The sequence below is a fragment of the Megascapheus bottae genome, chromosome 3 (genome assembly GCF_031878675.1).
Source record: "Megascapheus bottae isolate mThoBot1 chromosome 3, mThoBot2.hap1, whole genome shotgun sequence".
Classification (NCBI taxonomy): domain Eukaryota; kingdom Metazoa; phylum Chordata; class Mammalia; order Rodentia; family Geomyidae; genus Megascapheus; species Megascapheus bottae.
Genome location: NC_143511.1, coordinates 89,548,445 through 89,616,796, shown reverse-complemented (window position 1 = coordinate 89,616,796; position 68,352 = coordinate 89,548,445). Strand labels below are relative to the sequence as shown.

General features: G+C 57.5%; 2 protein-coding genes across 3 annotated transcripts in view; both read left to right on the top strand.

Moving 5' to 3' along the window:
- Positions 1-1,835, top strand: part of Tmem250 (transmembrane protein 250) — a 3,813-nt gene extending 1,978 nt beyond the window's left edge. The window contains exon 2 of the mRNA XM_090330919.1: positions 1-1,835. This exon is cut by the window's left edge and continues 282 nt beyond it. Within this exon, the coding sequence (XP_090187045.1) occupies positions 1-234 (234 nt within the window). The 3' untranslated portion in view covers positions 235-1,835.
- A 10,371-nt stretch (positions 1,836-12,206) lies between these two features.
- On the top strand, positions 12,207-67,692 carry Nacc2 (NACC family member 2). 2 transcript variants are annotated; one of them, XM_090330917.1, is made up of 6 exons: positions 12,207-12,309; positions 43,177-44,122; positions 63,093-63,257; positions 65,463-65,568; positions 65,947-66,044; positions 67,019-67,692. In XM_090330917.1, exons 2-6 carry the CDS (start codon positions 43,237-43,239, stop codon positions 67,528-67,530), a joined length of 1,767 nt encoding a protein of 588 aa, XP_090187043.1. In that variant the 5' UTR covers positions 12,207-12,309; positions 43,177-43,236; the 3' UTR covers positions 67,531-67,692. The 2 variants fall into 2 exon arrangements, with proteins under 2 accessions (XP_090187043.1, XP_090187044.1); XM_090330918.1 differs by having other exon boundaries at positions 67,030-67,449.
- Positions 67,693-68,352: the final 660 nt, after the last annotated feature.

Genomic DNA, 68,352 nt, shown 5'->3' with positions numbered 1-68,352 from the left:
AGCCTCTTCACGGCAGCTCTGTGGGGCGCCCTGGCCGCGCTCTTCTGCCTGCAGTACCTGGGCGTCCGCGTGCTGCTGCGCTTCCAGCTCAAGCTGTCGGTCCTGCTGCTGCTGCTGGGCCGCCGGCGCCTGGACTTCCGCCTGCTGAACGAGCTGCTCATCTACGCCATCCACGTGACCATGCTCCTGGTCGGGGGCCTGGGCTGGTGCTTCATGGTCTTCGTGGACATGTGAGCGCGCCCGGCCTCCACGGGCTTTCTTGGTGGTGCCCTGTTCTGGCTCTTCCTGGACAGGTGGGGCTGGCCGGGGCTCTTCCCGTCCCACCCTGCAGGCCAGGCCCACAGCACATGCTCCTACCAGGGCGCCAAAGGGCTGAGACTGCTGACTGCTGGGGCCCCTGTGCCCTTCTGCTGGCTTCTGCGCTGCATCCCCTGGGTTCTAGCCCGGGCACAGCAGTGCTCCGGGCCTCCCGCCTCTGGTTTTCACTGGCTCTCTCCTACATTGTCCTGTTGGATGGCCTATCTGTCCGGTCTGCCCCTGAAGCTTTCTGTGTCACCCAGATCAGCATTAGGCCCCACCGGTGGAAGAGGCCCTGACGCGGGGCCCTCCTAGCTTCAGAGCCCCTTCCCATGCACCACTGTGCCCCCACCCCAGCCTCAGGGACTGGTCAGGGTCCACACTGCCACAAAGCTGTCCCGAGGTTCAGGCCAGGCCTCGGAGTCACCTGTGTCTGTTCATGCAGCCCAGCAGTGTGCCAAAGACTACATGGGCAGGTGCCCGGGGCAGGCCCCCTGGAGCATGGGAGCTGCTACCCACCCCAGCAGCTGGCCCCCCTGCCTTCACTGGACAGATGTGCCCAGATCAGCAGGCCAGTGCTGTAAGTCTAGTGTGGGCCTCTTTGGCTTTGGGGACCCTTGGGTCTCTCTCTCACTCTGAGAAGTTGGGAGCTGCCTATCTACAGCAGAGGGCAGCAGTCCTGCGGGGACCCAATACATTGTCTCCTAGAGTGGCATGTGCAAATCCTCGTGAGCTGTCTGTGGGCTTAGAGCTGCTCCTGGTCCTAGGCTACTAAAGCATGCCAGACACGACCCAGACACGGGCCTAGGAGGATGTCCACCGCAGGGGCTCCCAGACCCCTGCTCGGGCCTTGGTTGGGGTGGTGTATGGCACTCGTGGGTGCTACGGCTCGCCAGCCAGCGTGGGCCTGAGTGGTAGTCAGGTGTGTGAGTGGTCACTGGGCTGGCCTGAGGTTGGTAGCTGGTCAACCCTTGCTTCTCCCCCAATTGTCTCCCCTATCCCCCAGGCATGGGTGTGGCCCCTGTGACCCAGCCCTGCCAGGTAGACCAGTAGCTGGGGTCGGTGAGGACAGTTGTGTACCCTGAAGAGAAACTTGGGAAAATCCAAGCAGGTAGGGAAAGCAAAAAACAGCGGCCGTGAACCGAGCTCTTTAATTTGTAGCCAGCTTCTGTTCGCTGGCCTAACAGAAGGGCTCTGTAGTGGACGTCTGTCTGGCTTCCGGGCGGGCAGGCGAGGAGCCCCCCCCCCCCCAGCGGACCCTGCTTCTTGCTGCAGAGAATCTTTTGCACTAAATCCTGCCCTTTCCTCAAAGAAGTTTTGTTCTGTGTTGATTAGCTTGTGATGCTCAGGGCTGCTGCAGCCTTGCTGGGTGGTGGTGAGTGTCTGGGGGCTGGTGGTGGGGAGAGACGGCTGTGCGGCCTGAGTGTGGGCAGCAGTGGCCAGGGGCGAGACCATGCTGCACACCAGCTGCCTGATGTCCCCAGTGCCTGTCAAACTCTTTATGAGATGAACCACCTGCATTAAACCTATTTTTCTAACGTGTTGATGGAATGATTGCTAAAACCTCAAAACGTACACTTTTTGTGTTCTTGATGCTGGGAATCAAAACAGCCCCCCCCCCCCCCCTACGTTAGGCAAGCTCTCCAGCTTTTAAAGCTCGGTCTTTTTATTTGTTTAAGGACATAATCACCAACCAAAAGATGCCATGGAAACCCTTCTCCTGGGACACTTTCTAAACACGACCGCTGTGATGTCGGTTACAGAATCCTTGAGACCAGCTGCCTCAGGAGGTGGCCAGAGAGGGCCTGGAGTCCAGTGTAGTTGACAGATTAAGATGAGGTACTCTGCTTGGTGAAGTCAAAAGTTCTTGTTTAGGGGCCGGGAGTTTGACCTAATGGTAGAGAGCTTGCCTAACATACATGAAGACCCGGGTTCAGTTCCTTGGTACCACTTACATAGAAAAGCCGGAAGTGGTTGCTGTGTCTCAGGTGGCAGAGTGCTAGTCTTGAAAAAGCCCAAGGCCCTGAGTTTAAGCCCAGGATTGGCAAAATAAAAAGGGGGTAGGTGGGGAGTTTGGTCTAGTGGTAGTGCTTGCCTAACACACATGAAGACCCAGGTTCAATTCCTTGGTACCACATACATAGAAAAAGCCAGAAGTGGTGCTGTGGCTCAAGAGGTAGAGCTCTAGCCTTGAGCAAAAAGCATTCAAGGATAGTGCCCAGGACCTGAGTTCAAGCCCCAGGAATGGCAAAAGCAAAACAAAAACAACGTGAACCTCAATCAAAGGGAAGTTCCTGCTTCCCATCCCAGGCGTCTTCCCACACTGGAAGACAGCTCAGGCAACCTCCTGGGAGCTCTCTGCAGGGCAGGCCTCCATCTGTGTTGTCTGTCCTTTGTGGGAGCCCCCAACCCCTGATGGGCCCTAAGGCCATCATGTGGAGCGACCGTTCCCCAGACCTCTGGCAGTGGAGGTCTGTACTGGGCGCTGCCTGTGTGTAAGAGCCTGCTACAGGCTCCAAACTCCAGCCCTGGACAGGGCTGGGGTCACTTGGGACTGGGGACTGGCCCCTGGCCCTCTGCCCAGTGACAGGCAGGCCAGGCAATGCTGTAGGTTCTGGCTAAGGTGGCCAAGCAGCCGCGTATTGTACCCCGGCCGTGTGGAGAAGACACTTGAAGGCCGCTTTGTGGGGATGGAACATTCTGCAACAGTGCCTCCTTTACAACAGGTTTCCTTTGCTCGTGAAGGGCCCTGCTTCTCTATGAAAACGTGTTTGGAGCCCTTTCTAGAGCAGGGAAAAGCCAAAGATAGACATACCTAAAAGGCCGGGCCCAGGTACAGCCCGCTGGTGTCTTCGCACAGAGGTAACAGGTGGGCAGACCACTCTGCTCCCTCGCCCCGCTCTGGCTCCGTGAAGCAGGAAGACAGCAAGAACGTGTGGGCTTGGGAGGGAGAGTTGCAGGAGGCTGCACGCGGGCCAGCGGCTGGTGGGAAAGGAGGGAGGCGATAGTCCAGAAGGTCTGGAGTTAACAGACCCACTTCGCCCCTTAGAGGTAGCACCCGGGCCGTGATGGCGGGTGGACAAGAGTCAATGTGGGTGATAGGAGCTGGACTCTGGGCTGCTTCCCGGAGAGAGGAAGAAGGAAGGCCCAGCTCTGGCTCAGATCTCCTAAAAGGAATGCCCAAGGCAGAGTGGTCCTACACTAGAGGATGGGGGTGGGGTCCCTAGGAGTAGAGGGGCTCTGGGAAGGACAATCCCTGAGCCAGGCAGAAGGGAATGGACGGAAAGCCATAATGGGCAGAGCTTGGGGGGGGGGGGTAGGAAAGGCCTGCTGTGGCGTCCTCTCCATGTCCCGGTGGGTCCTGACTCCATCACAACACAGAACGCCGCTGAGCTCCAGCTGCGGGGATGCCAGCAGAGGGCAGGTGACGGGAAGAGCTAGAGCTTGGGGAACTTCTATCCATGAAATGCCTACTGGAAAGAGGCTAGCTGCTGACTGGTTTCAAGTCTCAGATGGACGAGGCAGAGCCAGAGGCCTGGACCTGTGCCAGGTACCATCCGGCTGCTTCCGGAGACCCTGATGGAGGGCCCAAACAACCAGCGCTTGTACAGAGCTATGGGCTTCCTGGGGCGGGGCGGGGCGGGGAGGGAAAACAGGGTCCACCGAGGGAAGAGGGGTCGGGAAGCACAGAGCACCCTCTGAGCAAGGGTTGAAGGGGCAGCTGCCGCCCAGAGCACGACCCCCAGCGCCGACTCAGTTGGTCTGCACCACTATTGATGTTCCCTGACCTTGGCGGGAGAGCCGCAGCCTCCCGGCGCTGAGTCAGCGATTTCTGGGGAGGCGAGCGTGCCCAGCAGCTGCGGCCAGAGCACGCTTCTCTTCTCCCTTTTTGGTCTTGTTTAGAAAGAAGGGTCCTGTCTGCCAGTCCAGTCTGTCCCAGGAAGGCCTCCCCTCCTCCCTGCAAGCCTAGGCACTGCTCCACATAGATCCTAGGAAACTGTATTTCCAGGCTGCAGCCCAGCAGGGGTGACTTTCCAGAAATCCTAGCATCTGCCATGCCTCCCCGCAGTTTCCAAAAGAGGGACCTGCCCCCCGGCATCCTAGCACAGGCAGGGCCGTCCGGCACAGCTGATTCAGCGGCTCTCAGCCTGCACCCCCCCCCCACCAAATCTGGGCACACTGCCCAGGCCTGCTGGCAGCTGTGTCACACAGGGCCTCTGGTAGGGCTGTGTGGCCCGCACTGCGTCTGAGGGTGGGGGCAGGGACAGGCTGAAGGGTGCTGGCTGCCAGAGGCCCCTTACCGCATGGCTGCTCTCCCACCAGCCCTGTGCAGTTGCTCTTGCAGCCCCAGCCACAGGAGGATGTGGAGTGGGCCCAGGCCTGCGGAGCCCTGTCTTGTGGTCTCCCGTCCTGCCAGCCTCTTGAGGATCTTCTCCTAAGCCAACAGGCCCTTGGAATCACCACCACACCAGGCCCAGAAGCCCAGGTCAGGGGCAGAGGTCCTCTGTCCACCTCTGGTTGGGCCAACTGTGGCCACTTGCCATGCTTCTGGTAGCTGGAGGCCGGGAAGCAGGGGAGTGGGGGTGCTGTCCTATCCAGTTCCCAATAGGCAGCCCACAGCAATAGCCCTGGGGCCGCAGGGCCCTCAGGGGAGCCAGAACCCCAGGGGCCCAGCCTATGGCATTGCCTGCCCATGGGTTGGGGTTCCTAACTGGGTGGGGGGGGCAGGCCAGGGGAGTAAGGGAGGCCTGGCCAGGCAGGCCTAGGCTGAGGGGTAGGGAGATATCTGCTGTGGGAAAGTAAATGAGGAGTTGATGCAGGGCCCCTGGTGTGCCTGGGACAGCTGGGCCACAGGTATGGTCAGCACCCCAGGGCAGGCTGGAGAGAGGGCCGGGGGTAGCAGCCACAGAGGAGGTGGGCAGGGTGCAGGCAAAGCCAGCCTGGGGCTGGGGGAGGAAGCTGGGGACTAGCAAAGAGGGTGGCTGGCCAGTAAGGGCAGGTCCAGGTAAGGGGGCAAGTGGGAGCCACTGGGTAGCTCTGGTCAGCTCTGCTCCACCCTGCTGGGCTCAGAGGCCGATGAGTAGACAGATTGGCCATCAGCTGCATATCGACTGTCACTTGATAAGTGAGGACCCACATTCTTTCCGCTTTCTCAGAATATTAATGACAGTCTTGTGAACGTCACATGAATATTCATGGAGAGATCAATCAAGTCCAGGCTGGCAGTGATAACACCAAGAGCTACTGGGACTGGCCAGGTGGCCAGGTGGCCTGGGATTGTGTCCCGAAGCTGGGTGTAGCTGTGAACCCCTACCACTGCTATGTCCCCTCACCTCGACAGGCCAATGCTGGGCGGTGACGTCGCCACCCTGTCGTGGCCACAATCTGGGGTGGAGGCTTTCCACAGTGGCCCAGAAGAGGCCCCGCTCAGAGTTCACAGCTCTCAGGGACCAGGTAGTGCCAGGAGAGGGGACAAGGGGTCAACCCCAAGCCTGGCATGGCCTGGTGTGCCGATGGCCCCTACCAATTCCTCAGGGAGCCTCCCAATGCCCTTAGACTGTGTCTTGGCACCTCCACACCCATCTCTGGCCAGCCAGCTGCTCTCCCGACAGATCCACAGAGCAGAGTGTTTCAGGGTCTTTCCAGTGGGCACGTCCAGGGGCTGCACTGCTCCTCCTGTCTCTGTGGGAAACATGGGCAATGCCTTAAACCCCTTGCGTCTGCTCCCTGCTCCAGGTTTCCGACTCCATTTTCTCTCAGGCTGTGAAGGCTTTTCCAGACCACCCTCCTCTGCTGCCAAGCTTTGCTCTGAGCCCTGCCCGCCCTCCAGGGTAGGGCAGTCCTTACATGGTGCAAACCCACGGTATTGGTGTGAATTCATTATTTACAGCAACACCATGACATCACAGTAACATGAATTATTTGTGTGCTTTTCAAATTGTGCTGCGATAGCCTTGTCGATTTTCTTGGCCTCTGTAATGCACAACGCGCCCTAAAGAGCACCACAGCCTGCAAGTGCTCACCCTACCTGTGATGCCAGAGGGCTGCAGCCTCATTTGACCCCTCACCCCTCACACACGGCTGGGCATGTGTGCCTGGCGTGTATGTGTATGTGCACACACGCACATGTGCCAATGTGAGCCTTGTGCAGGTGTGTTCCTGCTGCCCTGCTTCTCATCTTATCCCTGCCACCCTGGGTCCTGTGCTCCCTCTGGGGATCCCTGGAGAGAATCGAGGGGCTCAGGGAAGCCCCCAGGCAGCTCACCAGCCTCATTCCTGTGCTCCTTCAGGGAACAAGGAGGGCAGTAAAATGCTGGCAGGCATCCCCAACCCTTTCAGCCTCTGAGCGGCTAAAAGTGTGGCTCCAGAACTGGCTTGTTATTCAAGATGGGAGACAAAGGCCAGCACCTGTGGGCAGGAAGTGAAGGTGATGAAGCTAGAAGAAGGGTGACCTCCCCCCCCCCCAGTGTGGTGGCAAGAGACTCCAGGTCTTCTAGATCCCTGCTCTGCTGGGATCTGGGCATGGGTACGAGGCCAGCGCTGCTGGCCAGCTCCTCCCGTGCCAGGCCAGCACTGCAAGACCTACAGAGGCAGACCTGTGAGCCCAGTGGTCCAAACGGGGCCATTCCTGCGTCTCTTTCTCAGGGATACTCTGGCAGGCCCAAGTCCTGAGGGTCGACCTGCAGAATGATGCCAGACCCCTTGTGGAGAACAGATCCTGAGACTCAGTGGGCTGTTTTGAATGAATAGATGAGTCGGAGGTCTGAGAATAGCGGTTCAAAGCCAACCCAGGCAGGAAAGTCCATGAGACGTTCCTTTTTTTTTTTTTTTTTTAGGTCCATGAGCTCTTATCTCCAGTTAACCACCAGAAAACCGGAAGTGGAGCTGTGGCTCCAGTGGTAGAGCACTAGCCTTGAGCTGAAGAGCTCAGGGACAGCGCCTGGGCCCTGAATTCAAGCCCTATGACTAAAAAAGGACTGTTGCCCCCTGCGTCCCTGGCATACAAGAGCTTTCTACCCTGACTTTCTCAATGCTACTGGTGTTACTCAGGTTTCTTTAGTTGCTGCCCTAGTCTGGACTCCTCTGGGGACAGTGCATCCTGCAAAGGGCATGGCTGTCCCCCACTGCGCTGTGATGAGGCAGGGAGTAGTTGAGGCCCTGCTGTCCCTCCTGGGAGGGGTGAGTCACTGCCTCACCAGCCCGACCCCCAGCGCAGGAGGCAGCAGCTGCTTAACAGCTGCACTAAGTGGTGAAGGAAATTTAGGACAAAAGAGGGAAAGATTAGAGCATCCAATTTAAACTGAGGGGAGGCGTGGGGACCGAGGCAGCCCTGCCCTAATTCCCCAGCTCTGGAGCCACCGGCTGCAGATACTGACAAGAAACCAAAATACTCACCCAGTTTTCTCGGCAGAAAGGACCCAAACTTGGCTGGCAAGGATCCAGAATGTCCCCCGGCCCCCTGGAGCTAGCCGAACTGCAGGATGGTGGGCAGGAGCCCCAGACATCCCATGCCCTTGAGCTTACTGCCCTTCCCTGGGCCGAGCCGAAGCTCATGGCAGGGAAGTCACCAAACCTCAGTGCCAGGTAAAACCTCAGCGCTGCCCATTCCAGGCCAGGCAGGGCCTCGATGGCAGATGCCACCCCAGTCTCCCAGCCACAGCCCCGTTATATAGCTCTGCACCAGCACCAGAGGGAGGGGGCTGATAGCGTTGGGGCCAGACTGGGCAGGGGCCTGCCCCGCCTTAGCTGATTTCACCTACAGCTGCCATGGAGGTAGAAACTGCCTACGGGCCAGGCTTGTCAGGGGCAATGTGACCAGGCCAAGTCCAAGTTTCATTTCAGCCAAAGTCAGCCACTTCCAGCTCAGATTAACCGCAGGACAGTAGAAACAACAGGGGACAGGCGGGCAGGGGGCAGGGTTGTGGCCATCCACTCTGCTTTTGGGGCACCGAGGTGCAGCAGGCAGGGCTGGTCTGCAAGCAGTGAGGTGGGTAATGTCGTTCTGCTCTGCACCAGCAGGCCCTGGGCTGTGTGGGTGCTGGGCCCTGGCCAGTGGATCCGTCACGCTGGTCCTGGCTCTGTGGGGTCCAGAGCTGCACTGGCTGACACCAAGTCAGTGCTACAAACACATGAGGCAGGAGAGCCTTCCCAGTGAGGCAGGGCCACAGGCACCCAGGTGCCGAACCAGGCCACTGGTGCTAATTCAGTGCAGGACAGTGGACCTGGCTCAGTGTCCACCAGAAGCCCAGAGGTGATGGCTGCCTGCCCTTCACTGCCCATTTGGGATTGGAGGATTCCAGGAAATCCCACCCTCCCCCCCTAACCCCCTTGAGGGTCCCAGACCCTGTGCAGGAGGTGGGTCTGGCTAGACTAGCTATGGGAGGTTGGGGGTTCAGCACTCCAGTCCGGGAAAATGCTTTTGCCTAGCACAAACCCAGTCCAGAGGGGCTAGACAGGTGGCCTTGACCTGTCCACATCCACAAGTTTTCTCTGCATAACCCCACAAGACCAGAATTGGGCAGGGGCAGGGGGAGGCTGCACTTTGTGGGAGGCCCTGTCACGGGCTACAGTGCTTTCTGCTGGCCTTCAGGTGGCTGGAATCCACTTGTCATGTGCTGGGCAGGTGGGGCTGGCTGGACACGCAGGCCCAGAAGAGTGGCAGAGGTGGGACCGATGCTCATAGTAGGCCACAGGCCTAGGCTTTGGCTGGAGGGTTGCTGGGACTCTGCCTAGGTGCTGTCTGGTATTTAGGGCTGTCCTTGCCTTTGTACCCCTTGGCTCCATGGGCCATGTCTGCTCTGGGACCCTGGATGATGCTGTAGCTGCAGGGCCAAGGCAGCTTTTGGTGTTAAAGAGGTGGTGGACCAAAGCTGGAAGTGGAGTCTGCTAAAATGGAGAGATGGCTGCTGCTGCTGCTGCTGCAGGCCCGGGCCCAGGGAGGGGTAACACTGGCTACTGCCCCGTCCTGCAGAAGCAGAGCCCCAACCAGACAGGACTCCGCCGACTTCCTGGCGGCACAGAACAGGGTCCTAAAGAAGAGGTACAGTGGGTGTGAGGATGCTAAGGGGGCAGTCGGGGTCTTTCCTGGAGCCAGGGTGAACTCTGGAGCTTGGCAGGGGCTGGAGGGACAGAAGCTGCTGAGGGCCAGCTTTTCTCTTGAGACAGTACAACTCCCCAAAGGCCCAGCAGAGACACCTCCTGTCTCCCTCTACGCCTGCCCAGGGCCGCCAAGCTGGATCTCCGGAGAGTGGAGACTGCTAGGAAGTAGGAGCCAGGTCCCAGGTAGTCAGAGGACAGGCTTGGGAGGGATGGGGTGGGGGAGGAGAGTCGGTCCCCTGCTGCCAGGACTGTCCTGTGGGGCAGGCTGGGACAGGGGCAGGGGAGGAGCTGGGAGGTGAGGTAGGGGTGTCACACTCCTCTGGAGGACAGCTGGGTGCAGCAGGCCTGGAGCTAGATTCATGAGAAGGTCTTAAGACACATCCCTCAGCACACAGGTGTGAGGAAGGTGACAAGATGTCAGAGGAGTGGAGGCTGAGCTGCCAGGGGGTGCAGCTGCCATTACCTGAATTGGGGAGGGAGGGTGTGGGAAGAGTGGCTCTGGGGATGGAGCCTTGGCTTGAGGAAGCAAGTGGCTTCTCAGGGCTGGGGCAGCGTGGCCTGCAGGCCTACACACCTTTAGGACAACTCCTACACACCCGCTCTGATGTCCAAACAGAGGCCCCAGGGGCCGCTGTCCTCACAGCAGGAGCCCCAGGAAAATGTGCAATTAGCATTTGGGTGTGAGGCTGTTTGGGGCCAGTAGATTGGATTGCAGAGGTCTCTGTGACCTTCTCTCCCAGCCTGCAGCTCTCAAGAGGGAAGGGAGAAAATGTGCTGCAGAGGACTCCACCCCGGGGTGGGGGGGGGGAAACCTGAGTCTGAGGTGTGTGAAGGCCCGCCCAGAGCCTCACACCACCTAGGACTCCTCACCAGCCACACCCCCAGTCTTCCCCCCCCCAGCCTGCCATGCCCAGTGAGCCACCCAACCACGGCTGCTTGTTCTTTCTAAACCTGATACTTCTCATCTATAAAACAGGAATTGAGAGTTAACCTCTGCTGTATAAATTAAGTTAGGCAATGTGAGCAAGCTCAGAATGTGCAGCACAAGCCTGAAATTTGGTATCCCTGTTTGCATTCAGTGTGCAAGCCGTCCCGCATGTGCACGTGTGTGTGCACACTGGAAAGGCACAGAGGGTAGCGGTCCATGCAAACAGTTCCCTGGATAGCTGTCGTCTTCTAAAACTTCCCAGTGGGCTCCCAGTGTTTTCATTCAAGAATTTCTTGGGCTGGGGGTAGCTCAGTGGTCGAGCCTCTGCCTAGCATGTGAAAGAACCAAATGTCCAAAACTACACACACACACGCACACAAGAATTAAAGAAAAAAAAGAACAAATCTTTAGTGTTTTGAAAACACTAATGATGCCATATGTTGGTGGCGCATGTCTATAATCCTAGCCACACAGGAGGCTGAGATCTGAGGATCAAGATTTAAAGCCAGACCTGGAAGGAAAGTCTGTTAAGACTCATTTCCAATTAACCAGTCAATAAGCCAAGTGAGAGCAGGAGGCCTGGAGTTCAAACAGCTTTTTGTGGCTCACCTAGGTTTCCCAGTTCAGCTGAGATCTTACCTAATGCTCAGGTGCCATCAGAAATCCCTGCGCCTGCCTGGCTGGGCCCTGGGCTTTGTCTTGCTCAGAGCCCACCTCCCCCACCTGGAGCCCCCAAGCCTTCCGCTCACACCTGTGTGGAGCAGGTGGCACTAATGTCTCTTAGGCCAAGACCACATGTCCTTGAGACTACAAGCCAAGCCACATGTGTCCAGTATAGTTGTCCTTCCTCAACACCAGACTAGTGGCCTAGACCAGGACTGAGTTGAGGGTTAAGAGGGGGCTGGGCAAGCCTGCGGGCCTGGCCCCTAAGAAGGAAGGCAGGGGAGTGAGCTGGTATGTGAGAGGCGTTTTCCAAAGCAGAGCTGGGGTTGTGCGGAATCAAAAGTTCAGGCCGAGGGCCAGTCTACAAGGGTGGACGCGCCGGGGCTTAGCCGCGGTGGGGGTCAGGCACACGGCCTGGTGTCAAGCGTGCGCTCCCCGGCCGGATGACCTTGGCTAACTGCCTGGAGGGCTTTAGCCCCAGGTCTCAGCCGAGAATGCTTGGGGAAGTAGGCGGGGCCGCGTTTCTTCTCTTAATCCCCTTCCTCCCGGCGACCTTGATCCTGACCTCTGATCTGGAGCCACCCCGGGGTGGGTCCCGGGTCTAAGTGGGCTCGGGCACCTGAGGACGCGGCCGCCGGAGCCCGTCGGGACCGCGGACGCAGGTTTGGGAGCCGCGACGGCGGGGCTGCGCGCGTGCTTCCGGGCGGGCGGTCCGCTTGTGTCCGGGCACTTGATTCGGGAGGGGTCTCGGCCGCAGGAGCCGGGCTGGGCCGGGGCGCGGCGGGCCTGGCCGGGGCGCGGGGCACGCCTGGTCCGCGCCGGCCCGCGGGCAGTCCGCTGGGCCTCGTGCGGGCGGCCGGCAGTTCTGGGCACTGGTGCCCCACGTGTCTTGGCCACCGCTGCCCGGCGCCCCCGGGGGTCCGCGCGGCCGCAGCCGGGTCCGGAGCGCGGGGATCCCGGCCGCGCGGAGAGGGGCGCGCGAGGCGTCCGGCCCCGCCGGGGGTCGGGGGGGATCGGGGCCCGGCCGGGGGTGGGGATCGGGACGCCGCCCTCCCCAGTGCCCGCCCCTCCCGCCCCGGACCCCCGCCCGGGCGCCCACCTGGCCGCCGTGCGCGCGCCCGGCCCCGGCGCGCGGTCCCTTTAAACGGCCCGCGGCGCCGCCCCCGCGCCGCCCGCCCCGCCCCGCCGCGGTGCGGCCGCCGGTGCTGGGCGAGGTCGGAGAAAGTCCGCGGGCGCCGGAGCGGAGCGCGGGGACGCCGGAGCACTTCCTGCCGCGGGCGGCGCCGCAGCGGCCCAGGCCGGACCGGGCCGGGCGCCCGCAGGTACGGCCGACTCGGCGCCCGCCGCGGGCGGGTCGTCCCGCCGCCGCCCGCACTTCCCGCAAACTCGGGGCGCGGGCCGTCAACTTGCGCGCGCCGCCCTGCCGCAGTGCCCGCCCGGCCGCCCGCGCGCCCGGCCTCCGCGGCGGGGCGCGGCCGAGGGCGGCGGCGGGCGCGGGGCGGCGCGGGGCCGGACGTCCCGGCGGCGAGGACCCCCGGCCCGGCCCGGCCGCCGCCGGAACTCGGGACTGCGCGTCCGGGCGACCCCGCGCGGGCGCCCGGGTCCGCCCTCGGCCGCGGTGCCCGGGCAGGGGCGGGGGGCGCGGCGCGCGGGCGGGGGTCCCTTCGCGGGCCGGCGCCATGGGGGGGGCTTTCCCCGCCCCGGAGCTGAGTCTGCAGAGCCCAGGTCCCGGAAACTCAGCCGTGCGCCCCACAGCCCCTCGCCTCGGCGGGGAGCCGGTCCCGCGTCTGCGCGCGTGGCGGGGCCCGGCCGCGGGCGCCGGGTCTCCACCGCACGTTTCCAGCTCGCCTCAAACTCCTGGGTTCGGGGTCCGCCAGGTCCCACTTCCCAGGCCGGCCTTCCCGGCCTGGGCGCGCGCGGGGCCCGAGGGCACGTCCGGGCTCCCCTGGCCGGTGCGGGGCTCCGGCGGGCGGCGGCCCGAGCCCGGGTTGAGCGCCCTGTGGACGGCTTCTGGCACCTGTGCACACTCGGGCACTTCAGCCCCCGAGCAGCGCTTCTGGGGAGGGGGTCCCCTCTGTCCTTCCGTGGCAATCTCCCCACTGCGCGTCCCTCCTGTTCCGGGGTGAACCGGGAGGGTCAGAGCCGGGCTCGCGTTCTCTCTCTGCGTGGCTGCCTTTGGTCTCATGATGTCTCCTGGGCTGGGGTAGGGGACGGGTTTGGCTGGCCCTGCTTATTCAGAGACAGAAGGGTACATGGTCTGTCTGGGGCCAGGCAGCCACCAGTCCCATCCCACCTTCCAAGAAAGACCTCTTCCTGAGGCCCACGGAGCCACCTGTTCTGGCCCTTCTGCGGAGTCTGTCTGGTGCCCACTTCTGGGAGGCCCTGTGGCATTTCCCCCGTGGTCCTCTCACCACTGGGTGGTACTTCGCCAGAGCCAGAGGGGAGGAGCTGGCCCTGAGCCCTCTTTTTCGGCCAGCTGGTTGGCATTAGCACAAGTAGAGCAAGATATCACTTGTCACCTCTCGGTGGCCAGGGATCTCTTCGCAGTGGTCACACCCAGGGCATGACTGTGTTGAAGGCTGGCCCCGTGAAGCCTGCCCACCCTTCTGAGCTTGTAGCCGTGCAGAGAGCTCTGGGAAGCATGCCTGGAGCGACACTGGGGCTGCCCTCTGTGGGACCCCACGCTGCACCGACCCTGGGTCTGTGGGGTGTCTTTAGCAGGCCTGCGGGCAGGGTGGCCTTTCCGGGAGGGGGCTCCTGGGTGACTCTGACAAGTTAGCCACGCATCTTGTTTTTGGACTAGAGCTTGCAGTACCCTGCTTCTATTCCATACAAGTAGGAGCTGAGCTGCCTTGTTGAGGGCGTGCCTCTGGAGCCCCTTGTGGGCTAGGGGTGGGCAGTTTGGTTTCTAAGTGCTTCTTTGGCCTCAGCACAGTGGTCCTCTGTTCTAGGGACCAGGCATAAGAACGATGGTTTTGTCCTTAACAGGATGTGTGCTCAAGGTTCTAGTAGCACCTGCCTCTGAGCCTGACCGGGATGCACAGGGCTCCCTGTTCCTGCCAGCCCCAGGCCACCCTCCAGGCCACAGAGGGCTTGTTTCCCCCTGGCCAGCCCTCCACTCCTCCTCTATGCCTCCTCCACACTGTCCCAAACCTGACCCCTGACAGTCACAACGCTGGAAGTCCCTGGGTACCCTCTCTCCTGGGTTCTGCAACTTCTGTCTGCTGGCTTCTGGGGCCTCCACACGGATCTGGTGTCAGTCTGGACAGCGGTGGGTGGTTTGAGCACCGGGCTGTGAAGCCATCAGAATGGTTGCCAGATCCTTGGACCCCAAGCCCCGGTGCAGACCCCGCCCTGGGGCCTCCGTAAACCGTGGGTAAGAAACTCAGTTGGGTTGGGCACTTGACCAGAGCTGCCCTCCTTACCCTAGCTGGCTGCTCTTACTGCAGGGTACTTGTTCTGGTCCATGCTGCTGCCAGGCTGGGTTCTAAACACTGAATGATTTGCCTCCAAGGAGTGCCCAAGGCTGACCAAGCCTGGGTTGCCTGTTCTAGAGAACAAAGGCCTGTGGTGATGCCTGGGGAGGGGGGGACTGACCTTCTCTAGGCTGGGGACAAGTGCCTCTAGCTCCTGGGACACTGGGCCTGACCCTCCCCTGGCAAGTGGCCCGCACTTTGTGAGGTCCAGCTGGCCTGAACATGTTGAGGCTCACGAAGCGTGTGTGTGTGTGTGTGTGTGTGTGTGTGTGTGTGTGTGTGTGTGTGTGAAGCCTGCTCACTGGGGCCTGGACACTGTCCTGCATCCTGGGCTCTGGAGTGCCTGCTCTTTACCCTCCATCCTGTTATCCCAAGCTGCTCTGGGCAGCCCCTGGCCCTGCTGGACCTGAGCTGCGGCACTCTGGACCTTGGACACCAGCAGGTGGAGAGGTAACTGGCAGCCTAGGTCTCCTCTGGCGCCGCCCCTGCCCCTGCCCCGCTTCTCTACAGGGGCTGCTCCCAGCCTGCTCTGTGAGCCCAGGTCCTGGACACCTCTTGTTTCTTTTTAGCGAATTTTCACCCCAGGCCAGGCTCTCACCCTGGATGAGGTCATTTGCAAAATACGCTCCCTGAGGCCAAGGGCTCCCTGGGTGTCCCCTGCGGCCACACCCTGGGGAGTAGGAGGATATAGCCTGGGGCCAGGACCCGTGTGCAGTCCTTCCTGGGTGCAGGGTCCCTGGGGGCTGCAGGCTGTGTAGCGTGAGGGGTGAAGTCTAAGATGGTGCTGCCGCTGCTGGGTGCTGTCCTGTGGGGACACTACGGAGGACCTGGGACCTGGGTCCCATCACTGGAAGTCACACCCATCCACCTAGACTCTCCGGCAAGTAACCTGCCCTCTCTGGGCCCCACTCTCGGCCCACGGTCCCTGGGGGGTGAGCCGGCCTCCCCACTGGCCAGGCCTGGCCTGCCTTGGGATGGCAGGACCCTTCCTGGGGAATCCCTGTCCCTTTAAGGGAAGCTCCCCCACCCCCACTCCCTCGGGAGGCACTTTCTGGTCCCGGGAGAAAGAAGCTGGCTTCCTCTCTGGAGGAATGTCACCCCTCCCCCCCACTGGTCCAGGCTTTGGAGGGCTGGTGGCTACTGTGGAGCTGCTGTCAGTTCCAGGCCTACCCAGGGCCCCCGCCTGTGCCTGGGGCGCCGGCGGAGCCTGGGACCTGCAAGTGCCCATATATAGTCACTGGGGTGAGCTGAGCGGCCCTCCTGGACCGTGTGGTCCCGAGGGAGGGTGGGGTCCCCTGGGCGTCTTGGGGGCGGGGTAGCAGTCAGAGGGGCTGCTGGGGCTGGCTCAGAGAGCATGATTGGTCCTGTGAAGTCAGACCTCAGAGGCAGTTCGTTGATTGAAAATGCAAAAAATCTCTCAAGCCGCCTGATCAGGGCCAAGTACATCTTGGGAAACACCATTTTTGTTTTTGAAAGTTGCAGTCAGTAATGGCCAGTGGCCAGAGCTGCCTGGCCTTCCTGACTGGGCATTGGGGCTGGATGCCCCAGGCCGAGGGCCGGCTCCTGCCCCAGATCGGCCCAGCTTCTCCTCCCTGCAGATCAGTCCTGGGCCCTGGTGGGCGCCGGCTGGCTTTGGGGGAGACCTCTGGGAAGGAGCGAGTTCCCCGGGGCATCTGCTCCCAGGCATCTGCCCCCGGGCCTTGTCCTTGGCCTTTAGTGTCTTCTCGAGTCTCTGTGCCCGGAAGGAAAGAAATAGCTCTTTGCTGAGGCTCCTCCAGATCCCGGCCAGGCGCTCACACAGTTTTGCTCAGTTAATCTACTTCCCAGTGCACTGCGAGGGGCCTTTGTTAAATTTTGTATATTGATACTTTTTGTTGTTGTCAGCAGTTTTTTCCTTCCTTTCTGTTTTTTTGGATGTAGAGCCATTAGGGTGAGAGAAGATTAAAAAGATACATTACAATTAAAATGTTAATGAAATCTGCATCATACAACTTTTGAAACCCTTTAGGCATTAATCTGGCCTGTGTCACGTCCATTAACTTCGGCTATTTTTATTCCATACTGACCCCTGCTGAGAGATTTGTGCTATAATTGGATTTTTTTTTTAAATAAAAAAGAGGGAAAGAAGCTTTTAAGGAAATAGAGGTTGAGTGGTCCAGAATGAAGAAACACAGGAATGGGAATCTGAGGATCTGTGGCCCCTCTGGGGGGCAGACCTATCACCTGTAGGATGCAGGGTACCTGGTCTTGTCTGTCCTGGGCCCAGGACTGGGGGATCCGGAAGGGGGAGCCCCATCTTCCCCAGGGCTGCCGCGTCTTCAGGGTGTGGTACGCGGGTGTGGGAGGGTGGGGCAGTATCTGCAGTCCTCTGGGGTCCCGGAACGGCTCTTGCCACCCCAGACACAGCCGTGGTGTTAGAGCTGGTCAGGTGGTTGGCAGTGGGCTGCAGCAGACAGATTTCATGTCTCTGTGTTTTCGCAACACCTTTCTATAAAGGGAAACATAATTTAAAATATGATTACTTAGTGTTGTAACAGCGCCTCAGTCGCTGCGAGGCGACCGAGATCATTATCAAGAGTCTGATATTAACTTGCAAGGAATATTATGCAAATCACCCACAACCCAGGCCTGGAGGAGGATTCCTCCTGGGGCGGGGCAGGCTGGCTCCCCAGGCTTGAGGGACTTGGGGACCTCGGAGTGTGACATGTCAGACCTTAGTCCTCGTGGCTGAGTCTCCTCCTTTGCCCCTGTGGACAAAGGAGAGGTCCAGGACCAGGTGAGCCGCAGCTGCGTGTGCCAGGCCCAGCCCGGAGTCTGGTGGTGGGACGCGGGCCCCCTAGCAGGTCCTGGGGCTCCCAGGGCCTCCCGCACCCAGCTGTGCAGTGCATATCTTGGACTGGGCCCTTTATGCTTGGTTGTCGGTGAGGCCCTGGGGACCTGGCTGCTTCTGGGGGCTCCGGAAGCTACCAGGGATGAGTGGTATAGACCAGTTTAGCAGGAGTGCTCTGACCTGGCTCCCCGCCCCCGGCGTGGATGGCATGGCGCCCACATCTGCCCTTCCTGAGGCAGAGCAAGCTTAGGGCTTATTTGTGGGTCTCAAAAATGTGCTCCCCCCTGCCATTATCATGAAAGTCTAGAATTTCAAGAGTACCAGGCTTGCCTCCAACATGGTGTAGCCGCACACTCACCAGCATGCGTGATGTCTGGGATCCAGGCCCGCCCTTCCCTGGCGCAGAGCAGCTCTAGGGCCTCTCACTCTGCATGCCGCCAGAACTGCCCCAGGAGGGCAGCCCAGCAGGTGGACAGGCTCCTGTGATAGCATTGGATGGAGGGGACCTCGATGTGGGTCTGTGAGTGCCTGCGTGGCTACTGCCCCAAGAAAGAGCCAGAGTTTAGAGCCAGTGTCCTTTTGGGATTTGCGTCTCGTCCTCACTGAGCTCAGACCTTGACCCAGGCCTCGGTTTTTCTGTGTGTGAAGTAGAAGCAGCAGGCCTGACTGTACCGGGAGCCCCTGGAGGGCAGTGCCCGCATGTACATGTGTGTACATGTATGCATGCACGTGCATGTATGTGCACGTATGCATGCATGTGCACATGGTATCCTGGGGAGGGCGGGTTGTGCTCTGGTGGCCTTGGAACAATTGTCAGGCTCCTGGGACTGCCTAAAAGTGCCCCGCAGATGGAGCGTGGGAATCCATCCTCCCCAAACCCTGGAGACCCGCCACGGGTCATACTCAGGTGTCGGTGGCCAGGGGTCTGGGGCCCTGGGGTCCCCTCGGCCTCCTGCCGCGCCCATGGCCCTGGTGTTGCCTGGCCTTGGCCCAGTCACTCTAGGCTGTGCCTCCAGAATGGGTGCTGGACTTGAGGCCACCCTGAATCCGAGGTGGATTCACCTTGGGACCTCTGCTGACAGCATCTGCTTGGAGGGCCCGGGTGGAGGTGAGGTTTTGGTGGATACTGTGTGTGTGTCGTCCCCCCCCCCCCTCGTGTGCAGAGTTACAGAGATAGTCTGTTGGACACAGCTCAGGCGTGGCACAGGGGCTGTCTTGGAGGAGCAGAGCCCAGGAGAGGGGTCGAAAGAGAGAAATGGGGCCGTGGCTTACATAAGCTTTGGGACAGGACAGAAAGGGATGGTGTTAATTATTGTAACCCAGTTTAGCAGGGAGCCATGTCACATGAAGTGGCCTGGAAGCCACCAGCACCTGGGTCACAGTGGAGCCCCAGGGGCCGTGGTGGCGCAGGGCAGCCAGAGTGGCGTGGGCTCTGACCGCAGCCTTCAGGCTGTGCAGGAGGCAGCGCTGGTGTGAGCCTGGACCCAGTCAGAGTGGGAGCCATTTCCACTAGCAGCAGTCTCATCTGCTCCCAGAGCAAGGGGTGTGTGTGTGTGTGTGTGTGTGTGTGTGTGTGTGTTTGTAGGGGAGGGAGAATGGGGGAGAGGGTCTCTCTCTCCCCTTGGTGGCAGATGACAGGACTTGGCCTCTTTTGGGAGCAGCAGAGCCTCGGATTTCTTCTGTCCCTTCTGTCCAGTGTAGGTGACCAGTTGCATGGAGGACAAGCCAGTAGCCACAAGGTCATGAGTGACTTCCCTGGGGTCTAGCTCTGGGCTGCTCCCAGATTCCTCAAGAGGAGGAGGAGGAACTCGCCCCCCCCCAACACCCTCGAGTCGCCCCTGTGCTGGGAAGCCTCAGAGTGTGTGGAGAAATCCTGTCCAGCTCCTGCCGTTGGTGCAGGGCTCCTGGGGTGTTTGGCAGCTGCCCTGGAGGGTCTTTGCATGTGCTGAGGGCTTCTGAGAGCCATCTTAGTCACCAGGGCCCCCTCCGCCACGCCAGGAGAGGTGAGCTGGATGTTTTGAGCCTGAGGCTGGAGGTTCTGGAAGGGCCTGGTGAAACCACGGCCAGTTTAGCAGCAAGGCCAGCCAGCACCCACTCTGAGGATCTTGCTTCACATGTGACACCCACAGAGAACCACGGGCTAGGGAGGTCCACGCCAGCTCCTGGCCACCCAGTGTTGGTGAGTGGGGCGTTCGGAACCATGGAACGTGAGCTGCCCCCGTCTACCTCAGTGGCCCCTTCACCCACCCCTTCAGTGCCTGCTTCACCCTCTGGTCCCCACTGGGTGCTGGGCAGTAACCAGATAGGAGCTGCAGGTCAACACCAGGTCCCCAGGTCCCCCCAGGCATGTCCTTTACAGCAGGGCTTCTGGAGCAGTGGCCATGTACTGGCCACTTGGTAAATCATGTTCTCCTGAGGCGTTGAAGGTTAGTGTGTCTGTTTTTAGTTCACCTGAAGGGTTGAGAGAGAGAGAGAGAGAGAGAGAGAGAGAGAGTGTGTGTATGGCCTGGGGTGCTTAGCCTTTGCAGGTCCTCTGGTGCCTGTGTGACTGCTAGGCACGGACCCGTGCCGCAGCAGGTGTCGGACTTCTCTTCCCTCTCTTGAGACCAGGTCACATCCTGTCTGTGGATGGTGCGTGGTGCCGGCCCTGCATCGGTTGAGGGGCTCTCTGGTGGTGGCCCCGTGTGGCTGTGAGCGAGGTGCCCGTGGGAAGCGGTGAATAGCCATCAGACAAGCTGTGTCTGCAGGGTTCCTGAGCCTGGAACGTTCTGTGGTCTCCTCTGAGCTTTCCTGGTCTTGGCTCTGAGGTCCGGCTCTGTTTGGCAGAATGTCTTGCGTTGGGGTCTACCTGTGGCTTCCGCCGGGTTTGCACCTGCCGGTCTTGGGCAGGGGGCTTTGCCCGTGTGAGTGACCCTCGGCTCCCACCTGGAGATGGGGACTGAAGGTTTCACTTCCGGTCCCCCGGCTGGGGAGATGAGGAGGCTGGCACATGCTGTGTGGAGGCGCAGGACGGACCTGGGTCCCGGCCCCCAGCCCTGAGTCCCTGGGAAGGTGGTTAGAAACTGCCCTTCTGTGCCTGCCTGGCTCAGATGGCACGGTTCTGGGGACATGGTAGGGCAGTTTACAGGCAGTGCCATCTGAGCCAGGCAGGTGCTGTGGCGCTGTGCTGCCCCTGCTTCTTCCCTTCCCTCAGAGCACTGGATGGTGGGTGGACTCTGCCTCACTCTGCCCCCACTCCTGACAGTGATGAGTGGGGAGTCCTGTCTTGTCACGGCTCCTCCATCTCCTGTCATCGGAGCTACCAGGGCCACCTTGGTTCTTGACTGACAGTATCGCCGGTAACCTGGTGGGTCCAGGCAGTGGTCCCGGGCGGTGTGGTCAGGGCAGGGGTTAATGGCATCCGGGGGCCACCGTGGTAGGACTGGAAACTTCACTGTTCTTACATAGTGCTGGAGGCCAGAAGTTAGAGGTCCAGGGGCGGCAGGGCCCCCTCCCCCAGGCTCGTAGGGAGGGTCCTGCTCTGGCTGTGCTGCTACCCTGGTGGTGTTTGGCCCCTGTCCCCATCAGATGACATCGCTCCGGACTCTGCTGCCACATGGCCTTTGTCTCCCCGCTTTCTGTTGCCATCACAGGATGCCCAAGGCTGGGTGACAGTCAAGAACAGAGCTTCATTTGGCACATGGGTCTGGAGGCTGGATGTCTCTAAGTGTGTGACGTCTGCATCTGTTTCTCCTTCTGAGAAGGAAGGAAGCAAACCCCGGTGGGGAGGGGTGGCCATGCAGCTTTGAGGGTCTCCGTTGCATCCAGCGAGGCTCCAGGCTGGCTGGGCTGCAGCGGGGCTGGGGGTTGGGTGTGTCCAGGAGAGGTGCTTTGGCACTGCACAGTGGGGGCAGCCGTGGGTCTCCAGCAGCTCAGAAGCACCTGCTAAGGGCCTGGCTCCTTTGAGTTGTGGGGCCTCTAAGATGGAGTTCTCCAGGATGTTGCCCCCTGGCCTGGGACGGGCAGGGACAGGCAAGCCAGCCTGACCATCTGCAGCCATGCCACTGACCAAGGCCATTGACAGACAGGGCAGATCTGGCACTTGAACTTGGCATCTGAGCCTTCCCTGTCCTTGTGAGTTGGAACCCAGGGTACTGGCCACGCCCAGTGTCCCCCCAGGGGAAGGCGCTAGGAGAGGCAGAATAGGAGGCTCCTCCTTGAGCCCTGAGCTCCAGCATTGCAGGGAGTCGTGATGATGGTCCCCAGGCCCGAAGGTCAGCTACTCCCCCCTCCCCGCTGTCGCAAAAGGGGAAACGAAGCCCTGGGGAGTTGGGGTGACCATGTTGTCACACTGCAGGGCAGCGTGTTAGGGAGTTGGGGCTAGCGATGGCTTGGTTCTGGAGATTTTCTTGCTGTTCCACAGGTGCCTGGCATGCAGGCTGCTGCTGTGGGGGCTGGGGAGGGTCAGGCAGTGTGAAGACAGCAGGACTCCAGCAGGCAGTGGGCTGGCTCCCCGCCACCCTCCCAGTCCCTCCCGTGACCTGATATTGCCTGTTTGTTCCCTGGTCCTGGAGGGCAGCCATCACTGTGTCTGAGTAGCCCCGGGAAGGACAAGCCCGGCGGGGCCGTGGGTCCTCAGCCCCGGGGTGGACTGGGCCGTAGCCAGAACTCCTCCCTTGCATCCCAGGTTTTCTTGCATGGCTTTGGTTCCTCCTCAGATGGACCGTGCCTCCATACTAATCCTTAGTGGAGCAGCCCAGGGGGTGGGCGTCCAGGACCCCCTCAGAAGGAGCAGAGACAGGGCCATGAGGGAGGCCAGGGCCTGCCCTAGGCCTGGCTGACCTTCCCAGGGTGGGGGGTGCGCTGTACCTGGCACGGTGTGGTGACACAGAGGTCCTGGAATGTGGTGGTGTGTCCTCAGGGTGCGGCTCTGTGCTGGCCCAGGGTAGCTCATGGTGTGGAGTTGTTTGGCTCTGGCCCCCAACCCTGGCTGGCATCTGGGTTCTCTTGTTGCCACCCAGGTTTTTCCTGGACAATGGCAGCACTCGTGTGACTGGCCCTCCTGGCATTCATCGCATTTCGGGTCCTGGATTCCAGGTACTCTTGTCTGCCTGCTGGCTCCAGAGGTTTCTGCACGGGAGAGGCTGCAGACCCCTGCCCACCTGCATCCACATTCTGAGTTTGGGTCATGTCACTGGCTGTGCGGGTCAGGTCTGGGATGGCAGCTCCTCAGGGTGGGGGAGGGGAGCGAGTCCACCTCCCGGTGGCCTTTGGGCCACTCTGAGGGCCAGGTGGCCTCTCTACATTGTGTGGACGTAGCTTCGCATGTCATCGTCACAGGCCTGGACGGGGGCCACAGCTGGAGTTGTGGGGTAGGTGATGGCCTGGGCCCCACCTCAGGCTGCTCCCCGGCCATGTCCCCTTGGCCTCTCTGAGTGGTGGGGGCTCAGTCTCTACAGTGCACCGCTGGCTTCCCTTCTCTGATTCCACCCAGTGGCTCCAGCTGGCACATGGGTCCTGAGATTGGAGCTCTGTGCATGGGGACATGGTGGCTGTCCCAGGGGGATGGCAGGGCCTACTGCCCTGGGCCACAGGGATGGGTGCTGGCGGGCTTGGTGGGGCTGGGCCCCTCCCTGCTTGTCTGCGGCTTGTCTGGCTGGGGGAGGTCCTGCTCTGTGGCCCTGTCTCCGGGGCAGGAGCTGGGTTGGGGTGTATATGCATGTGAGTGGTTTCTAGCATCTGCGCTCCAACTGATAGAGCGTGTGTGCTTTTTTTTTCTAAAGCTGTGATTGAAGTCAAATTAACATATTTACCTTCTGGGCTCCCCTGGGAACCGTGTGGGAATGGGAGAGGTGCGGCCGCGGTGGCAGTGTGCGGTGACAGTGGTGGGAACGCCTGCTCCCCTGGGACAGGTGCTGTGTTAGAGCCTCCGGTGGCTTCCACAGCAGTGACTTCCAGGGCCGCTGGCCCAGGGCCCGAACAAGGCCAGAGCCAGACCTTGTGATCGCGTGATCCTGAGCAGGGCAGTGCAGGGCCGAGGGCGTCCCAGCCACCCCAGCCACCCTGCAGCAGCCTCTGCGCCTTCTGCCCAGCCCTGGGCTGACCTGGCTTCTCTGTGCCTGCATCTCACCGCCCCTCTGCATCTCTGCATCCAGATGTGGTTTGGTGGCAGCAAGCCTCAGTTTCTCCCTCCTGGGCTGACCTGGCTCCTCTGTGCCTGCATCTCACCGCCCCTCTGCATCTCTGCATCCAGATGTGGTTTGGTGGCAGCAAGCCTCAGTTTCTCCCTCTGTGGGCCTTTCACTGAGCCCGAGACTCAGCCTTCACATGGCTGGGGTGGGGCCTCGTCACCGTGTTTGGCTGCTTCACTCATGCTGCCTCCTCGACTAAAGCTGCACGTTGAGTTTGGTAGGACTGGCGTACGCAAGTCTGGCTTGCAGGCAGGTGGGCCAGGCATGGGGTACACTGTAAAATGGGGTGCACCTGGCCCTGGATAAGGGTACCTTGGCCCCCCATCCTCTCCACCACAGTTGTTGAGTGCTTGGGATAGGATCTGGGCTTGCCGGGTGCTGGTCATGTACTGTGCCACTGACTCCACCCACAGCCCACTGCTTTGGAAGAAACGGGTACGTGGCTTGGTCAAAGACAAGCTGAACATCATGATCATAAAACAAGCTGGATGTGTGCTCACGCCTGTAATCCTCACCCTCAGAAGGCCGAGATCTGCAGGTCACTCTTTAACATCAGTCTGTGTAGGGAAAGCCCTTGAAAATCATCTCCAGTTAGCCACACCCAGCTGACAATGGAGCTGTGGCTTCACCGGTAGAATACTAGCCATGAGCAAGAGAGCGCAGGGACAGTGTGCTAGGCATTGAGTTCAAGCTTTAGTATCAGGGTGTGTGCACATGCACACACGTGCGCACACACACACACATTAAAGCTCTGTGTGCATTAAATACTCCCCCGCCTCCCCAAGCCCTGCCCAGCCCCTGGCAGTCCTGTTTCTGAGGAGCTGGCCACTCCTGGGTCCTGTGGAACGTTCTCTTCTAAGTCTGTCTTCTGTCACGGCATCATGTCTTCAAGGTTCATCCAGGCTGTCGACAAACCAGGACTTCGTGATTGTGCCCAACAGTATTCCGTGATTTGGTTTTTTATCATGGTTTAAGGAAGTGTGGTTCAAGCAGTGGAAGGCCTGCCTAGCAAGTCAAAACTCAAACCCCAGAACTACGGGAGACCGAGAGGGGAGATGGGGGAGAGATGGAGAGGCTGTCAGGCCGTAATGGGAAGTTAGTCCCAGACTCCCCTGGTTCTGTGAGTAGAAAGATCAGGGCCCATCCCACGGTGGGCACAGTCCTGTTAAACAGCATCCCCAGAGGCTGCTCTTCATTCCCGGGGAAGGAGGCCCCCGCTGCCTCCAGCCGCGCACCTCCAGTTTTGATAACTTCACGGCATGTCTCCTGGTGGTCGTAGACACGACAGGCTGAAGAGCAGGCTGGGTGGCCCACTGTTTGTTCGTGGGCTCCGTGGGTGGCCGCAGCCAGCACCTCCCTCTCTGGCTGTTCTCCTGGAAGCTCGGAGATGGATTGGACGTTGGGTCCCAGGTACGGGCTTCTCAATGCAGGGAAGTGTGCAGTGGGGTTCACACACGGGCTGTGGAGGGGAGTGTTGTCCCCCCCTTGCTCCTCAGGTGTGAAGGACGTGGCTCTCCTGCTCTCCAGTGCTGGGACTCAAGGGTGCCAAAGTGTGTGATCTCTGGGATTCCGCGTGCTTCACGTGCCACGGGGACCCTCACAGTGGCCTCAGCATGAGGGGGTGAGAGGGAAGGGCCGTGGGGTGAGGAGGGGCCTGAGTGGTCTCTGCATCCCCAGGCCTTGCGTGTAGCAGCTGCTGTGGCACAGAGCCCCCCTTTAGTGTGCGGGGTCCGCTGGCTTTGTGGAGAGGTGAGATCTCCCATCGGCTCTGCTTCTGCTCAGCCCCTGAAAGCGTTCTGGCTGGACTAGCAGGCATCCCGTGGCCTTGTCCCCTCCGTTGAGCTGTGACAGTCTTCTTAACACCAACAGCAGCACTGGACATGGGTGTTCTCCATTGCCCAGCCCAGGGCCCCCCACTTCAGGCCGGCAGGCTCAGGCGTGCAGCAGCCACCGTGGACCACAGACAGACGGTTTCTTTCATGTGGCTTGCAGTTTGGAGTGGCCTGTGGCCCGACTGGTGCTCATGGCCGCTCTGCCTCTGCGTGGTCTCCTCTGGGGGTCTTGCTGCGGCCCAGGCTCCTGCAGCCTAGAGTGAGCCGGCCCCAGTCGTCGCTGCTTGGCCCTTGGAGCATGGAGGTCCTGGAGGCGTGGAGGAGGATGGGATTGTCAAGCGTGTGCTGGGTGTTTCCTGCCGCTGCGTTTGAGGCTGCCTGGGGAGGGTGACATGGGTAGCCACAGCGGAGGGCTGTGAGTTCCTCATGGGAGCAAATGGCTGTTATTCTAGATGACCTTGGAAATCGCCAGCTCTGCTGGAACAACCTACTTGCCTTGTGAGGGAAGAACCTTGACTTTCTAACTGGCCAGGTCTGGAACGCGACGCGGTGGGTGGCCGTGGCTCTGGATGGGGATCACCCTGTTGCCACCTCGTGTTCCACACACGCGCTGTCTCCTAGGACCAGCTGGCCTCGTTCGTCGTGGGGCCTCGCTGTGTTGCGGAGCCTGTCCTTGTACTTGTTTTTGTTTTCATAGTTGTGGGGCTTGAACCCAGGGCCTGGGCACGGTCCCTGAGCCCTTTTGCTTAAGGCTAGCGCTCTACCACCTTGAGCTACGACGCCACTTCTAGTTTTGGGTGGTTAATTGGAAATAAGTCTCACGGGGACTTTTCTGCTGGGGCTGGCTTCGAACTGAGAACCTCAGATCTCCACCTCCTGAGTAGCTAAGAGATGCCAGCTACCATATCCCATTCTGTCCTTGTCCTGTGGTTCTCCTCTTCCCAGGAACTGGGGTTGCAGGTGTGGACACCACTCCCAGCTTCACCAGTCACAGTCTAACAGCTTGCACGTGGATGTGATGACCCAGTCCACGCGCGGTGGGGCACAGACACACCCCTCCAAGCAGGGCTCCCGGGAACATGCGCACTTTCACAGAGGCTCTCTGGACTTGTGTGTATTATGACCACGACTAGTAAAGCTCTCTGCACACCGCCTACAATTTTCCATTCATCCGGGTGAGTCTTTTATCTCCTGTGCACTCGCTTACTCTGGTGCCGTCCCAGGGCGCCGGGGACAAAGCTGCCTCCCTTGACACAAAGCTGTGCTCTGATGTGCTTCCTCCCGGGGTCACCTTCCCGTCCCCACAGCTCCCGCTGGGTCTCCCTTTCATCCTGCATCTCTCTTTAACTACTGAGCGGACTTCTCTCTCCCAGAAGGGGTAAGGAAACCACAAAGGTGAGGGGACCCACTGTCCTGCACAACTGGTGACCAGGAGCACGCTGTCCTGTTGCACGTGTGTGTACACTCAAGTATCCACACGCACGTGCATAGACACGTGCACAACAGAACATACGACACGAGACACGTGCATGTCCACATGTTTTACCCATGCGCACAAATACACTGTACATCATATGTGTAAGACATGCACAGCTGTGCATGTGACACACGTATATATTTACCAACAACACATGTACAGTATGCTTCACACATGGGATACAGGAGCATGTGTACCACACAGGTACCTCAAACACATGGATAAAGTGGATGCATGCATGTCTATGTCTTGCCTGTACATGCACGGCACAGGTGCCCTATGTTTTACACATGCACACATAGTAAGTGTGTACTCTATGCATGCACAGGCATGCGTGGCCCAGCCATTCCGGTATACCTCATACACCTCAGTGTACATGCATTAAGACTTGTACACACGTGCCCTAAGTCATGTATATGCGTTGACAAGTGTATACATGTCTGTCATAGAACATGCCTCATAGATGCATTAGTGTACAGTGCATGCATTTGCGCATTTTACATGGCACATGCACACAGTGTGTGCCACATACTCACGGGGATGTGTACACCTGCACACCATACTCACGTGTACATGATATATCACAGTATCTTCAGCAAACATGCACACACCGTACCACATGTCATGTGCATATCTGCACATGTGTGTGCATACGTTACCCCACCGCTGTATCATCAGTCACATAAGCCACACACAGGGCCACACACCACACACATGGTCACGCACACCGCAGGCTCACACGTGTGTCTGTCTACATGCTCACAGACACGGCTGAACCTGCTTAGACCAGGCCGTCTGTGCTTGGGTTGTCTTGTGGTAAAGCCTGACCTGTGAAATCAGAGCCCTCTACCACAGGGCTTGTCACCAGCCTAGATCACAAGTTTTAGAATCATCTTATCTCTCCCAAAAGTCTTGGTGGATTTTGACAGGAGCCCTGTTAGACCTGCGTCAGAACTGGTGTCTTTCGAACACTATGTGTCTCTCCATATATTTCAGTCTTGATTTCTTCCACCTGAATGCTGCTGTTTTCCACATCGACATGCTTCCTTTGCTTCACATGAGGTCCTTTCTTTCTTTCGGGGGTGATGGTCGTGGTGGTCATGGGGCTTGAACTCTGGGCCTGGGCGCTGTCCCTGAGCTCTTCAGCTGAAGGCTACCACCCTACCCTTGAGCCAAGCCTCACTTCCCGTTGTCTAGAGGTTAATTGGAGATAAGCGTCCTTTTTTTTTTTTGCCAGTCCTGGGCTTGAGCTCAGGGTCTGAGCACTGTCCTTGGACTTTCTCAAGGCTAGAGCTCTACCACTTGAGCCTCAGCACCACTTCTGGCTTTTTTCTATGTATGTGGTACCGAGGAATCGAACCCGGGTCTTCATGCATGCTAGGTAGGCACTCTACCACTAGGCCAAACTCCCAGCCCTCAGGTCCTTTTGTGCATGGGCTGGCTTTGAACCTTGGTCCTCAGATCTCAGCCTTGTGAGTAGCTAGGATGACAGGCGAGAGCCACCTCACCTGGCCCCTTGCTTTCTTTTTGAATGATTGTCAGTGGCATTATGTCATTAGTTTTTTTTTGGTATTGTTTTTTGCCAGTCGTGGGGCTTGGACTCAGAGCCTGAGCACTGCCCTTGGCCCTTTTCAAGGCTAGCTGTCTACCACTTGAGCCACAGCACCACTTCTGGCTTTTTCTTTTTCTTTTTCCTTTTTTTTTTTTTGTGGGTCATGGGGCTTGAACTCTCGGCTTGGGTGTTGTCCCTGAGCTCCTCTGCTCAAGTCTACCACCCTACCCCTGGGCCTGGGCGTTGTCCCTGAGCCCTTTAGCTCAAGGCTACCACCTTATCTTCCAGCCAAGCCCCACTTCCCATTTCCTGGAGGTTAATTGGAGATAAGAATCTCAGGTCCTTTTGTGCCTGGGCTGGCTTTGAACCTTGATCCTTGGATCTCAGTGGCCTGAGTATGGAAACTGGGTCTTCCTGCATGCTAGGCAAGCATTCTACCACTAGGCCAAACTCCCAGCCCCTATGTCATTAGTTTTTTTGTCATGTTGGAATGTAATAATGAAATTGTGTGGCCTGTGACCTTGACATGACCTTGTTGGTTGTGGGAGTTTTACATTGAGTCTGGTGATTCCCTGAGTAGGTCTGTGACTGCTTTGGTTGCCCCTTTGCCCCGGGCTGGTGCACCGTCTTTCTGTCTTTTGTGGGGAGGGAGTCTTGCCTTGTGTGGCCCTGGCCGGCCCTGGCGGTTTGCAAACTTCTGAACTTACGCAGCCTCTTGAGTAGCTGGGACCCCCAGAAGTACCACAATCCCTGGCTCTCTCCTCTTTCCCACTTGTTGAGTTTTTATTCTGGTGGATGTCGTACTTAGTCAGATACTGTTTTGCATTACATAATTTTTTATGTTTTTTTTTTTTAAGTTCTCTCGCTTGAAACTGGAGAGTTTCATTAGTAGCGTCTTACTTGATCTTGGTATGTAATTCTTTTTAAATACTTCTCTATTAACATTTTGTGTAATACTCGTGTGTGTGTGTGTGTGTGTGTGTGTGTGTGTGTTCCTGCATAATGTTAGTTTGTGATTTTCATTTTGCTGTAAGTGGTCTTTGTCAATCACTTTAAATATTTCATAGAATTCTCCAGAGAAGCCATTTGAATTTAGAAGTATGGTGTGGGTATTCGAGCCAGTCCTAGGGCTTCAACTCTGGGCCTAGGCTCTGTCCCTGGGTGTGTTTTGGTCAAGGCCAGCTCTCTACCACTTGAGCCACAGCGCCACTTCTGGTTTTCTGGTGGTTGGTTGGAGATAAGAGTCTCATGGACTTTTGTGCCCAGGCAGGCTTTGAATCTCAACCCTCAGATCTCAGCTACCTCCTGAGTAGCTAGGATTACAGGGATGAGCCACTGGCATCCAGCCTCCTGTTTTCTTATTTTTTTTTTTTTTTTGTCTTGCTAGTGAATTTTCATTTCTACTTTTCTGAGCAACACACGGACAAAAACATCTCTTGGGTCACTGATTCCCCCCCCCCTTACTATTTTTCTTATTTCAGTTTTGTAGATTTTTTGTTTTCAATTTTGATTTTGCTCCTTTCTTTCCTTCTTTCTGTTTGCTTTCCCCGTAGTGTCTTGAGATGGGAGCTCACGGGACTGATTTCAGGCACGTTTTCCTCATGCAGCTCCACTTCTGTGTGGACTTTTTTTTCTTCTTACTGCTCTGTGTGACTTCTAGGTTTACCCCATGATTTCTGTATCATTAATTTGGGGGCTTTTTGGGGGGGGGTATGGAGTGGTTATGGGGCTTGAACTCAGGGCTCGGGCACTGTCCCAGAACTTTTGTGCTCTAGGCTAGCAGTCTTAGCACCGTAGCTACAGTTTTGCTTTGGTTTTCTGGTAGTTATTGGAGGTAAGAGTCCCACAGACTTTCTTTCTCTGGCTGTCTTTGAACCGCGATCTCGAATCTTGACTGCTGAGTAGCTAGATCACAGGTGTGAGCTGCCTGCCTGGCAAATCTGCCATTTTATTTTATTTTTTGCTCTTACTTGTTCTGTCTTTAGTTTTTCAATTTTTTTCTTGCATTTTCTATGAGCCACTTGAATTTTCAAGATTTTACTTGTGTTTACCTGCAGTTATTTTTTTAACTGTAGTGTTTTTTTTTTCTTTTTGAGACATGCACATACCATAAAATCGATCCATCCAGGCATCATTCACGTACCATATGTTTTTAGTGGTTTTAGTATATTCAGAGTTGTGCAATCAAGTAAAAAGCAAGGCCATATTCTCTCTCAGTCCTTCCCATTTCCTGAGCCTTCTTGCCCAGTGCTACTGGCTCTAGGCCAACCACTTACCTTTTTTTTTTTCTTTTTGCCAGTCCTGGGCTTGAACTCAGGGCCTGAGCGCTGTCCTTGGATTTTCTCAAGGCTAGAGCTCTACCACTTGAGCCACAGCACTACCCTTTGGCTTTTTCTATGTATGTGGTACCAAGAATTGAACCCAGGGCCTTATGCAAGCACTCTACCACTAGGCCACACTGCCGGCCCCTGATTGGCTTTTTTCTTGATATTTGTGACATTCTTCCACGATGCAGGGTGTGCTGGGGTTTCTTTCATCTTCACTGCAAGCAATATGGTATTGTCTGGCTTCTCCACATATTATTTAATCATTGGCTACTTGATGGACATTTGGGTTATTTCCACCTTTTGACTACTGTAAATAATGTTTCTAGGAATGCACCATTAGTTTTTGTGCGGCTCTGTTTCCATTTGTCTTGGCTGCTTGCCTAGGGGTGGGATTGCTGGGTCCTATGTTAATGCTGTTTGCCGAAATGCTGGATGAATGTTCCAGCTCTTTGGTATCTGTTTTTCTGTCCCTCTCCCGACGGCACCCTTCCCCCTCCATGGCACCCTGGGCCTGGTTCTGTGCACTGTATTCAGTCTGCCGCTGGACTATGTTCCTGCCCCTCATTTTTTTTTCCAGCCCTGGGACTTGAACTCATGGCCTGGGCACTGTCCTTGGACACTTTTTGCTCAAGGCTAACACCCTGTCACTCGAGCCACAGCTCCACTTCTGGCTTTTTCTGAGTATGTGATACCAAGAAATGGAACCCAAGCTTCACACGTGTTAGGCTATGCTCCCGGCCCCCTGTGGTTTTGATGTTTAGTTTTTTCCTTCTCTGGCACTGTCTCTCTTTCCCTCCCTCTCCCCCTTCCTTCCCTTTTTCCTTCCTTTTCTTAGGGCCTGGGCGCTGTCCCTGAGCTCTTGCTCAAGGCCAGCTCTCTACCCCTTTGAGCTCAGTGCCACCTCCAGTTTTCTGGCGGTTAACTGGAGATGAGTCTCATGGGCCTTCCTGCCTGGGCTGGCTTTGAACTGTGATCCTCAGATCTCAGCCTCCCGAGTAGCTAGGAGGCCCAGCATGAGCCACCAGCACTGGGCTAGGCTTGGTATTTTTGAGATAGGGTCTCATAGTATGTCCTGAGTGGGCTTTGGCTGTGGCCCTCCTCTGTGTGTGTCCCTCTGTTGTTTGGATGATAGGCAGATAACATACCCACCGCTGTCAGCTGAGGCTGAGAAAGAGTCCCAAGAACTCTTCCATATCCAGGCTGGCCTCAAGTTTTGTTTTTTTTTGCCAGTCCTGGGCTTGAGCTCAGGGCCTGAGCACTGTCCTTGGACTTTCTCAAGGCTAGAGCTCTACCACTTGAGCCTCATCAGCACCACTTCTGGCTTTTTTCTATGTATGTGGTACCGAGGAATCGAACCTGGGTCTTCATGCATGCTAGGCAGGCACTTTAACCAGTAGGCCAAACTCCCAGCCCTGGCCTCAAGTTTTTATCCCCTGATCTCTACCCCCCAAGTTAGCTGGGATTATAGACTTGAACTGCCATGCCTAGCCCTGAGTCTGTTTTTGTGTCAGGGATGCACGGGATAACTGGAGCCAGTCACCCATCCAGCTAGCCTGCATGTTCCTCAGGGGCTGTGCTGAGCGTGTGGCTGCCTCAGAGGATCCCATCCTCACCGGGCCTCCCACCTCAACACCTGCTTCCCTTTATGCCTATCTCTCCAGTTATTCAGAATTTATTATTATTACTATTAATTTTTTTTTGCCAGTCCTGGGCTTTGGACTCAGGACCTTGCGTTCTTTTTCTCAAGGCTAGAGCTCTACCACTAGAGCCACAGCACCATTTCTGGCTTTTTTTTATGCATGTGGTACCAAGGAATCAACCCTGGGTCTTCGTGCATGCTAGGCAAGCACTCTATCCCTAGGCCAAACTCCCGGCCCGCTCTCTAGTTATTCAGCAGTTTTACCATCTTCAGAGTTTAAGTCCCCCCGGCCCCCTGCCTGGGCACTCACTGTCCTTGGACACTTTTTTGCTCAAAGCTGGTGCTCTGCCACTTGAGCCACAGCACCACTTCTGGCTTTTTTTCTTCTGTGTATGTGGTACTAAGGAATCGAACCCCGGGTTTCCTGCATGCTAGATGAGCACTCTCCCGTTAGGCCATGCTCCTGCCGCAGGGTTTGAGTTTTATGCTTCCATTGTGTTCCATGGACTCCTAAGAACATTGTCCTTGTTGTTGTCAGTGTGATTGGGATGGAGTTGTTCAGTGAAAGGCTCTGTAGTTGTGTTTGGTTGTTCCGTGGTGTTGGTCTTACGTGTTTGCGGTCATGTTGCACTTGGTGATTATTCTTAGGATTTTCTGAGTGCCAGGTCTTTGTCTGTGTGCAGTGTTGCCGTCCCTCCATCTGCTTGCTTTTTGTCTGTGTTCCGTATGGACCACGGTCCAGCCTCCACGAGAACACTGAAGTAGAATGGGGGTAAGCTGGCCTTCCCGCAGGCAATGGGGCTGGGGCTGGGACTTGGGGAGCACTTCCAGCCCACGTCCTGAGAAAAGCAAACGATGGACAATTTTCCCTCCCAGGTTAAGGGGTGAGGAGACGCCTGCTATTCTGAGGAGGGGCATCTTTGTGTGCGGCGTGGTTTTTTATTGTTTTGAATGAAGTCTCTGCTGCTCAGCTCAAGTCAGCCTTGGGCCGGATGGGGATGAAGCTGTGCCCTGCTAGCAGGGTGTGAACGCAGTGCCTTGCACTTGCCAGGCGGGCACTCCTCACCTCTCAGCCACACTCCCAACCCTTGACAGTAGTCTTAAAACCTCTTTAAGCCCATAAGCTTAGCTACTCAGGAGGCTGAGATTTGAGAACGGAGGTTCAGACCAGCCTGGGCAGACACAATCACCACATCCTTCTCTCCAGTAAGCCAGCGAAAGGCCAGAACTGGAGGCACAGTTTAAGTGGTAGAGTGCCAGCTATTAACGTCGTAAAAGCCACGGGAGGGTGTAGAGCCTGAGTTTAAGACCAGCACCGGTGGCATAAAACAGAACCCAACTCTTAATCTACTTGCCAGCCAGATCCTGGCTCTTTAAGAGATGTTTCTGGGCTGGGAGTGTGACCTAGTGGTAGAGTGCTTGCCTAGCATGCATGAAGCCCTGGGTTCGATTCCTCAGTACCACATACATAGAAAAAGAGGAAAGTGGGGTGCTGTGGCTCAAGGGGTAGAAAAATAGCCTCGAGGAAAGCCCAAGGACAGTGCTCAGGCCCTGAGTTCAAGCCTAGGGCTGGCAAAAAGAAAAAAGAGATGTTGTTTCTAGTCAAAATACCTTCCTGAGGAAGGGAAGGAGGGGCCGGGGGAGCCACGTCTCTCTACTAGGTCTCTGCTCCGGGTGTGTGGGGCCAGGAGCTGCATGGCAGGTAGTGGGAAGCAGCCCAGCTCCCCTTGGGGGCTCGTCCCCTGCGGTGGAAGGTGGATATTGGGGGCCATACTGGACCCCTCTTCCAGGACACTGGTCCTGAGAGTGGCAGGGAGGAGCCACAGCTTCACAGCTGGCCATCGACCAGAAACGAAAACATCCTCAGGAAGAAAATAGACCGTAAGGGAGACAAAGAAGGCTGCAGATGGCGCTGTCTGCGGTCACAGGGAGGCGTGAGAGGGCAGCCTGGCCTCCCTGCTGCCTGCTGCCCTGCTGCTCTGCAGACAAGCCCAAGTGGGCATTCAGGAAGTCACCCTGCAGGCTGGGCAGGGCGCACACACCTACAGCTTGGCTCCTCAGGAGGCCCAGGCAGGAGGATTGCGTTGAGACCCGTGCCCTGAGTACAGCACACAGTCAGGTTGCTGATGGGGGGGGGACACGCGTGGACCACCTCCCAGGCCGGGTGTCTAACAAGCCCGGGACATCCCTGGAGACAGTGACTCATCACTGGATGACCCTTGGTGTAAGGGGAGGGGCCCCACCCTCCCTGCACCCCCTGGTGCTTTTGTTGTTGTTTTCTTTGGATCCCAAGCTGGCCTTGCTCTCCCAGTCCTCCCTCTTTAACCTCCTCCGTCCATCATGCCTGGCTGGTTGGCATCTGGAAGAGTGTGAGCTTTTGGGTCCCTGACCCTGGGGGACCTAGGGTACTGAGGAGAGGAGCAGGGTGGGGCCAGGTCTGTGCAGCTTCTGAGTGGGACCAGAGGGCCTCGCCCCACTCTGTGACATGTGACAGGTGGCCTTAGGCCAGGGGGCGCCCATTCTGCAGCGTTCTGTGTGTGTGTGCAGACTGTTGGTCTCCCTTAGTCTGGGACTGGGCAGGGCCTGTGGGGGGCTGGCAGGGTGCCAGGAGGATAGTGAGGGCCAGTGAGCTCAAGAGTGACCCGTGTCCTTCTGTCCTCTGCCCTGACGTTGACCTTCAGACTGGTGACTGTGAGTGTCGTGGAGAGGCCCCTGGAAGGGCCCTGGATTTGGGACCCAGCAGACCTGGTTCTGATTCTTGGACCCCTACTTATCCCATGGCTGATCTTTTAAGTCCTGGTCACCCGCTGGGTGGTCCACTTCCGGCCCCGGGGTCACCACGAATGGCTAAGGCATTGTCCACACCCGCTGGAGGCCAGGGAAGCTCCTGAGGGGCTTCTCCCCTGGGGACGGAGCCCCGAGGGCTGACATGGGTGAGGGCTGTGAGAGGGCCTGCCAGAAAGAGCCTTTGGTCACCACGGTTTGCTAAGGGAATTCCCCAAGCCATAAAGTTGTGAAAGCCCTAGTTTGATTTATGGGTCTTTATTTTTCATATCAGTAATTACCTTTTATAGGCTCAGCTTATAGCAGGTCCAGGCCGGGTCCAGCTGCTCCCCAGTCTCCACGGCCAGGCCCCCAGGAGCGGCAGGAGAGCTCTGGAGATCGGGGTTTTGCGGTTAATACGCTTACACTAGAGCATGAGAACCGTTATGTGCAGCTTTTATTCGGCCCCCAGGATTCGTGCTGCGTTATCCGTATTTCCTTTAATTTGTGGGATTTCTAGTAAATGGGCTTAAAAATAGTTCTGGGCGAGCTGCCAGGGCAGATGCGGGCAGCGGGCCTCTCCCTGCCTCCCTCTCCAGCAGCGAGGCGGGTAACCCCTGTGTCACTTGGGCCTGTGCCTCCTGCAGGTCCCTTGAGGTGGCAGCAGGGTGCAACACCCCGCTCCCAGACCTGAGATCAGGTTAGATCCCTAGCTGAGGAACCGGAGCAGGATCAGCCAGGACGTGTGCCTGGTTTCTAGGGTGGTGTGCAGGGGGCTGGGGGCCGGGAAGCAGGGGCACTGCAGGGGCACTGCTGGCACAGAGGCCCAGGGAGGGCAGGAGGGGTCACACACGGAGGACCTGGACCTGTGATGGTCAGGTTTGCCGCTGGCCCTCCGCACTTGGTTGGAGGAGGGACTCTCTTGTCCTTTATCATCTACGCGGTCTCAACAAGCGCTGGCCTCTAAGTATCTGGGCCATACCCCGAATGGGATCCTGCAGCCCTGGAGTAGAGTCCCTCCGGCCGGCTCCCTCACCAAGGTCTGCTCCCCCAGCCCAGCTTCCTGGCCAGTCCCCTCTGCTCCTCCTGCATGCGCTGCTCCTCTTCCTCCGGAGCTCCACCTCACCTGAGGCTTCTTCCACACAAGTTGTGCCTTTGTTGACTGACCTGGAGTGTCCTCTGGCACTTGCTCCAGACAGGCCTGGATAGGAATCCAAGACCCATTGTGGTCTCTTGTCCAGCCCCAGGCCTCCCGCTCAGCCCTGCAGGCCCCGTGCTGCTCCAGCAAGGGATGGAGATGGAGGTGGGGGCAGGTGCCCCTGAGGGTGGCGGCGGGGAGCTGCCCTTCGCTGGGGCCCTGGCCTGGGGCTTGCTCGGTGCCAGCTTTGTGCAGGAGTCTGGGGAGCAGCCATACCAGTGTCCTGTGTTACGAATGTTGGCGCCACACTAGTGTACGGTCACATTGGCTAGTCTCTGCCCTGTCCCAGTCCAGCGCCTTCCATCCTGAGCTGTGTCCCCTGCAGAGCTGCTTTCTTAGGGGAGTTAGGGGAGCAGGCCACCCCTGGCCTCTCATCCTGGGCTTGGAAGGCTGCCCAGGTTTCTCTTGCTTCTCCCTGGTTTTCTGTCACCGAGCTTAGCGTCAGGCATTGCCCCAGAAAGGGAAGGGCATAGAATTCTGGAATCTTCCCTGCCACGGAAATCAAATCCGATGGTTGAAGAAGTCTGAGTCCAGGTGTGCATATCCCCAGAGTTAGGCTCTCCTTGTGTAGGTGGAGAGCCCAGCCCCCCTCGGATACAGTGCCCACTCCCCCCCCAACCCCGGCCTCCAGGACCTGGCATCCAGGCAGGGTGGGAGCTTTGGCTTGGTGCTGTGCCCATCCGGCCAGGAGCAGCAGGACGGGAGAGCTTGGCAGGTGGCCCTTGAGTTCCTATGGTGGTGCCCAGAAGGCGTCCTCCTGGAGGCACATGTCCGTGAGGTTTGTGTCCCCAAGATCTGGCTTGGGTCCTCCTGGCCTCAGTGGGCAGCAGCCACGCTGCGGGGGCCACGGAGAGGTGTGCGAGGGGTGTGGGTACCATCCCCCCTTTCCCTCGCCACCAGCTGATTTGGTGCTTCTGTGTCGGCCTGATTTACATGCGATTTTTAAGCATAATTAGAAATGCAGGGGATCTTTGTGTCTTACCTCGCCTCCAACTATTTATGGCATGATATGCAGATGAGGAGAGCTATGAATATTAACGATTGTGTGCGGGGAAGTGTCTGTCTGTAATGAGTTGGTGACCCACTGCCCAGCACGTGCCTGCTGGACGCCTCCCTGCTCCCCCGTCCTTGCAGCAGGGGACCCCCTCCCCCACCAGCGCTGAGGGTCAAGGTCACAGGCTGCTTTAGGACTTCCACTCTGCCCACCACGGACAGGACTGGGTGAGGGCCCGCTGCCCCTGCGCTCCGACTGAGAGCAGGGAGCCCCAACTTTAGTGGGGGAGGGCAGAGTGCATGGGAGCTGGTGCTAGCTTTTTAAGTGAGTAAATGATGCCCAGGGGAGGCACTCTTCAAGTTGTCATTATTTAAATTACAAATACGGGTGAGGGAGGTTGTCGCACTTCTCAAAACACTGCCTACATTCTTGGGCAACCTTCTGGGGCTGTGGGGCTGCATCTGGGAGCATCCCACGGCTCCGGGGTGCGGCGGGCCTGCAGGGATGGAGACCCCGGGCATCTCGGCCTCCGCACGATCAGTTGCTTCTGTAAATGACTCTGGGCGGGTTCTCATGCTGCCGCAGAGCGGTGTCCCCAGTTCAGCTGGCTTTGCCGAGGCTACACAGACCTTAAACACGGGACAAAGCAGCACTGACCTGCAGGTGCAGAGCTGCTAGAGGGGTGGCCTGTGGTGGTGACAGGTGGGCGAGGAGCTGCTGGCCTGCCCCGCCCCACCCCTGCCATCTCAAGGCTGGTGGGACTTGGCTGTTGGTGTCCTCCTTGGCAGTGGGGATAGGGTTGGAGGGCCGATTTTGTCCCCTCTCTCTGAGGACGAGTGTAAGCCAGCAAGGGGATAGGTGATGGCAAGTCTTAAATTTGCAGATTTCTGGCACATTGCTCTTCTCCTAGAAGAAGAGGGGGGCGGGGGGAGAGAGGCTTCCAGGCAAACATTTGTTAGTGCAGTTAAAATCAGCTTTTATGGTTGGTGTGATCCACGCCTGTGGTCCGGGGAGGAGACCGCCCGGGGCCCGTACAGGGAGCCATCCTTGCTGGAGACCTCAGATCAGCAGTCCAGCGCCTTCTGCTCTTCTGGTGGAGCACAGGTCCTTACAAGGTCACACCGTGGTCCTGTCCTGATGTTGGGCCCTCGGTGCCCCCCAGAGGCCCAGCAGATTGTCCTCTGCAGCTGACCCCAGGACGGGGGCCCGGGTCTCTCACCCTAGGAAGGCCTGTGGAGCGGACCCTCTGCTTACTCACCTCAGCCCTCCATGGCCAGCAACCTGTGGCAAGAATTCGGGAAGCATGTAGTCCCGTGTCCAAGGCGCAAGTTCTAATCCAATGGCTTCCAGTTCCGAGAAGAGGTTTCAGCTGGGGGGAGGGGAGGTGCACCTCTATGCCTCCGTTTATCAGTTCTGCCACCTAGAGGAGAGTGGGCTTCCTGGCCGCAAGACCTCGCCCTGCAGCTTTTATTTCTGCTTGCCCCCTCCTTGTGTGAGTCCATTAGCAGCAAGGCTTGGGGCTGCCTGATGGTGTCTTAAAAGTTTAATGCAAACCTCAGGGCCAAGCCTGATGCCTGACCCAGCCCTGTGGGAACTTGAGACTCCCACGCCAGCAGCCCGGACCCCTGGACGTTAACCTGGGGACCCTGCTCGCTTCCGTCGTTCAGAACGGAACTTTGTGTGTTGAGAGGAGGAGGGGGCCGGAGCTGACCCGGGCCCGTGCCATGGTTGAAAGCAGTTGTTCCGCCGTTGTGGTCCTTGGCAAACCCCGCTGTGCTCTGTTCCTAGAGCCCTGCACTCTCACGGTATCTTCTGGCCCAGGTGTATTGTGCCCTGGGCTCCACCCCTCATGAGCCCATCATAGCCCTTGAGGAGGCTGTGTTCTCAGGGCTACCCCTGGGGTGGGGCTGTCTCCCCCAGAGTGTCTCTGGAGCAGTGCCCCCCCCTCCTGCAGCTGTGGGTGATGGCTAGGCGTTTACCAAGGCTCAGAGCCTCTTATTAGATTGGTAAAATTAAATCCTGCAAAATAATTTTACTTAATTTAATTTATCTCTCCTCTCTTTCTCTCGCTGCTAACAGCAATCCTGGAGATGCTAAATGCTGTCCCTCCAGTGCCCTGTCCTTGCCCAGCTAGAGCTGGGGAAGCTTAGGATTGGCATTGGGGGAGGTTCTTCCAGACTCTGGGCCCAGGTGGACTGGAGGTCTAGGCTGTGCTGCTCCTTCTGTGGCCAGCCCACCCCTGTCCCAGCCCTTGGGGACGGCCTTGGGAGGGCCTTCTCCCTGCTCTGAGCAGCTACCTGCTTCTTCCTGCAGAAGTAGACTGTTAGGACCAGGTGCTGTCCAGATTCCCATGCAGCTGGCAGGGGATCTGTGCTTGAGTCCTGCCTGGGGACTGACTGGACTCGAACAGGGGTGGCTCTGCCTATCAGGTCCTGCTCTGCCTCTCTGTGCAAGCATGCCACACACAGTGTGTCCCTCCACTGTGCGCCCCCCCACAGTGTATGCCCCCTCATTCACCTGGGAATAATGCTGCTCCCCAGGGCTGACTGGCCCTCAGCCCCCCTGAGCTGAGGGACTCCAAAGAAGACCCCACAAATTCCCATATCCACCTTTCCTTGTTCTGGGATGGTCTGTGAAAACATTTTGGAGGGTCTGCCCGGGGCAGGGATGCCCCAAGACTGCCATAGCAGCAGGGTCTGAGGTGGGTGTGTTCTATTCTGAAGGGCCTTATGAGGGGAGGTTCCTCATTGCAGTGCTTTGTGGATGGCTCGGGGTAAGCAAAGGCAGGAGGGCTTCCACTTGCCAGCAGATGCGTGAGGTGAATAAAGAATGCTCAACCAGAGAGGGAAACAGAGTAGGTAGCTTTGCTTGGAGAACAAAGAGATGGGGAAACCAAGTCACAGAAGAGCAAAGAGCTCACTAAGCATGGTGAGACACCAGTATACGTTGGGGGGGGGGTATCCTGGAGCCCTGGGAGCCCGGCCCCCTGGGCAGTCCCTGGGCCCCAGCTCCCGGCCCATTTAGGCCCAGGGCCCGCTGCAGCCTGAGTGTTAACCTTGGCTCACCCTGCTTTCACAGCCCTGGGAGCGAAAGCCAAACCTTTATTTTATTCTTTTCTCCTAAAGTTCAGCTTTGTTCTCGCCCCAGCTGAGGCTTCTAAGAAAGCAACCTAAAACCAGCTCTCGTCCGGTTCTCCCAGGCCTGGTGCAGGCCCAGCTGCACCAGCACAGGTGGCCTGAGGACAAGGTAGTAAAGACACCAGTTGTCCTGGGTCCCCGGGGACGCACCCGGCCCCATCACCTTCGGGAGGAATAATGGCCCTTTCTCTGGCTGCGCCGCTCTGGCCCCCAGTGCTGGGCACCTGGGCAGCTCATAGCAAGTCGTGGACATCCCCCACCTACCTGAGGTGGGCTGGAGCCAGGAGCATCCCAGACACCTCTGTCTTCTGGCCTCCCAGGGAGAGGCCAGAATGTCAGTGTGGCCAGGAGGCTGCTGTGCGGAAGGGACAGGCTGCATGGTCCCCACTCTGTCCTCTCTCTGGCTGCCGGCCAGCCTAGTCCTGGGTCACTGAGGCCCCCTGGGGCCAGGGTCCTTGTGCTGTCCAGACCCAGTCCCCTCTCCCACCCTTGGGAGGGCCACCTCACCTTCTGTGGGCTAAGGCCATTGCAGAGGCCAAGGAGTGCCCCTGTGGTAGAGCTGCTTACCCACCGAGGGGACTCTGAGGTCCTTCTCCCCCCATGCTGTGTGTCACTGAACAACCCTGTCCCCTCCCCCAGCCTAGCCTGGCCCTGTCCTTGCTGGGCTTCTGAGGGTCACTTGGTGGAGGATGCCTGCACAAGCAAGGTCACCAGGGTGCAGGCCTGAAGGTGATGCACTGTACCCTGGGTCTCCTGGCCGTGCCTCTGCCCCTCCCAGAAGACCCCATAAGAGCGTGACGCCGGAACCTTGGGTTGGCCTCAAGCTTCTTTACCAAGAAGTTGGTCCGCCAGGAGAAACTGCCGGGCAGAGATGGGAGGGGAGGGTGGTGTGGGGAAACTTTCGGTACTGGCCCTGCTACCCTGGAACCTGTGGCCTGCAGGAAACCTGACCCCAGGCCCCATGGGAAGAGAGGAGGGGACATCAGCGTGCTGGCCCTTCCCGTTCGCTCCTCTCACCAGCCTTCTCACCTGCCCCCCTCGTCCTCCCCAGCAGGACTTGCTTGTGCTGCCCCCTGTCCATCCTGCTGGCCCCGGGCCCCCTTGCCCAGTCCCCAGTCCCCTGGAAGAGTTAAGCTGGTGGCAGCTCTGCTGCCCTGCAGACTGTTTGGAATAGTTTAAATGCTTTGACACTGGGTCTGTGTGGGATGGCAGGCAGGCAGTTTACTGGGTAATTCATATGCAAAACTGCACTATAAATTTCCAGGCTGTCTCAGTTGCTGTGGCACCGCGAAGCATTTCTCCACGTACAGTACAGTATTTCTGCCATCTTTGTTTGCATTGCAGTGAGTCATCAAAAGTCTGTCTTGCACCAACACCCGAGCCGTGCATTCCTCTGGCACCAACGCGCCACTGTTTTTAAAGCCGGGGCTGGGAGCTGGCATTTACTTCAGCTCCCAAATCAAAGGCGGCTATTCATCCCCCAGAGCTGCCTGGATGTTTGTCTGCATCCGGCCGCTTCATTGAGATGCTGTGCGCTGCCCGGGAGAGCCGGCCTGGGTGCAGCTGAGCTGCGGCCGCCTTGCCCAGCGCCCAGCTCTCTGCCCCCCCCTCGCCCAGCTCCTCAGCCCTCCCCACCCCTGGGCTCCTGCTCCGTTTGCTGCATTCCCGGAGCAGCTGGCGGGCGGGCTGGCGTGCGGAGAGTCTGCCCTGCCAGGCTGAGCGGGCAGTGTCGGCCGCCAGCCGGCCACCGCGGCAGAAGGTAGGTCTTCTTAGCTGGCTGGTGCCTCTGGGCCAGGCCGGTAACTTCTCTGCAGTGGGGGGCACTGCAGGCCAGGCCTTTCCAGTGCAGGGCCCACCTTCCCAACTCCCCGGTGCGGGTGGCTCCGCCCTCCTCCCGGCGCCGCTGCAGCCGCCTGCACTTTCCTCCCGCGGGACACAGCGGCCCTTTGTGCACCCTGCAGAGTTGAGCCAGCGCCTTTGGGGGGCTGCGGCCCCCCCCCCCCCGTGCCCCCCGGGCGGAGTCTGAGTCTGTACCTGATAGCTAACCAGTGCTGCCTGCCCCCACCTGCCCCCTCCTCCTGAGCCCCCTGTAGTTACCTGGGCTGGGATCCTATGTTTGGGGGTGGGGGCTCAGGAGGGAGAGCGCCCTGCCCTGCCCTGCAGAGGGCTGCTGCGGCTGGCTCCAGCTCCAACTCCCGCTCTACCAGTGTCTGAGCAGACTCTGTCAGGGGTCTGCCCCTGCTGGGGAGCTGGGAGCTGCCAGGGAAGAATGGAGCACTCCGAGCCTCTCTGGATGGCGGGAGGTCTCTCTCCACGGGGAAGAGTGGAGAGGGCACCCTGCAAGTTCTCTGAACCCCCAGCCCCTCCTCATCAGCCCGGGAGAGATCACGGGACGGGGCCAGGGAACTGGCGGGAGAGCTGTTCCAAGGAGAAGAGGAAAACACAGCCGAAACTAAACACTTCCCAGAGCCCCCTGGCCTGGGCTGCCCCTCCCCCGGAGGGCAGGGAGGCCACAACTTTCCCCCTTTTCCAGCTTCTGGGTTTGCCTCTCCTTGGCTAGCCAGACCAGGTGACTCCTGTCTGGCTGAGTCTTGACTGGGGGGAGGGGGGAGATCTCAGAGCTGGTCACCCACGGATGGGTCCGAGTTCCCATGCCGAGACCTCCCTTCTGGAGGTGCTCTGGCTAGGAGGACACAGCTCTGCCCTTTGCAGGGGCTGAGGGAGGAGAGGGGCACTCGGCAGACTGGACAGGAGCATGTTTCCCCCCAGGGCTGACCGCGCTGTCTCCTTACAGATGTGCCCCACCCAACCCGTCCCACGCCGAGTCTGAAGCCCACCTGCCCCACCGCCCGCCATGGCTCAGATGCTGCACATCGAGATCCCCAACTTCGGGAGCACCGTCCTGGGCTGCCTCAACGAGCAGCGCCTCCTGGGCCTGTACTGCGATGTGTCCATTGTGGTCAAGGGCCAGGCCTTCAAAGCCCATCGGGCTGTCCTGGCTGCCAGCAGCCTCTACTTCCGTGACCTGTTCAGTGGCAACAGCAAGAGCGCGTTCGAGCTGCCCGGCACCGTGCCGCCGGCCTGCTTCCAGCAGATCCTGTCCTTCTGCTACACAGGCAAGCTCACCATGGCGGCCAGCGAGCAGCTCGTGGTCATGTACACGGCGGGCTTCCTGCAGATCCAGCACATCGTAGAGCGTGGCACAGACCTCATGTTCAAGGTGAGCTCGCCCCACTGTGACTCCCAGACCACCATGATCGAGGACGCCAGCTCCGAGCCCCAGAGCCCCTGCAACCAGCTGCAGCCAGCCGCCTCTGCCGCCGCCTACGTCGCATCCCCGTCCGTGCCCATCCCGCTGCTGACCCGGGTTAAGCACGAAGCCATGGAGCTACCGCCGGCCACCGGCCCAGGCCTGGCCGCCAAGCGCCCGCTGGAGACGGGGCCCCGGGACGGCGTGGCCGTGGCCGTGGGAGCCACAGGGGTGGCCGGCACGGCCCCTCTCAAGCTGCCCCGCGTCTCCTATTATGGGGTGCCCAGCCTGGCCACCCTCCTCCCCAGCATCCAGCAGGTGCCCTACCCCCAGGGGGAGCGGACCAGTCCGGGGGCCAGCAGCCTGCCCACCACTGACAGCCCCACCTCCTACCACAACGAGGAGGAGGAGGAGGACGACGAGGCCTACGACACCATGGTGGAGGAGCAGTACGGCCAGATGTACATCAAGGCCACGGGCAGCTATGCAGGTAGTCGCAGCTGGGGCCCGCCCCCATGCCACACGCGGCGGGCACCGAGCGCGGCGGGCACCGAGCGCGGCGGCCTCACGCGGCGCCTGCAGCCTGGTTGCCGTCACTGGGCTGCTGGGGAGCTGGTCGGAGCTGAGACCCCGTGGGCAGGCCGGCAGGAGTCAGTCATCAAACTTAGACCCGACGTGGGGGGAGGTGCGGGTCATGAGCCTCTGGTAGGTTGCCGTGCAGGTCGTCTGCAGCGATGCCCTGTCGGGCACTGGACAGATGAGGAGAGGGAAGCCCTCAGTGACCTCAGCGCTCCCCAGCCGGTCCCTCCCTGCCCCTGGCCTCGGTGTCCCTATCTCTGAAGGGACTGTTACCATGTACTGGTGCTTCTTCCCTTTATCTGCAGTCTTCCTCCTGGAGGCGTGTTCGCTCTCTAATTCTGCCAAGGCCTCCTTCCCAGGGCCTAGCACCAGGGCCTCCGCACAGGTAGATGGGCCGGAGGGGGCGTGAGCGGTCTTCAAGTTCTCTGTGGCTAGAAGAGCCAGTCCTGCCGTGGGACTAGTACGCAAGAAGCAGGGCATCGTGCTAGAAGACACCCTGAGACTGCAGGAGTGCTCGGGGCAGAGTCCGCAGTGGGTTCGGGGCTGGCCACACATGCTTGATTTGCACGCAGGGTTGTGGTAGCAGCCTGCACCCAAGCATGTGGCGCTTGCCGTGGCCAGACTAGCCCAAGGGGCTGTGCCAGGCAGGGTCCGCCTCTCCCCCTCCCTAGTCCATCAGTGCTGGGCGCTAGGAGCCAGGAACCCTGCCCAGTTCAGGCCTTTGGGGGGCCAAGCTCCCCGTTAGTTGTGGCGGCCCCAGGTGTTGTGGCTCTCCTCTGTTTCTCCTCTTCTGTGGCACTCGGTCTCTGTGGTTCCCAATCTTTGTGACTTTCTATCTCTGTGGCTCTCCATCTTTGTGATGCTCCCATCTGTGTGGCTGTGCCATTTCTGTGGCTGTCCGTCTCTGGGGCTCTCCATCTCTGTGGCCTCCACCTTCGTGGCACTCCATCTCTAGGTTTATATGCGTGTTGCCATCTCCCACTTGATCTAGGCTAGATGGGTTCCTTTTCTTTTGTGGTAGGGGCCAGCGTGGGTTGTTTCCTGATTCCAAGAGCCCTGTTAGCCACTATGTTGGCCCGGGTGAGTCGACTCTTATGCTCCCGTGCCTGGCTCAGTCTCAGCTTCTGGGAGCCACGGTTTGGTTCCCTGAGCACTTTACCCGGGCTGTGGCTGGGCCAGGGAAGAAGTGGTACCAAGCTGGAGGGCAGGAGATGTGACCAGGGTCCTTGGTAGTGCCCTTCAGGGATGGGATGGAACCTGACCTCTACTTATCTCCCAGCTCCATCCCCTCCAGTGGGACCTGAGCCTGGGGCAGAGGGGCCACCTCTGGTTTTCTGGGCACAGGTAACATCTGGTGGCCCTTTGGTGCTGGGTCATCTGAAGCCCTCTCCTGCCCAGGACAAGTTTTCCCTAGGGTCCGGTGGGGCGGTGGGCCTCGGAGGCCCTGTGGAGCCTGCATGCGCTGCCCCAGAGGCCGCGTGGCTCTGAGCCTCCATACAGATGGGCAGGCCATCTCTCCAGAGGCCCCACCACCACCAGCCCGTTTCTGCAGGGAGCTGGAGCCTCCGGGGCCCCTGCTTAATCCTGCCCATCCCTTCCCACGTTTAGTGGGTGCCATGGTGTTGCTGAGACTCTGGAGGGGCCATGGCAGCCCTGGTCTGCCGCCATGCCCCTGTCTGGGTTTTCTTGTGGTTTTGCTCTTCAGCAAGCCCATAAGTGGGGCAGAGAAAGGGGGTGTGTGGTTTCTTGGTTAGAATCTAGGTTATTGGCAGTGACGTCGTGGTGTCACTGGGTGTGCTAGGGGAAGGAGGCCGTGGGGCAGGTGGGTGGATGGGGCCCAGGGCCCAACAGAGCTGCCCCAGGTCCTTGTGTGCTGCCCTGATGAATGCACTCCTGTGCGCTCTGGCTTGCATGCGCGCGCTCTCTCTCCCCCTTCCCTCCCCTTCCTTTCTCCCTCTCCCTCCCCTTCCTCTCTCCCTCTCTCTCCTCTCCCCCTCCCTCCCCTCTCCCCCCCCTCCCCCTCCCCTCCGTCTCTATTCCTTCTTCTCCCCCCTTTCTTTCCCCGGGTGGCTCTTCCAGAGAGCCCTCTGCTGGGTTACTTTGAGCTGGGCAGGATGCCCATCTCTGAGCTGGTAGTTTAGTGCTCTTGGTTGGCTTCTTCCAATCAGCTCCCATCTGGCACTGGTTTCCCTCTCCAGTGAAGACTGGCCAGTGACCTGGGGTGTGACCTGGGGTAATAGAGCAGTGGTGTCCCCAGCCCCCTCTGAGGGCCACTTACAGAGGGCTGCACATGTTGAACCAGTCAGAACAGGGTGCTTGAACTCCACCCCTCCTCCACCTCTGCCACTCCTTTGCCACTTTGGGCCCCACCAGGGTCCTGACTCACCCAATTCCCCATCCCAGGGTGTTTTATGCCCGTTTCTTAGGAGCTGTGGCTGTGCCATGGAGCAGCTCTGCAGTGGGGCAGTGAGCTTGTGGTTCAGAGCCCTGCCCTCAGGCGGGCTCTGTCCTCTTAGACCCCACAGGTGGGCAGTGGCCAAAGCCCCTCTCTGCTGCCCTCCCCTTGAGTCTGTTTCCGCTCACGGGGCCCCGAGAGCTGGCTCCTCACCTGAGGGCCTCCTGGAGTGGTGGGGACAGGGTAGGGCAGAGCAGGGCAGGGCAGAAGCCCTGTGTGCACTCAAGCAAGCACATGAGCACCGCCCCCTCCAGGCAGCGGAGTGATGTACACCAGCACATGGGGCACCACATCCCTAGCTCAAGATGGCAAACCAGCCAGTGCCCGCAGAGTACATCCGGGGCCAGATCAGGAGCCGGACACCAGGTAGGGAGCCCAGTTCTGTCTCTGCACAGCAGGTTTGTGGCCTGAGCAGTGCCCTCGCCCCCTTTTTCTCCCCCTCCCCCCTGCCCTTCCCTGAGGATGTAGTGCAGTTCCAAGTCCCTTCTGAGTTTCCTGAGAGCGCAAAGGCTTCAGATTGTCCACTGTCAGCCCCAGAGCCCGGTCATTGGCCTGGTGGAGTCAGTGTGGGATCTGAGCATGCTCCACCTGGGTGGGTAGGAAGGAGCTCCAGCTCCATTCAGGATCTGCTCCTGGGGTCTCACTGTCTCCAGGTCTTCCAGACCCAACTCACAGGCATGCTTGGGGCAACACACGGCAGAGGGACCTTGAGCAGTTAACAAATTGTGTTGGGCTGTTGTGACCACAGCTCGGGCAGGCCCACGTGCAGGGCCAGGCTGGGTGATGGGGGCTCCCTGTCCCTTCTCCACCTCCTGTCTCAGGAAGCCCTTACCCTGCACCCGCTCTCTCTCTGGCAGGTGGATGCTTTCAGCTCCAGCCCTTGCTCTCCCAACGTCTGGGGTGAAGGCCCCGCCGGGATTGTTTCCAGTGTGCTTCCCCACAAGCCATGTTGCCCAGGCGGGCAGCATCCTGTTCCCTTGCCCCGGGAGACACTGCCGGGAGCGGTGCCCTCTGTGCCCTGTACACTGCTCTTCGGGACAGGAGAGTTGGTACCAGCCGTGAGAAGGGGTGGTACTGATGTATGGCTGACGATGGCAGAGTGTGGGCGTAGCACACACGCATGGTACCCCCTGCTCGCCTGTCATGGCCCCTGGTGTTCTCAATGGGAAGCCACTGCACCGTCCAGGCTGAGGGGCTCAGGCCTCCAGAGTCACTGCAGCCATCAGGGCTCGCTCACAGCCGTCCACCTGACAGCGTGATTCTGTGGCCATCCACCTTGCAGGTCCCTCTGCCTGTGGACACTGGTCCTGTGGGAGGCCACTCCTGACAGCAGCTCCAAAGGAAGCAGGGGTTAGTTGGGGTTCTCAGAGCAGGAAGAAGGGCTGGATGTGTCTGGGTATGCAAATTCACCTCTACATCTTGTGAGTAGGCCCAGTGCCACAGAGTCCGAGCCCAGCCTGGCCCCTCCACGGGGTCCAGGGAGCAGCAGGCACTGTGGTCCCTGGCCTAGGTGCAGTGTGAGGCTCAAGAAGTCCCAGCACTGGTGGGGACACTGCTGGTTGGTGTAAGGGGGGGGTTCCCTCCTCTTAGGTAGCTAGCGCTTTGCAGTTGGCAGGGCGAGGAGGTCCCAATCTTGTGTCTAGCCCTGAGACATCTCCATGGGTGGCCAGCGGTGATCACCTGTCCTCAGGGTCTGCTCGAGCACGGGCAGGACAGTGTTCTTCCCCACAGCTTCCCCGGGGGCAGGGGAGCTTGCCCAAGCTGTGTGCACAGTTGATCCCTGAGCTGCTTTCATCCAAGGCTGAGACTACCGGGTGAGCCACGCTCCACTTCTGCCTTTTCTTGGTGGTGGTTCATTGGAGATCTGAGTCCCACAGACTTTTCCTTCCTGAGCTGGCTCTGGATCATGACCTTCAGATCTCAGCCTCCTGAGTAGCTAGGATAACAGGCGTGAGCCACCGCGCCTGGCAGGGAACTTTTTGGTGCACCATTTGGCACTTTTGTGAATTGTGTTGCTTACCATTTCATTTTCAGTTGTCTGTTGTTGGGATGCAGGTCTGTGTCCTCTGGTCCTGCCTCTGAGTTCTGAGGCTTTCTGTGGGCTCCCTGGCATACCTGCACACAAGGCAGGGTATGTGAGTGAGGTCGTGGGCCGTGGACGGCTGTGGGGTGTGGGAGGCCAGCAGTACCACTTTCCAGGGTTAGGCGTTCACTTCCACTCCAGGTTGGTTGGATGGGGATGGCAGAAAAAGACTGGACTGTGGCTGTGGCAGCAGAGCACTTGGTGCACGACCCCCGCCCCCACGAGGCGCTGCTCCATGCCTTTTGCCCTCTGCATCCTTCTTCCAGGCCCTGGTGAACGTTTTCTCCTGTTTCTCTGCGGTAGCATCTTGCTGTAGTCACTGTGTGAATGTTGAAGGGGCCTGTGTTCCTAGGCTTAATCTGTCTGGCTTTTCTGTAACTGAGTTTACACGTTGCCAAGTGATCTCGCATTTTCTTTCTTTTTTTTTTTGGTGGGTCATGGGACTTGAACTCAGCCTGGGTGGTCTCTGAGCTCTTCAGCTCAAGGCTGCCTCCCTATCCTTGAGCCAAGCCCCATTTCCCATTTTTTAGCGGTTACTTGGAGTAAAAATCTCAGGTTCTTTTGTGCCCTGGCTGGCTTTGAGCCACGATCCTCAGATCTCAGCCTCCTGATTAGCTAGGATTACAGGCGTGAGCCATGGTTCCTGGCTCAATCTTGCATTTTCGTAGGGAATTTTGCCTCTGTGTTCATGAAAGTTATTGACTGTGCCATTTTCTTTTATGTATTGTCTGATTTTGGAGTCAGGGTAATGCGAGCCTATCTTCCATTGTCTTTTATTTTTTGAAAGAGTTCATGTTAAGTTTGATGTTATTTCTTAAGTGTCTGATGGGGTCGGTTCACCAGTGAAACCACTCAAGCCTGGAGTTTGTTGTTGTTAATTGTGGGAAGGTTTTGAATTTCCAATTTATTTTAATTGCCAATATTATTACCAATTACAATTTACTTTAATTACCAATATTACTTTAGATATAGAACTGTTCAGATTTTCTCTTTCATCTTGTTCCAGTCATAGTAATTTGTGTCTTCCATGGAATGTATCCATCGCTGATGTCTAATTGGACGTTAGTGGTGCCACTTAGGCTTGCTTCCCCTCCTTCCATTTCTGTCCTCCCTTCCGTTCTTCCCTCCTTTCCCAGCCTTTCCTCCCTCTCTCCTTCCCTCCCTCCTACTGAGAATGAAACACAAGGACCCCAGCATGCAGAACACATGCTCTACCACTGAGCTGCACTCCAGCTTGCTCGCTTCTTTCTTTCCTTCCTTCCTTTCCTGTGTGGGTGCTTGCCTGTGTGCACATACCAGTTCTGGGACTTGAACCCAGGGCCTGGGCACTGTCTTTGAGCTTTCTAAAAACGAGTGCTCTACCATTTGAGCCACAGTACCACATCTCACTTTTGCTGGGATACCAGGGAATTGAACCCGGAACTTTTGTGCATGTTAGGCAAGCACTCTACCACTAGGCCCCACTCCCAGCCTCTTCCTTTTTTTCTTTTTTATTTCTTTTTGCCAGTCCTCGGTTTGAACTCGGCCTTGGCACTGTCCTTGGGCTTTCTCAAGGTGGCCACAGCACCACTTCCAGCCTTTTCTGTTTAGGTGGTACCAAGGAATCAAACCCAGAGCTTCATGCATGCTAGGCAAGTACTCTACCACTAGGCTATGATTCCGGCCTCTCCTTTAGCTTTATCTTTTTTTTTTTTTTTTTTTTGCCAGTCCTGGGCCTGGAGCTCAGGGTCTGAGCACTGTCCTTGGGCTTTCTTAAGGCTAGAGCTCTACCACTTGAGCCACAGCACCACATTTTTCTATGTATGTGGTACTGAGGAATGGAACCCAGGTCTTTGTGTATCTAGGCAAGCACTCTACCACATTCCCGGCCCCTAGCTTTATCTTTTTAAGGCCGGCGCCTCCACTTCTAGTCTCACAGACTTTTCTTGTCCAGGCTGGCTTTGAACCACAACCCTGAGATCTTTCCCTCCTGAGGAGCTAGGATTATAGGTATGAGCCCTGGTGCCTGGCTTGCTTAGCTGTGTTTGCTCTCTCCTCTTCTACATTTCCCAGCATGCTCTTCTAGCACTCCTACTGCCTCACCCCTCTTTGGGGTCAGGCTTTCTCTGGAGTTTGACCACTGGTCTTTGCCACTCTGCCTGTCCTGTGCAGGCTGCCTCCCAGAGCAGAGTCCCCCTGGGCCTTCATGGCTCTTCCAGCCCTCTGTCCTAACATTGTTCCATAGTTGTCCGTCCTCATGTATGCTGAACCTTGTGGTAGGTTTTTATTTTGTTTTATTATTTTAATTTATTGCCAGTCCTGGGGCTTGAACTCAGGGCCTGGGCACGGTCCCTGAGCCTCTCTACACTCAAGGCTAGAGCTCTGCCACTTGAGCCACAGCACCACTTTCAGCTTTTGCTGTTTGTGGTACCGAGGAATGGTACCCAGGGCTTCCTGCGTGCTAGGCGAACCCTCCACCACAAAGCCACCTTCCCAGGCCCAGGTTTGTTTTTTTACTGTCACAGTCCACTGCGGGTTACCTTTGCCCCCCCACATTTAGTCACTGTTCCACTGCATTCGGCGAAAGCTGCTCTCTGTAGCATGGCTGTGCGCTTAGTCAGAGCCCACAAGCCCCTCGTCCCTCACCCGTGGTGACCAGGGGCTGTCCCGTGGCTCCCCGCTCTCCCTGCTCCCCCTAACTCAGGGCAAAAGCGATGCCTTTGGACGCTTTGGCCCTTGGGATTCAGCCACACTGTGTGTTGGTGCTTTCATTGTGTGGGTGGCGGTGCCTGGCTCGTGGGGGGCCCTTGCTCTAGGGCCGTCCCACCTACTCCACAGCTCTCCACTGCTGTGTCTTTAAAGCCATTCTAGCAGGTCTGTAGTAGTGTTTCGTTGTGGATTTGATTTGTAGTTCTCTGAGGTTTAATCATATAGAGTGTCTTCCTTCCTTCCTTCCTTTTTTTTTTTTGTGTGTGTGGAGGTCATTTTGTGTGGGGGGGGGGGTCATGGGGCTTGAACTCTGGGTCCGGGAGCTGTTCCTGAGCTCCACAGCTCAAGGCTACCACTCACCCTACTTCTGGAGCCTCAGCACCACTTCCCGTTTTCTAGTGGGTCATTAGAGATAAGAGTCTCATGTTCTTAAGTGGCTTTGAACTGTGATCCTCAGATCTCAGCCTCCCGAGTGGCTAGGATTGCAGGTGTGCGCCACTGCACCGGCTTAGAACATCTTTCAAGGGTGTGTTTGCTGTCGATATTGCTCTTTATGGCTTTGGGTTAAAGGTCTGGGTCTGGCTCATTTTGAGTTAACTTTTATGTAAGGTATGAACTAATTATCTTTTTTTTTTCTGGTTGAAGGACTTGAACTCGGGGCCTGGGCACTCTCTCTGAACTTTCCTTTTCTCCTCTCGCGGATTTCTTTGTTTCTAAGGCTCTGCTCATATTTGTAACGACCAGTTGTACAGTACAACCATGGTGTACTGATGATAGCATTTCATCACTTCTCATTCTGTTTCCATTGGCTGATTTTAGAATAGCTCCTGGGGTTGGTTATGCACTTTTTTGGGTTGTTGTCCCTGTGCCCTGAGCTCTTTTGTTCAAGGCTGGAGCTCTACCACTTTGAGCCGCAGCACCGTTTTTGGTTTTCTGGTGGTTACCTGGAGATAAAAGTCTCACAGACTTTCCTGTCAGTACTGACTTTGAACTGGGATCCTCAGATCTCACCCTCCTGAGTAAGTGACATTACAGCGTGAGCCACCACACCTGGCTTACACCTGAGTTTTGACAGGGAGCTGAACACAGTGGGTACCTTGGCTGTGGTGCTGAGTGTCTGCCGTGGCGTCTCTCTCAGTGGGTGTCAGTCTGAATTTCAGGGATGTGATGAACTGAAGTTCAGGCCACGGTGTGGACACCTTCCAGGGGTCCAGCATGAAATTCTCAGTAAAGTGCTTTTCTGTGTTGCCCCATGTTCTGGGGGTCCAGTGCAGGGACTCGAATGTGCTAGGCAAGTGCTGTCACGCTGAGCTACATCCCACACCTCCCTACTCTCTGTCTTCTGCGGGTCCTGGAGCTTGAGCTCAGGGCCTGGGCACCCACCCTGAGGTTTTGCTCAAGATTAGCGCTCTGCCACTGGAGCCCCAGCTCTGCCAATGTCGCCTTTGGTGGTTAATTGGAGACAAGAGTCTCACTGACTTTTCGTGCCCCAGCTGGCTGCCGCCCTCAGATCTCAGCCTCCTGAGTAGCTAGGATTACAGCTGGGAGCCCCCAGTGCCCGGCTCCCTGTCCCATTCTTTTGTGGAATGAGTTGTTCTTTTCCCCTGCTAAGTACCTGTTCAGCTTGCTTTGTCAGAGGCATGTTTGGAAAGTCTCCTATTGGGTAACTTCTGTCTCGGCCTGTCCTTCCACCGTGCTCTGTGTGCATGTGCTGGGACCTACCCCGGACTCTGATGCAGGCAAGTGAGAGTCTAATCTGCTTCTCCACTTCCAGTGAATAGGACTGGGATACAAAGGCTATCAAATTTGTTTTTGCCAGTCCTGGGCTTGAACACAGCGCCTGGGGCACTGTCCTTGGACTTTCTCAAGGCTAGAGCTCTACCACTTGAGCCTCAGCACCTCTTCTGGCTTTTTTCTATGTATATGGTACCGAGGAATCGAACCTGGGTCTTCGTGCATGCTAGGCAAGCACTCTACCACTAGGCCAAACTCCCGGCCCAAGTTTTTAAAATGATATCAGCGTTTATATTGTATTTGAAGAAATCTTCCCCCGCTTTGAGATTGTCAGCTTTTGTGACTTCTTTGTGGGAAACAGAAGCTGTGCCACCTCATTTTAAAGTCACAGAAATGAAGAGCCCCAAGCTTACCTGCACGTCTTTCCAGTGGCTGTGAGCTGCGTCCCTTTCGTCCTTGTCTCCTCTTTCATACAGAAGTTACTCCTGAACCATTTGAAAGTAAGCGTCAGACACTATGTCCCAAAAAGGGCATTGTCTTATGTAACCACGGCTCAGAATTCTTGTTTAACCTTGCTGCAGCCCCACCATAGAGTCTAGCGTCTGTGTGTGTATCCTCAGTTTCTGCCTTCAGCTGCCCTGGCACCAATGCCCCCCCCCCGCCCCGATTCCTGTTCTGATGTGGCATCAGGGGCAGGGCGTTGTGCCACGGACTCTGGTCCAATAGTCTTCTGGAGTGGAGTTTCCCGCCAATCTCACCAATGATTTAGTTTCTTTACCTGCTGCAGTAAATTATTCACCTTCAGTAGAGAGTTTGGGTGTTTTGTTATTTTTCTTTTGTGCTAGTCCTAGGGCTTGAACTCTGGGCTGGGCGCTGTCCCTGAGCTCTTCAGCTCAAGGCTACCACCCTACCACTGAGCCACAGTGCCACTTCCCATTTTCTGGTGGTTAATTGAAGATAAGAGTCTCATGGACTTTAGTGCCCAGGCTGGCTTTGAACTTTGATCCTCGGATCTCAGCCTCCTGAGTAGCTAGGATTACAGGCGTGAGCCACCAGGCCCGGCTTTGGTTTTTTTTTTTTTAAAGCATTTTCTTAATGTCTTGTTCAGAAAAATATCTCAGATGTAATTTACGTCCCCAAGTCAGTTATTTTTCCTTTCTGTGTGGACTGGAAGGTGCTCTGTTTGTTTTAGTGAATTAATTTATGTGCTTGGTGATGCTGGGATTAACCCTTGGGTTCTCCTGCAGGCCAGCCTTACCCCACAGCTATTCTTGGCCCAAGTAGTATTTAGAACAAAGTTTCAGTTCTGGGTTTGTTCTTTGCTGAGAGAGAGAGAGAGAGAGAGAGAGAGAGAGAGAGAGAGAGAGAGAGAGAGAGAGAGAGAGAGAGAGAGAGTGTTTTACCTGCTCTGGGTCTTGAGCTCAGGGCCTGAGCACTGTCCTTGGGCTTTCTCAAGGCTAGAGCTCTACCACTTGGACCACAGCACCACTTCTGGCTTTTTCTATGTGTGTGCTATGAGGAATGGAACCCAGGGCTTCATGGATCCTGGGCAAGCACTCTACCACCAAGCCTCATTCCTAACCCTGTTTTTATAGTCCTTTGGCGCTAAGAACTAGAGATTTCTATATTGAAAAATCTTGAGTTCAGAGTCGGGCAAGGTGGCCCCAGCTCACAGGGGGTGGAGATAGGAAGACAACTTTAGTTCAGAAGTTCAGAACCAGCCTGGGCAGCAGAGTGAGGCCCTGAAACCAAACCAAATCACAGTGCCCACACTGGAGTCCCCCAAGCTAGCCAAACTCCAGTCTCCCACCTTAGGGGATGCTGCTTCCCTCTCCATCTCACAGAAAAAAAAAAATTGGGTTACCTTGCCAAATGTACTGTGCCATTTTCCTACAGATTTATTTGAGTTTTCTGGATATAACCATAGCAATAATCCATCTAGCCATCAACCAACCAACCCCAGGCCTGTGTACGCTCTGAGCAAGCGCTCTACCGCTGAACTGTCTGTCCGTCTAACGATTTTCTGGTTTAGTTTTGATTTTTTTTGAGCTAGGGTCTTGCTATATAACCCGGACTGGTCTTGAACTCTGGATCTTCTTGCCTTAGCTAGCATTCCAAATGCTGGGATTATCTGTATGTGCTGCCGTACCTGGGACAGTTCTTGTTCTCTCCTTCCCTCCCCCAGCCCCCTTGCTCTTTATTTTTGCTGGTGCTGGGGATTAAACCCGGGTCTTGTGCGTTTGTTACCTGAGCTATACTGAGCCCCTTTGGGGTTTTATTTTGGAAATGGGATCTGGAAAATTGTCTGGGCTGCTCTTGAACTGAGGCTACTCTTGTTTCCTCACTTCCTGAGTAGAATTAGCAATACACACTACCACACGTAGCTAGCAGTTTCCTTCCCAACGTGAGCCTTTTTATTTCCTTCCTTTCCTCATGGGACAGGCCAGGACTTACATACCTTGTCTCATTTCCAAACTCAGGGAAACCTTTATCTTTGTTGTTACTTTGTTGAACTCAGAGCCTGGACACTGTCCCTGAGCTCTTTTTGCTCAAGGCCAGAGCTCTGCCACTTTGAGCCCCAGAGCTACTTCTCAGGAAAACTTTTTGATCTTTCAAAATCACTAGTGTATTTGCTGTAGGCTTTATTGTGATGCATTTGATCAGATTAGAGCAATGTCATTGTTTTCTAAGGATGAGGAGTCTCCCTTCCATAAATACATTGCATTGCAAAAGTTCTATTCTCAGATACAGTCCTGCTGCGTCTCTTGGTGCCAGGGTGTGTTAGACACTTGCACTGTTGTGTGATCCTATAGAGCACTTACATGTCTTTCCTGACTCGTGACCCATGACCTGTGACCCCTGTGGGGGCTCCCATTGAGTGAGCCCTTGTGACACCTGGGCTAGGCCTGATGATGCAAAGTTCCGGGCTGTTCCTTTCTCAAGCGCAGGGGCAGGGCCGCTCTGCCTCACTCACTGTGATGCACTGGTGGCCACTGAGCAGTTTCTGCTCCCTCTGCATGACTTCCACGTCAAGGTGTGGTGCAGGTCCCCAGCCTCTGTGCTGGGAGGAGCCATGCCGGAGGGGGAGACCCGGAGGGGAGGCCCGGGCCCAGGTGCTCCTGTGGCAGGCTTGCTTCCAGCCACATTCCCCTCTCATCCCTTCTGCTTCCTGACGCTTTTCTTTCTTTCTTCTTTTCTTACTTCCTTCTGGGAATCTTGTACCAAATTATTTTACAGTTCACAAACCTCGTCTGCTCTGTTTAATTTCTCCCTAAACCATGCTTCCAAGTTCATAATTTCAGTTACTGTAATTTTCTTATTTCTCGGCACTGGTCCTTGTTGATTCTAGTTTTCAGTGAGATGCTCCATCTTGTTACCTACATTTTCTGCTCATGTTCCCAGCAGTTATTTTAACGCCGGCATCTGTTAATTGTCTGATCTAATGTCTTTTCTGCAAATTGCTTTTTTATCATTTGGTCTATGGGTCTGGATCTAATGTCTTTTGTAAATTGGGTTTTTTGATCGCTCTGGGCTGGTTTCTGGTCCTCCCGGCCGAGTGTTACTGATTGTCAGGCCCTGTCTAGCAACGTTGTAGAAGCACTAAGCAGCGTTAATCCAGGCAGGCCTGGGGACTGATTTTCAAGGCCACAGTGACTGGGGCCAAGACTGGGCAGGTGCGGCTCCCCTCTCCAGGCCCGGCTGGGATCCGGGGACCTCTTGGCAGACCCTGCAGTCTAAGAGACACCACATTCTAGACCGCTTTGCTTTTATTTCTTGGCAGTTAATGGCCTTCTGCATCTGGTCCTGCACACACTCCTCTACAGTCTACAGACATGCCAAGGAGGTGTTGCCCGTCCTGAGTGCTGGCCTTGCAGGGCTGGGGAACCTGAGCCCCAGGGGCTGCCCCCACCTCCTGGAGCCATGGGCCCGGGGCTCCCTCTCCTCAGGGTCTCAGCCCCAAGGCCTGGGTACCTGGAAACGGTCCTCCTTAGCTCTTCCTAGATTCTAGATGAAGAGGTTGGCCCGTGACGTGGCCTGCACGGTGGTGGTGGCTGTCTCTGAGGAGTCTTCCTAGTTAAAATGTGTTCGTTTTTTCATAACTAAAGGTGTTACCCTAAAAACAAGGCAGAGGTCCCCAGTGAACAGTCTCCTTCCCCCTGTCTCCGGCGCCCATTCGTCCCCAGAGGCATCAGCTGCTCCTGGGATCCCACGCTTTGTTCTCGTCTTGCTCTGGGTCCTCTGCTCAGAGGGCCCTCAGGGCCCCTGGCTGTGGCTGGCCTCCATCTAGCCAACGTGTCCCCGTGTGGGACACGGAGGCTGCACCTGGCCTGGCAGGAAGGTGGCAGCTGCTGGTGGGTGGGTGATGACGGGCCCAGGATGGGGTGGGGCAGGTGACAGGAAGGTCACCAGCCTCGGGTCCCAGCCGCAGGGGACTTCACCAGGTGGGGTGGGATTGGAGGTGGCCGCCACCAGGTCAAGATGCTGTGGAGAAGCCAGAGGACAAGGTCATCTGTGGGGGCCAGGGGATTCGGAGAAGGAGGAGCCCACCGAGAATAGAACCTGAGGGGCCTGGTGCCAACCCTGGTGGCAGCTGAGAAGGAACCCACAGTGTGTGTCTGCACGTGTGTGTATGCGCGGGCACGTGTGTGTGTATGCGCGGGCACGTGTGTGTGTGCGTGCACGCGCACGTGTGTGTGCACGCGCGCGCACACACGCATGTGTGCATGCCCCCCTCGTTTATGACCTGGGATTCCTGTCACCTCTTTCTCTTTCTGCCTCGTGGATGTGCCAGCCGTGTCTGCATCCTTCAGTACCTAGCCTGCACTGTCCGCCCAGGTCACAGCCTCCAGGAAGTGGGCGTGGCTAAGTCAGAAAATGGGCGTGATCGCATCCACAAGTCCTGAGCCTCCACTGGAGTCCCGGCCTTGCCCTTCCTGGAAGAAGGTGTGGCTCTCTGAGCAGCGGGCAGGAGGCCAGGCATTGCTGGCACTGACAAGGCCTGCTGCTCCCTCCCGGCTGCTCCTGCTGCCAGTGCCCTGGCATCTAGTAATCAAGAAGGGAGCCTCACCAGTCACAACCGCAGGAGCTCGGTTCATGCCAGTCTGGAGCTCTGGTGTGTCTGAGGCGATCTGAGGCTGAGTGGGTGGGGGGGTACAGTCGCTCCAGGTGACTCACCACCCCCCAGGGCCCTCCACACTGTCCCCTGCCCCACTCGCCCCTGGCGGCCAGGGATCCATTCTGTCTCTGTAGTTTTGTGAGCAATCGGCTGATAGTCATGCAGGTTGTGTGTCAATAGTGTGTTCCTTTTTATTGCTGAGTGGTAAGCTGGGGCGGGTATTCCATGTCTGCCCCATTGGTCTGTGATGGCGTGTCAGGGCCGAGCCGCCTGTGGGTACCTGTGAACACAGCGGAGTATCTCATGTCTTTTAGTTAAGAAGGTCTATAGCCATGGTGTGCCTTTGCAGAACTGTTCTCACAGCATCTGTCATTTGTCAGGCCAGGCCAGGGCGCTCCACAGCTGTACACCCTCCCAGCCCTCCCAGCCCTGCTGCTGTCTGTGTGTTGCGGCCGTGGTCTGGTGACGGGAGGAGTCTCTGTGGTTACAGCTGTCCTTCCTGGAAGGCCAGTGAGGCGGTGCGGCTTTTCCCTTGCTAATTCCCCTCTGTGAATCTGTCCACGTTCCTGAACGGGCTGCTTTCTTTCTGTGATGTTTGGCGGGTCCTTTACTTTTTTAGATGTGTGATTTGCAGATAGTTCCTTTCTGGGCTGTAGATAGCTTGTTTTGTGATTGTCTTTTTTGGGGGAGTGGGGGTCATGGGGCCTGAACTCTGGCCTGGGCGCTGTCCCTGAGCTCTTCAGCTCAAGGCTACCGCCCTACCCTTGAGCCGCAGCCCCACTTCCTGTTTTCTAGTGATTAATTGGAGGTAAGAGTCTCATGGACTTTGGGGCCCAGACTGGCTTTGAACCGTGATCCTCAGATCTCAGCCCTCCTAATCGCTGGGATGACAGGTGTGAGCCAGTCCTGGGCTTGAGCTCAGGGCCTGAGCACTGTCCTTGGGTTTTCTCAAGGCTAGAGCTCTACCACTTGAGCCTCAGCACCTCTTCCGGCTTTTTTCTATGTATGTGGTACCGAGGAATCGAACCTGGGTCTTCGTGCATGCTAGGCAAGCACTCTACCACTAGGCCAAACTCCTGGCCCCTGCGATTGTCTTTTACAGAACGTAAGATTTGCATTTTCATGAACTTTCTTTACCAGTTTTTCTGTTACGAACACTTAAGACACGACGTCATGTTCTAAGCTTTTCGCTTAATCTAGGATCACAAGCTTTTCTAGTTTTCTTCGAATAGCTTTTTCTTACACTTAAACCTGATCAGTTTTTGTACCTTTTTTGTGTAAGGTGCAAGGTGTAGCTTGCCTGTTATTTGGGATTTTCTTTTTCCACACAGACGACCCAGATGCTGGGAGAGCCTGTGTCGAGCCTGTGTCACCGCTGCTGAATGGCCTAAATCCCTTTGCCCAAAACCAACTGAGCATGCTTATATGGGTGGCTTCCGTACTGTGCCCGAGCTGCCTGTCAGTACCAAGTGGTCTTGGTCTGCCGTGGCCGGCTTTCTGTGCTGTGGAGCTGTGTGTCTGTCTGTGCCACGTGGTCTTCATCGCTGGCTGAAAGTCGGAGTGTGAGTCAGCATTTTTCTGTCATTTTGGGTTTGTGCTGGACCTTTCTCCATACTGAAGTCTGGAGTTGGTGTTCTGCCTTCCCCTCCCCTTCCCAGGGACCCTGTCCTCAGACTCATCTCTGACCAGGGTCGCCTGTGGGGCTTCCAGGGGTAGGTCTGCCTGTGCTGCCTGGGTGAGGACACCCTCGTGCCTGGCATTGGGGCGGGCTCACTGCCCGGACCTGCCGGGCGGCATCTGATGCCAGGTTCCCTGGCTGGATCCCCCTAAGAAGACCCTGTGCTTTTCTGATTTTCAGTCAGAGACCAGGAAACGGGAAAGCCAAGGTCAAGGCTGGTGAGCCCCCCATCTCCCTCCGTGCCTGCACACTCTCATTCTTCCATTCATTCGCTCATTTTTTAAAGTGATGCTGAAGGTCAAGACCTGTCTTTCACAAGCACCTTCCATTTAAAAAACATACGAATCAATACTTTTATTATGGTATAGATTGACTATTATTATTACTATTTTTATTACTATTATTATTGTTATTACTGTTATTATTTTGTCAGTCTGGAGCTTGAATTCTAGGCCTGGTCACTGTCCTTGAGCTTTCTCGAGGCTAGCACTCTGCCACTTGAGTCACAGTACCACTTCCAGCTTTTTCTGTGTATGTGGGAGTCAGGGAATTGAGCCCAGGGCTTCATGCACCCGGGCAAGCATTCTACCTCCAGGCCACACTCCCCGCCGTGACTGTTGATCTGAACACACTCATTGTTGTCAGTCCACAGAACTTCCCCGATGGCCCCACCCCGACGCTTGCCCCATTACACCTCTCATCCCTTCCCTGCCCACAGCCACCTTCTTCCTCTCTGGACGAGTGCAATGACAGGGCCTATGGGGAATCCTGGGAGATTTGTCCTTTTGTGTCTGGCTCACTTAGCACGATGTCCTCAGGGTCAGAGTCCTTCTCTGAAAGCCCTTCTCTGTCATGTCTGCCACCCACGTTGGGCACTGGGACCTCGAGGACTCAGCAGGGCTCCTGAGTGCCCATGTCAGAAGCACCGAAGGGTCCCCATCTGTTCAGTGACAAGAGGACATGTTGGGTTTGCCTTGACCATTCTGACCCATTTGCCTGCCCTTGAGAGCTGGTGCCTCATCTGCCGCGGGGAGCTGCTGTTCTAGATCTTTCTGCCTTGACTCACCTTTGGGGAGAAGTCGGTCACTTCTTCCCGCATCCTCGTGTGCCTGGCAGGGAGCACAGGGTTCTGGGACCGCAGCCTCATTGCCTTTGGACCCGGGTCAGGCAGAGCCACAGATCTGGTCCTGTGACACAGGCCCGGGGACCAGGTATGCCCCGGGCTGGTGCCTGCTCCCACCCCTTCGGGGCCTCCGGCCGTCACCAGAAGCAAGCACGGGCCTCAGTGTGCGGTCCTCTGAGGACCATGTGAGGGCCACCAGGCGAAGTGTCCTTTGTCCCCTGAGAACCAGTCTCCCAGCTTTTCCTGTAACAGCTACTTCTAACTCCTGCCTCCAAGCTCAGGGTGCTGGCCGCAGCTAGTTGAGTCTTCCCCTGGGGGGCTGGGGACAGCCACCCCAAGTCAGGAGCATAGGACAAACAGTTGAACACCTTTGCAGAGCTGCTGCGGCTCTGGGCTGGGTATTTTTAGCCATGGCACCCAGCACTCAGCTGGGCAGAAATAGAAGCAATTTTTTGGGGCTCTGTGCTGACAGTCTGACTGTTTGGGGAGCCAGGATGGGGCTAGGGAGGGATGTGTGCCTGTGTGTGTGTGTGCGCGCGCGCGTGTGCGTGTACGGTGCAAACAACTTCTGCTGTTGAGAAAAACATCTCAAGACGAGGTGGTTGTGGATGGGGAATTATTTCTGTTGGTGCATACTCTTTATGTAAATGCCACAGCACAGCGAAGTCGCTGCTCGTTTGCATGTGTAATCACAACAGGCTGGGGCTGGGGCGGGGGGGGGGGGGTGTAATTATGTTTTAAAATATCATCCGGATTGTTTTCCCTGTGTTCTGTGAGCCCCTGGGTGATTCCACGCTGTAAAGCTTCTCCATTGCTTGCCCGTTGGGAGAGGCCGCCTCACTGCCCCCCCCCTCCCGCCAAGCCATTGGCACAAGGCAGGGCTTTGCACCCTCAGCTGCAGCCAGCTGCCTTCCTGGCCCTGTCCTGTCCTAACAGTGTCTGCTGACTTTCGAAGACTCCTTCCTCCACCCTGAACCCAGCCACTGGAAGATGGAAAGCCATGCATTCCTTGCTTCTCTTGAGCTGTGGTGGAGCTCCACACCCTGAGAGGACCTGGAGCCAGGCCAGGATGAAGTGGAGAGGCCCGAGAGCCCGGCCCGGGCTTGGGCTGCTGAGGTCGGGGTCCTCAGGCCTCTCCTGGCCGGGGTTGGGAGCGGGCGTGGCATCTCACTCCCCAGCGCTCCCTCCCCTCCTTGGGACCTTGGTAGTGTTTTCTTACAGTGAATTCCTCCACAGCAGCCCCCGCTAATCTTTTTTTGTTTTGTTTTGTTTTGCCAGTCCTGGGCTTGAGCTCAGGGCCTGAGCACTGTCCTTGGACTTTCTCAAGGCGAGAGCTCTACCACCTGAGCCTCGGCAGCCACCCCAGGTGAGGAAAGGGGTGACACTGTCCAGAAGAAATGAAGCCTTTACCCGACGTACGTTACTGTTACCCCAATAACAAAGAAGATTTACCACATCCCACCCAAAAAGGCCACCCAGCCAGCCAAGAGCTAAGAGCTTCCCCGCCAGCCGAGGGTGGCGTCGCGCCTGCGACCCTGGGGAAGGGGCTGGGCCTGTGGGAGCATCACCTGCCAGGCTCTGCTGCTGGGGAGGGGCATGATCGCTTGGCGCCGTGGATCCCGGTGAGGACCATTGGCTGGTGGGGGGGACTCTGCTCGGGTGGCTTGTTTCCAGCCGTGGTGTTGAGTGTGCCGTCTTGGTAGTTGCGGTGGCCTGTGGGAGTCTGGAGGGCTGACCCGATGAAGTCACTGGTCCTGCTGGCTGGAACATGGAGAAAGGGACTCAGACAACTCTGGGAAGGGTTTGGGGACAGTTATGTCCACATAGGGTTGGCGAGGAGGCCTCAGCAGGGGGAACCCCAGGGGTGTGCAGGGCAAGGGCCTTAACCCAGTCCTGACTGGCACAGAACAGGTTCAGTCCAGGCTTCAGGGTGTGTGCAGCGTGGGCATAGGAGAGCCCAGCCTGCCCTCACCACCCTCCTCACCTGCTGAGTTCTTCTTGCAGTCCAAGAGAAGCCGGAGCCTGTGCCACTGGAGAGCCGCTCCTGCGTCCTCATCCGCCGTGACCTGGTGGCACTGCCTGCCAGTCTTATCAGCCAGATCGGGTACCGCTGCCATCCCAAGCTCTACTCCGAGGGTGATCCTGGAGAGAAGCTGGAGCTAGTGGCCGGTGAGCCGCCCTGCCCGTGAATGCATGCAGACGTCCTCCCTCGCGCAGGTTTTCCAGAGCTGGAACACAGTGTACTTACCACTAGTCAGAGAAAGAGAAGGGGGGGAGAGAGAGAGAAAGAGAGGGAAAGAGAGGGAGAAAGAATGAATGTCTTAAATTTCCTCTAATTTCTTTTTTAAAGAACGTGTCATTAAGAGGAGTCATTCGATTGAATTAATTTAGTATTTTAATTGAGTCTCCTGGGCTGGCCCTGTTCCTGATTGGCTGGCACTACAGTGGTGATATGTTTTAATTTAGGTCACCGATAAGAGTGGAGTGGTGAACTAGGGGCGTGGCTCAAGCAGTAGAGCACCCCCTGACTCGTGTGAGCCTGAGTTCCATCCCCAGTACACCAAAGCAAGCAACAAACCAAGATGCTCAGAGTTTTCCAGCTTCCCTCCCAGCTTGAGCATCCATTCGTAGTGTAGAAATGGCATTGCTTTATGCAGAGTGGAATTCTGCAGGGACAAACCCTACAGCCAGGCCCTAGAGCCTGCTGACCCCTGCTGGGTCAGGAAGATTTGTCTTTTTCATGCTGGGTCCATCTGACCTCTTATGTTCTCAAGGCTACTTAGATGAAACAACAATTGATAGCATGCACAAAGACCTGGGTTCGGTTCCTCAGTACTACATACATAGAAAAGGCCGAAGTGTGGCTCGAGTGGTGATGCTAGCCTTGAGAAAGTTCAAGGACTCAGCCCAGACCCTGAGTTCAAGCCCAGGACTGCTACCACCACCCCCCCTCCAGAAGATATAGCATCCATATCTCATTGGATTTTGAGTCATTATCCAGTGGAATGTCTTCTTTCTGGGCCAAGAAAGTCTCCTACCACCCAAGCTGGTCCCTCGGCCCCAGCCAGGCTCTTCCTCTCTGGCACCCACACAGATTGCATTGTCCTCAGATCCACCCTTCAGTGGAACATGAGCTCCGTGTTCTGTCGCCTTGTTCCCCTCCACCGAAGCCACTGCCTTGGCCTGGGGTTGCATCCTGGGTGGGCCTTGCCTGGCAGCCCCTGGAGCTCCCTCCTGTCAGGGGCACGGTGTGTGGTGTGCAAGGCTGCTGGCCACAGGGCATTGTGGGCCCAGCTTCCTCCCGGGAACTGTGAGGGCCTGGGATGGATGACGAGCGCCGGAAGGCTCCTGCTCCGGGCGGTCCGAGGAGGCCCCAAGTGTGCACTGTCCCCAGGGGTAGTGGCTGGGCTGCCCCTCCTGCCAGCAGCCCAGAGCAAGCGCAGTCCCACAGCAGAGCCACCCAGGGTCTGATGAGGGGGACGCTTACCTGACGAGCACACATTCCTCCTCTGGTCCTCTCACCAAAATCTGAAAACCCTCTGAGGAAGGACGCCACCTCTGCTCTTGTTCTGATGGAAGGGGCAGATGGGATGGCTATTCCTGGGTTCCAGACCAGCCTGAGCTGTATAGACAGACCCTGTCTCACCGGGCAAAAGAGCATTCAGTCCACGCTCCATGATAAGTCAGACCGTACAGCCCCAGTAAGGTAGATGAGAGCAACTCCTGCATATCCTATCCCACATCCACCCGGACCCTTCCTGGTATCCGAGCTGGGCGCCTGCCTGTCCTTGTGCTGGTACAGAGGCCTCCCCATTGTCCTGTGGTCCAGGCCTGTGTTGACTCAGCCCCTCGCTCACCACCCCCTGCTGGGGATCTTGGGCCATCACCACAGAGGGCGCTCCTTGCGTGGCCGGATTCTCCTGGATGTGCTAGTTAGCATCAGTGCGGGGCCCCACTGCACCCTGTGAACCTTCTGTCCCCCTCCCACTTGTCTGCTTGAGACTCTGAGGTTTCTGGGAAGGAACAGAGCGAAGCAGCCCGCCCTCCCCTGCACTCCAGATCATCTTTCTAGGAAGATACCCAAGGCTGGCTGCCAGTTGCACCTCAGCAAAGCAAGGAAATCTGTGAATTCAGGGCACCTGGGGAGCTGTGGGGCGCCAGGGCTTTCCGCAGCCCCAGCTGAACCCCAGTTCCTCCTGGAGCAGGGGAAGCGTGGCTTGGCGGTACATTGTCAGCACCTGCAGGTGGGGTTTGAGTTCGGGCAGGTCCTTTCCACCTCTGACACCTGTCTCAGGTGGTTCTACCCCAGACGTCCTGGGGGCATCGTGGGCCCTGGTTTTGGGGTGAGGCCTCACATCCGTTTGCTGCCTGCAGGCTCTGGGGTCTACATCACGCGTGGCCAGCTCATGAACTGCCATCTCTGCGCAGGGGTGAAGCACAAGGTCTTGCTGCGCCGGCTCCTGGCGACCTTCTTCGACAGGTAGCTGGCGGGGGCGGGAGGGAGCTGAGGAAAGGTCCAGAGGGGCATGAAGGTTTGGGCATGGGAAGCCCTTTACTTTTCCAGCGAGCCCGTGGTGGGGAGGCTGGGTGCCTGTCAGATGAGCAGGTCAGCAGAACCCCCTCCCCACGCTGAAGAACCTGCGTGTCCCTGTGGACCAGACTCGCTTCCTCGCGGAGTCCCTCTGCTCACCACACAAGCGGAGGCTTTGCCTTTGTCCTGTCCTTCAGAGCGAGGCTGGCCCTAACTCCAGTGGGCCATGCCTGCCCACCCCGGGGGAGGGGATGGTGGAGAAGGGCTGCTCCTTGGGTTGTTGCTGGGTCGGTGGCCTCACCCCCTCTCCCCTCATCTCTCCACCAGGAACACACTGGCCAACAGCTGTGGCACAGGCATCCGCTCGTCCACAAGCGACCCGAGCCGCAAGCCGCTGGACAGCCGAGTCCTAAATGCTGTGAAACGTGAGTGGGGCTGGGAGGCTCAGATCCTAGGTAGAGGAAGCCTGGAGGTCGTGCGTGGCCTCTCCCGGTGCCAGCCATTGCCCATGGCTCTGGGAGAGGAAGAAAAGAACAGCAAGCCGAGCCCGGTCTCGAGGTGCTAACGTCCTTGGTAGGTTTCCAAGCGTGATGAATTCAGCTGCAAAACTATTTTAATATGTGAAATAGATCTAATTTTCCTTTTTGAACAAAACCCCTTATTTACATGTTGAGGTTATTTTGAGCCTTTGCCATCTGTTCGGGCCGGCTTCTGCCTCCCCCTCCTGGGTGGTGGGGCGGACCCCGGGCGTCTCGGTGGCAGGCCGCGCCCGGCCCCCAGATGGGGAAGAGGCCTCCGCTGCCTGGCGCGTGCCAGGCTGGCCAAGAGCTCAGCTTCTTGAGGTCATTGGCCCACAAAATGCTGTCTTTTCTTGTTTAAAAAAATAAACCAACTCCCTTGTGAGGCTAATTCTGTTTTGCTGTAGAGGGACCTTAGCAGTTAGTAATTACAGCCCTCGATTGCAGGTTGACAACTGAGACCTGGAGGATGTTGGGAGGGAGGGTGGCAGATGTGCAGTGGCGGGGCATGGTTCCTGAGGGGATGAGGACTTGCTTTGCTCCTAGTTCAGTGCTCTTTGGGACCTGGCGCCTGGCTTTGGCCTGTGGCTCCTGGTGGAGAAGGAAGAAGATCGTTGTTGTTTTGATGTGATGATGGTTTTGCGTCTCGTGTTCATGAGGCCTGGGGTGAGGAAGGCTCCTGACAAGCTGAGCCCCTGCTCCTTGTTCCCCCGTGAGATGGCCCCTCCGGCCACTCCTGATTTGCAGGTAGAGGTTAGGGGGCCCGCAGAGCTTGGACATGGATCTCAGCGTGGTGGGCAGCTCGGCTCCCCAGCTCTGCGGGCCTGCGGTGTGTGTGTCCGGGGCTCTCCTCATGTCCGCACGCACACTTATCCTCGCAGTGTACTGTCAGAACTTCGCCCCCAGCTTCAAGGAGAGCGAGATGAACGTGATCGCCGCAGACATGTGCACCAACGCGCGCCGCGTCCGCAAGCGCTGGCTGCCCAAGATCAAGTCCATGCTGCCGGAGGGCGTGGAGATGTACCGCACCGTCATGGGCGCCTCCGCGGCCGGCCTGCCCCTCCACCCCGACTTCCCGCCCGCGCCCGCACAGGCCTTGGAGCAGCGCATCTACGCCGAGCGCCGGAGCGACGCTGCCACCATTGTGGCCTTGAGAACGGACGCGGTGAACGTCGATCTGAGCACGGCCGCCAGCTCGGCCTTCGAGGCCGGTGAGGAGGCAGAGGGAGCCGGCTCAGTCATCCAAGAGGTGGCCGCGCCGGAGCCGCTGTCCGCCGACAGCCAGAGCCCCCCGCAGCCCTTTGAGCAGGGCGGCACCAGCTCCAGCAGGCCCCCGACGCCAGCAGCCATGGCCGCAAGAAGGCCGGAGGGCACCTACGCAGGGACTTTGTAAGGGGCCGGTGTGGCCAGCTCACGAGGGACCTAGTACTAAAGCTGCTTGCATGCATTACTAATACAAACCAATGTGATCAAGCGACTTACCTACTGAACTGCTACTGCTGCCTGACAAAAATGTGATTTTTATTCTGCCTGTATTTAAAATGGATGAAGGAAACACATGCATTCGTTATACTGTAAACAGTTAGGCCACTGGCCACGTGCCGGGAGAGGGTCCCAGGCTCCTTTCTGATACTCCCAGGTCAGCCTCCCCCACACCCCCCCACCACCGGTGGAGCGGGCCCTCCCCTTCTAGGGGTGGTGAGAGGCCACTGGGGCCTGGTGCCCAGCCCTGCCCTGGCCTCGCCCGCCCCTCCTGCCCCCCCTGCCCTGGAAGAAGAGAGGGCAGGGGGGCTGAGGTGGGTGACACTCCATTCTTACCATGGGGACCCCATGGGGCAGTGGGCCCCCAGAAGCCAAACTCCTTATTTTTCCTTCTTCCTGAGATGCTCTGCGTGCGTGCGTGCGTGCGTGCGTGCGGCTATGTGAGTGAGTGTGAGGCTATGTGTGTGTGTGCGCATGTATGCACGTGTGGGTATGTGTGTGAGTGTGAGTCTGTGTGTGTGTGTGTGTGTGTGTGTGTAGAGAGACCAGTGGCCGTGCCGCACCCATAGCTGTTGCTGGGCACCCGTGGGTCAAAGACCCTTCTTCTCCCTCCATTTCCATGTCCTTGCTCTGCCCGCCCCCCCCCCCAGCCCCTCAGTCAGCCTGGAGACCCAGGGACTGGCCTGCTGCCTCCCAAGGGACCCAGGGACTGGCCTGCCACCTCCCTGGCCAC

What these genes read in the sequence shown, in the direction of transcription:
- Nacc2 (XM_090330917.1), top strand. Translation starts at nt 43,237, where the DNA reads ATGGCTCAGATGCTGCACATCGAGATCCCCAACTTCGGGAGCACCGTC. An exon ending in GAAGCTGGAGCTAGTGGCCG is followed by an intron (nt 63,258 to 65,462) that starts GTGAGCCGCCCT and finishes TGCTGCCTGCAG; the next exon opens with GCTCTGGGGTCTACATCACG. An exon ending in CTGGCGACCTTCTTCGACAG is followed by an intron (nt 65,569 to 65,946) that starts GTAGCTGGCGGG and finishes TCTCTCCACCAG; the next exon opens with GAACACACTGGCCAACAGCT.